Below are 72,089 nucleotides of genomic sequence, written 5' to 3' on the forward strand. Positions count from 1 at the left end.
AATTTTGGTCCAATCCAGAACCTAAGAGCAAATACTCTCACTTACACAATGTGTAAACTTGCCAAAATTCATTGATTTAAAAAGAAGATACATGCCTCCTTTATATAGGAATGGCTTAAGATAAAAAATAACTCCTAAGAAAACAAAAGGGTTTCAACCACTAATTATCATGATAGTGGATTGAGTTATTACAAAGAAAGTGCAAAATAAAGAAGAGATAGTGGGGTTCTTGAAAGGGCAAAATAATGGAAATTCTTTATTTACCACTTCTCTTGTAATTTTCGTCTATTATAGTGTGGTTATTGGTATTTCCTTTATTTTTATTTATTTATGCATTATTGGGCCTTTTATCACATGCTTGGATGATAAGAATAAACTTGGGCTTTTTTTCTTCAATCTGGCCCATGCATTCTATTGACTTGATCATGAAGTGAACTAAAGCATCATTGACTCTTCTTGCATGTGCCCTTGTCATAGGACCTCATAAGCCTTGCATTGTATCATTTATGTCTTGGATTACGTCCTCATCATTCCCTCCTTCTTGAAAAGAATTCGACCTCGAATTTAGACCATCATCACCTACATCAAAAGGAGATAAATCAGCCACATTAAAAGTAGTACTTACCCCATACTCACCTGGAAGTTCTATTTTGTAGGCATTGTCATTGATCCTTGAAAGTACTTGAAATGGTCCATCTCCCCTAGGTTGAAGTTTGGACTTCCTTTGTGATGGGAATCTCTCTTTTCTCATATGTATCCAAACCCAATCCCCGGGTTCAAAAATAACTTTCTTTCGCCCTTTGTTTGCACTTTTTGCATAACTTTTATTTTTCTTTTCAATTTGCAATTTTACTTGTTCATGCAATTTTCTCACAAATTCAGCCTTAGCTTTCCCATCTTTATGCTTTAAAATAGATGTGTTAGGCAATGGTAACAAATCAAGAGGTGTTAAAGGATTAAAACCATACACAATCTCGAAAGGTGAATGTTGTGTAGTGCTATGGACAGCCCTATTGTAAGCAAATTCTACATGAGGTAACCATTCCTCCCACATTTTTAAATTCTTTTTAAGAACATCCCTAAGAAGAGTAGAAAGAGTTCTATTTACTACTTCAGTTTGTCCATCTGTTTGGGGATGACAAGTAGTGGAAAATAATAACTTTGTACCCACCTTTCCCCACAAAGTCCTCCAAAAATGGCTTAAGAACTTGGAGTCACGATCAGAGACAATGCTCCTTGGTAAGCCATGTAGGCGCACCACTTCCTTAAAGAACAAATCAGCAACATGACACGCATCATCCACCTTTTTACATGGAATAAAATGTGTCATTTTTGAAAACCTGTCCACAACTACAAAAATAGAATCTTTGCCATTCTTTGTTCTAGGCAGTCCCAAAACAAAGTCCATGGAAATGTCAATCCAAGGAAATTCAGGTACAGGCAAAGGAGTATACAAACCATGAGGCATAACTTTTGATTTAGCCTTTTTACACACAATGCATCTTTCACAAAGCTTTTGGACATCAATTTTCATGTGAGGCCAATAAAAATGTTCTTTTAAGAATTCTAGAGTTTTAGAAACCCCAAAATGACCCATTAGTCCTCCCTCATGCGCCTCTTTTACAAGTAGTTCTCTAATGGAACCTTTAGGCACACATAGTTTTTTTTCTTTAAATAAATAGCCATTGTGCCTAAAATACCCATTGAAGGCAGTTGCTCACAAGCTAAAAATTTTGAAGAAAATTCAAGGTCACTTTTATACAAATATTTAATATGCTCAAGACCAAAAACTTTTGTTTCAAGAGTAGAAAGCAAGACATGTCTTCTTGAGAGTGCATCTGCCACAACATTAGATTTACCTTTCTTATGCTTGATTACATAAGGAAATTGTTCAAGAAACTCAACCCACTTGGCATGCCTCTTATTCAACTTACCTTGTCCCTTCAAATGTTTCAAGGATTCGTGATCACTATGAATGACAAACTCTTTGGGCAGCAAGTAATGTTGCCAAGTTTGTAGAGCTCTCACCAAGGAATACAATTCCTTATCATATGTAGAATAATTAAGGGCAGCCCCTTTTAGCTTTTCACTAAAATAAGCAAGTGGATGACCTTCCTCACTTACATTTTTGGGAGGAGGCCACTCTCGAATGGCTTTCACCTTTTCCTCATCAACATGGACTCCTTTAGAGCTCACAATGAAACCTAAGAAAATCACATGATCGGTGCAAAAGACACATTTTTCTAGGTTGGCATACAAATTTTCATATCTTAGCACTTGCAAAACAGCCCTTAAATGAATGCAATGATCATCTAAGTTCTTGCTATAAATCAAAATATCATCAAAATACACAACAACAAACTTACCCAAGAACTCCCTTAACACATGGTTCATTAGTCTCATGAAAGTACTAGGTGCATTAGTTAATCCAAAAGGCATAACCATCCACTCATACAAACCAAATTTTGTTTTAAAAGCAGTTTTCCATTCATCCCCTTCCCTTATTCTAATTTGGTGATATCCACTTTTCAAATCAATTTTAGAAAATAAGCATGCACCACACAATTCATCAAGCAAATCATCTAGTCTAGGAATAGGATGCCTATATTTAATGGTAATATTGTTAATGGCCCTACAATCAGTGCACATCCTCCAACTACCATCCTTTTTAGGGACTAGAATAATAGGGACAGCACAAGGACTTAAACTTTCTCTTACCCATCCTTTACTTATCAATTCAGCAACTTGCCTTTGTATCTCTTGAGTTTGTTGTGGATTGCTTCTATATGCTGGCCTATTAGGCAAAGATGCTCCTGGATTGAGATCAATATGATGTTCAATTCCTCTTATAGGTGGTAAACCACTTGGCACCTCTTTCGGAAACAATTCTTTAAATTCCTGCAAAAGAGACTCAACATAATTTGGCAATTTTTTTTCATTAGAAATAGTGGTTAGCAAAGGCACCTCCTTGCAAAAGAGCAAGTACAAAGGCTGGTGTGACACAATTGCTTCTTTCACATCTCTTTTTTTTGCAATTAAACTTTGTTTCGTTTCTCTTTTATCATTCTTTTTCTTTTCATTCTTTTCTTTTTCTTTTTCTTTTTCTTTTTCTTTTTCTTTTTCTTTTTCTTTTTCTTTTCTTTCTTGATCATATTTTTCTCTCATTTTTCTTTGATCTTCTCTCACCTCACTAGGATTTAACGGTACAAGATTGATCTTTTGATCATGATACATAAAAGAGTACTTATTGGAGTATCCATCATGATTGGCTTTTCTATCAAATTGCCAAGGCCTTCCTAATAACAAATGACTAGCTTCCATTGGGACTACATCACACAACACTACATCCTCATATTTTCCAATTTTAAAACAAATCTCAACTTGTTTATTAACAAGCATTTCTACACTTTCATTAAGCCATTGGAGTTTGTAAGACTTGGGGTGAGGTTTTGTTTCCAATTTTAGTTTAGAAACCAGACGCGTGCTTGCAACATTTGTACAACTTCCTCCATCAATTATTAAAGAACAAACCTTTCCTTGCACAAAGCATCTTGTATGAAAAAGGTTTTCTCTTTGACTTGTATCCTCCTCCTTTATTTGGCTTCCCAACATTCTTCTCACCATGAGTAAATCTTCACTAGGTATTTCTTCTTCAAACTCCTCATCATAATCACCATCCTCCTCTTCAACAATTTCTTCATTTTCTTCCATAAGCATAGTTCTCTTTGTTGGACATTGAGATGCAATATGTCCTTACATTATTTGTTTTACAAAATTAATGTCAATCCTAAGGTATTAACATGAACCTTTCCAATTTTAAATGAAAATGAGTAATTATTGGTGCATCGGTGATAGTACAGGCCCAATTAATGATTAGAATCCACTCTAAATTGTTCCAGGAGGTTGTTGAAATCATCACACAAGGCCATGCAAAGTTGTGCATTGTTTGGAGCTCAAAACTTGCAAAAATAAGCCATGGAAAGACCTCATGTGAAAGTCTCTCATTTCTCATCCAAATGATGTTATATTAGACTTTTTGGAAATATTTCATCATAAGGAACAACTTTTATGTTGTGACTTTTTTAATTTGAAGCTTGGAAAATGGAGAAAAATGGCCTTGAAGGTGAATGTATCAAACATACTTAAAAAAATTTCTAAGTTATAAGCCAAATGACCTCTCTTTCCATCTTGAATAAATTTTGATATAAGCTTCAAATTAACTTGTCTCCTTATAAAAGGTTATAGCTCTTTCAATTACCTTTAATTTTATCACAAAGTTGGCACCATTTGGAGTTTGGATGATGGAGTTATGGATTTTAGAAATTGAGGAAATTTGCTTTTTCAATGATGAGGACCAAAATGAGCCTATAATGTTTCCTCATGATACATGACTTTTCAAGTAGAATTTGATCTTTCTCAAAGAAGAAAATTTTAATAATACATCTTTAAATTAATCATGAAACTTGGATCATCTTCATATCATGAAAATGAGGAAGTTATGGCTCTTGGAAGTTGACCTTCTATATAGGGCACAAACAAAATGACCTATAATCTTTCACCCACAAAAATGACTTTTTAAGCAAAATTATATATTTAGGACAGCATGAAAGATGTTTTTAATGTTATAAAGAGTAAATTTTATTTTGGAATCATTTTTATATGACAAAAGTTGTAGGTGATAGGGTCTAGGAAACCCTAGATTTGACCAGTTGAATTTTCTGGTCAACTTCGTTGAATCAACTTGCATACTTGAGGTTCCTTTAATCTTGGGGGCTCATGTAGGATTAATATGCTTATGATGATGTAAAATAAAGTATACCTTGATATCTTTGACCAACTATTGAAGAAACTTGCTAAGGAAGGCACACAAGATACCCCAATGAATTAGGGATTCCTTGACAAACAAGCTTCAAACTCTTGATGAACTCCTAATAAAAATGACAAATAAAGAAAATGAGGATCCATATATGATGTTTAGAATTAATTTTGACCTTTGCTTGTTTGATCTATTGCATTGGGGGTCTCAAACCCTAGTTGTGGGCTTGGTGGGGCACAAATGGACACACACACTACCTACAAAAGAAACAAAGTTATACTAGACATATTTTTGTATTTGGTTGATAAACAAAAAAAAATGTATGATACAATCATATATGATTTTTGACTCTCCCAATGCAAACCCAATGAATGATAGGTGAGGAGAATACCAAGGTGTGATCCTAATGCCAATGCAAAGCTATGAGATGGCATGAGAGATCTTAGGGGTCAAAATTGGGGTCTTACAGTCTTCATCAAAAATCATAGTTTTAAAAACTATCATTCTCTCTCATGAAAAATACATTTCACTTGAATATAAACCACTTAAAGAAGTTCACATTGTCATCACTAACAATCATATATTTTATCATGAAGAATAAATTTCACTAAAAGCTAAACCACTCCAAGACTTTCACATTGTCTTCACCGACAATCATAGTGTTAAAAAAATTATCATCTTCCACCTAAATAAGAGTATACTTCAGTTGAAGCTAAACCACTTCAAGAATATTCACATGGCAAAAATCAGGTTGAAACTTTATGGTGTAACTTCCTTGTTGCCAGGAAGCTCTTCAACCACAGACATAATCTTACACATTGTGTAATCTTGATTGTATTAACACATCTTTGACTTGAACTTTACACAAATAAAAAAAATCCTTCCATCAATTTTCTCTAGCCCAAACCGCACAATGGGATTTTGCAAAAATTGTACAGCGGAATTTTGGATGCAGCTCAACAACTCTTTCACAACACTACCCTTCTTTTATGATGTGAAAGATTAGGCAAAACTGCAACCACCGGGCATACTAAGAACACTTATCCCGGGATCGAACCAAAAGCTTTGATACTAGTTCTTGTAAAAAAAAGCATAGAGAAAAAAAGAGAAACACAAGAATAGCGCAAGAACATAACATGGAAACTCCAAAATCGAAGAAAAAACCACAATCGTTATTAATAAACAACCAGAGAATACCACTATATGAAAACCATTATAACATAAAATATACCATCAACTAACTCAGGCCCCTAATACATTCACGTCCTCCAAAACAAATATTTAACTACATCCCACAACACTCTAATACAAGAGTATGAGAGAACGAAGAAAGTCAAATACAAGCTTAAAGTGCTTTTGGCGGGTGCATCTTGGAATGAAGAACTTAAATCCTATATACAATCTTGGTTTCCCTCTTCCTTCACAAAACTAAGTGACGTGAGACTTCAAAGAACTTGTATCCTATATATAGCCCTGGACTCTCCTTCATTCACAAAACTAAGTGATGTGAGACTTCTTCAACATGTATATATTCAACCAACCCCAATAATCTTCACTTTGTTTGAAATAATACAAAAACTTTCATTGTCTTCACCGACAATCATACTCCACCATAAATAGTATAGTCACTTGAAGCTACATCACTCCAAGAAATTTCACATTGTCTTCACCGAAAATCATAGTTTTAAAAACTATCATACTCTCTCATGAAAAATATATTTCACTTGAAGATAAACCACTTCAAGAATTTCACATTTTCATCATCGACAATCATATATTTTATCATGAAGAATAAATTTCACCTGAAGCTAAACCACTCCAATAATTTCACGTTGTCTTCACTGACAATCATAGTTTTAAAAAACAATCTTACTCCACCTAAAGAAAGGTCTACTTCACTTGAAGTTAAACCACTTCAAGAATTTTCACTTTTCGAAAATCAGGTTTAAACTTTATGGTGTAACTTTCTTGTTAGTCGAAAGATCTTAAACCATCGACATAATCTTACACCTTGTGTAATCTTGATTGTATCAATACATCTTTGACTTGAACTTTCCACAAGTAAAAAAAAATCTTCCATCAATTTTCTCTAGACCAAACTGCATAATAGAATTTTGTGAAAACTGCACTGCAGAATTTTGACTGCAGCTCAATAACTCTTTCACAACACTGCCTTTCTTTTATGATGTGGAAGATCAGACAAAACTGCAGCCACAGAACATACTAAGAACATTTACCCCCGGATCGAACCAAAAACTCTGATACTAGTTATTGTGAAAAAAACAAACAAAGCATAAAGAAAAAAGAGGAACACAAGAACAATACAATAACATAACGTGGAAACTCCAAAATCGGAGAAAAAATCACAACCGTTATTAATAGACAATAAGATAATACCACTATATGAAAATTGTTACAACATATAATATACCCTCAACTAACCCAGGCCCTAGTTACACTCACACCCTCCAAAACAAATATTTAACTACATCTCACAATACTCTAATACAAGACTATAAGAGAACAAAGAAAGTCAAATACAAGCTTAAAGTGCTTTTGACTGGTGCATCTTTGAATGAAGAACTTGGATCATATATATAGCCTTGGACTCCCTTTTCCTTCACAAAACTAAACAATGTGGGACTTCAAAGAACTTGTATCCTTTATATAGCCTTGGACTCTCTCTTCATTCATAAAATTAAGAAATGTGAGATTTCTTCAACATGTATATATTCAACCAACCCCAACAATCTCCACCTTGATTGAAAATAATACAAAAACTATTATTGCCTTCACCGACAATCATACTCCACCATAAACCACTCCAAGAATTTTCACATTGTCTCCACCGACAATCATAGTTTTAAAAACTATCATACTCTCTCATGAAAAATACATTTCACTTAAAGATAAACTTCTTCAAGAATTTCACATTGTCATCACCGACAATCATATATTTTATCATGAAGAATAAATTTAACTTGAACCTAAATCACTCCAAGAATTTCACATTGTCTTCACTGATAATATAGTTTTAGAAAAATGTCATACTCCCCGTAAAGAAGCTAAACCACTTCAAGAATTTTCACATGTCAAAAATGTCACTTGAAGCTAAACCACTTCAAGAATTTTCACATGTCAAAAATCAGGTTGAACCTTTAATTAATTGTGCAGTAGAGTAGGAGTACCCGCTTACCCAGATGATGAGATGATAGGTCCAAAAGCACCTATCAACGCTTCAAAAATTAAGAGACTTCAACGTAATCACCCAGCAGGAGCAGCTCATTAAGACCAAGAGGATAAACAAGAAGGAAACAAAGAAGAATTCTACCAACATCGGGTACAGCAACAGGCGACGCAAGTTCAAGAAAATCAATAGGAATCAAAATTTCAGAGAAGGGTGGAAGCTCATGCAGTGAGAGTAACAAGGTGGATAACAGAAGTTTCACCCAACTTGTATGCAGAACCCCTAAGATTCACACCAGTATTCAGAGACTTCTACAACAACAAGAAGACCACATGTCTGCCCGAAGTTTAAGAGAACTCTTTGCAAGCATCGAATAAATGGAGAATTATTTTAGAAATCAAGATAAAGAGAAAGAAGTAAGAAGAGAGCACATGAGAGCATAATGGACCCAACAAAATAATGATTTCAACAACATCATGAGTGACATGCATGATCTTTTCTGCAGTGATAACATGTGAAAAAGACATGTAGTAAGTTATAAATTCCTAGAAGTTTTTTTTTTATATTTTCTATTGTATGCCCAACAAAGAGTAATAACACTTATAAGTACTATCTCCCATTGTATGATTTTAATCATTTTTGTCTTTAATGAATGAGTTTACTACTGTTGTTTCTTTCAGATTTACAAAAAAATGCAACTTAAGCATTAAACAGATGAATCAAAAGCACCATGAAACTTGATCATTAGGAAAGTGACTTACGAATTGAAAGTAAATGATGAAAAAGGAATCGTCAGACTTATATTCAACCTTCATATACCTTAACTAGTAAGATTTTGGCCAAATTGTTTCCAATATTTACTATTCCTTTGATTGAGTGTATCCATGCATTATTTCTTTATCAGGTTTGAATTATTTCCGATTTAATTTGTCTGGTTTGATTTAAACACATAGAGGCAGTTGTTTTCTATGACTCTAAGCCTTTTTAAAATCACCATGTAGTAATAGGTAAAGTCCTTTGCTAACCACTTTGAGCTTAACTCTTTTTTCGGTGACTTACCCTTATTTATTAGCCATATGATTTGAAAGATTACATATTTCCACCCCTTCTTTAGAGTTACGTAGAAATTTTTAGTTTTAAAGTTGTATGAAAAAGAATAAGTTTGTGGTTACTATTGGAAGTGAACAAGGTTTAAGTTTAGGGTTGGGGTACTAGAGAAAAAAACCAGTCAAAAATTCAATTTTTTTGAGAAAATAAGAATTTAAAAATAACTTCTTTAAAAAAAAGAGAGAAAAAGAATGCAAAATGAATATTGAGGACCATAATAGAGATATCTCTAGTACCGTTAATCAGGAAAAGAGTTAGTATGATAACAATAGGAGAACTTGGTACCTAACTCCAAAGGCTTAAACCTACTTTCCAAAAAAAATGTCCTACCTGGATATAAGCCACGTTACAATTGAAAAATACCTAAAGTGTGTTTGTTTATATTTCTTTGACGAATTCTATTAGAACATGATCAAACTCAGTATAAACTGTTTTGCATGTTGATTGAGATTTTATCCTATCAATTAAGTGAGTCATGGTGAGATGAGAGATAAGTTGAGTACTTGTCAAATATTGAGGATGTATTATGAATTTTCCGAATTGTAGTTGGAATCTAGAATGGTGGTCAGGTAAAACAAATTTCATATGGTGATGTTCACTTGTTATTGTTGCAACTTGTTTTTCTGTTTGGAATTTGCAGTGCAGGCAAGTTACTTGAGTACAAACAATAATTCAAGTTTAGGATTATGATGACACTCTGTCATTGCATGTTTTATGTCGATAAAATAAAGAAAAACAAGTCAAAGATGATCAAATATGATGAATAATTGCCAAAGAACATAGCGAAAATGACCAAGTATGAAAAATTAGGGACTTAGAGAAATTTGGCTAAAAAAGAAGCAAAAGCGAGCAAGCCACTAGAATAATTACGCACAACATCGCGCGCACGATAGAAAAGAAGAAATATGGTATTGCGCGCCAACGCGCGCGTGGAAGATCTACCAACGCAGCATGGTTCGCGATGCAGTCTATTGCGCGTACGATATGCCTTTTTTCTTGGAAATTTCTAACATGTTCTGATACAATGTGATGGCTATAAAAATGCATACTTTTGACTTTTTTAAGGGTCTACGATTGAAGGTTGGAGAGTACGATTTACAACACCGAAAGTGAGTTTTGGAACGCATTAGAAGTCATTGGATGTCAAATCTTTAGGGAATTCTTATGCAATCTTTTTTTATCAACTGATATTGTAATCTTATCAGTATGAGTAGTTAAAAACTTCCAGGTTAGGTTTTGTCTGATGTACCTGTTTCGAACCAGTTGGGACATGTGTTTAATTTAATATTGCATGAATTATCTTAGTTATATTTCTATTTAATTGTTTCTTTTACTTAAAGCGCATTATTTGAGATAATTTGTTAATGTGATTATGGACGTATAAGGAATACTGACCATTAGCCTATGTGTATGAGTTTAAGATAATTATCGACAATAGGGATAGGAGACCTCGAGTAGTGGCCTTAGAGTTAACGTATTGTATCATCGTCTGATTTCACTTACGCCGATTGAATAAGGATAAGAGATCTCTAGTAGGAATCAATGAGCTATACACCAAGAGATTGAGTATATTGATCTTGTTAACTCACTATGGAAATATAACGACGCTTGATTTATGTAATGCATTAGACATCAACCAGGGAGAAATATGAGATTCTAGGAAAAACCTAATCACTTTCTATAAATTGTCAGAACACTTCTTTTATTTAAAATTACAATCTTGAAATCTTCCAAATTATTACTTTTTATACTTGCATAACTATTGCTCTGTTAAATAGAGGTCCATGTGAATTCGATATTCTTTTTATTAATGTGAGGCTATCGATAGACTTGTCGAGAAGTCATCAAGTATCAACTGAACTGATTTTACGGAACAACTTGCGTATGTTATTTAAACACCTTGATGTAGACCCCTAATAAAATAAATGTCGACAAACCACCACCATTCTGATTAATTTTGTCTTATAGATCATGAATATAAAATAATACTACTATTTCTCTTTTTTTTTGTATAAAAACATTTTGATAAATAAAAATTAATACATTTAATTTAAATACGACAAGAAAACCCTGATTTGTACCCAGTTCCAAACTAACAAGATTTTGATTTAAGAATCTTAAAGAATCCAATTGAATGGTTCAGATTCAACCACACCCCACATCCATATTTAATGTATTTTCCCTCTAAATAGGGACACAAAAATCAAACATTCGTGCCATACACATGTTGCCGACCCCTCCGTTTGACCAATTCCTAAGTCTTACCTCATTGGTTTTTCCGAATTATGTTTATTATTATTCTCATTAAATTTTCCAAAAAAAGAAAAAACATTTTCATAAAAAAATATTCAAATGTGTCACTGTGACTCACACAGTAGAAGAATGAGTAATGTGATCATCGAGTATCAAGCAAAAAAATAAGCCCAAAAATCAGTGATATTTGAACAGGTGGAAGTGTGAAAGAGTCAGAAACTGAGTGTTAATCCTTAGAGTGTGGTTCTTGATTACTAGCTATATATAATAGTGAGAGAGTAGAGAAAAAAAAATCATACTCAATTTATTCTATTTACATTTTAAGGTTGATGATGGAATGTGCAAGTGTTGACAAGCTTTGTGCTTGAAGCACTTGCATTCTGTTTCTCTTATTCTTCTGTTTTTGATAGGTATGTATGAACTGTGAAGAAGATCATAACTTTTTGTTTTACATGGCTTTTGAATTGAAATTTGAATCTCTAGCTAGCGGTTTTATAAGTCGGTTTTCATGTTTTGAATTATTGTGTGGTATCGAAACCTTTGCAAAAAAGATTTTATGTCGGTGTCCGATACCAACACCGTGTGTTTGCATGTGTCATGTTTCCTGTGTGTTTGTGCTGCGTAGTTTTGAAATATTATGAGTTTGTTGTGTGATTTCTCTATGGCAATTTTCTCACGGTTTTGTTTTTGGAACCTTATGTAGTAACAAGACAGGTATGGAAATTTCTGAGGGTACAAGGATTCTTTTCGAGAAAATTCAAAGATTTGAGCCGGAGTATGCTCCAAGGATCATTCACAATCTCCTTATGCAAGAACATGGTGAACAAGAGATTGCTAAATTAGCTTCATTTCCAGATCATATGATCCATGAACTTTCTGTTAAAGCAAGAATTGGACTAGAAATGCTGGCTACTCGATCAGCGGCGGGGAATCATTCGCCAGCAAGCTTCCAGGTTCACTCTCCCTTTTACAATATGCATGATGGAAATACTAATTCAGATTTTATGCCATTAGGTTTTATGGATTCCATCACCGAACATCAAACTCGTACCGCATTGTTCGGTTTGGAGAATCTTCAGTATGTAGATAGTGTAAAGTCTACAGCAGCTAACTTTAATCCTTACAATAATGTTAATTACTACTTAGAATATGTTTCTAGAGTTGCTGGTTTGAATAGGAAAAACGGTAGAAGGTCTTCGAACACGACCGAGTTTCCATTCAAAACATGTTACTATTTCAGCAAAGGTTATTGTAGACATGGAAATAGTTGTAGGTTCTATCATAATGGACAAACTGTTTCTGAGCTGTACGGAAACAACGCTGCTTACGACGAACAAGTGATTTCGCTCGGATCGCTGGCGAAACTAGAGTCGGAAATCGTGGACCTTTTGAAACAAAGAGGAAACCCTATTTCAATTGCTTCACTTCCAATGGCATACTATGATAAGTACAAAAAGGCCTTACAGGCAGAAGGTTACCTCGCGGAGAGCCAGCGACATGGTAAGTCAGGCTGCAATTTGACGAGGCTGCTGATTCGATTGAGAAATAGCATTCGGCTAATCGACCGGTAAAGAATCTTAGAAATAGAATTTTCAATATTGTATTCTTTAGTGGTTGAGTTTTTCTTACTTTAGTTTTATTCTTGTTATGGTGTGATTAATAGGCCTCACGGGCAGCATGATGTGGTTTTGGCCGAAGATGCGCCAAAATTCAAGGGAAAGGCAGACTGTCAACATATCAGTGCATCACAACAAATTTACTTGACATTTCCAGCTGATAGCACTTTCTCTGAAGATGATGTATCAAACTACTTTAGGTAAATTGTTATGTTTTTGATGCAATGTATAACTCTTATTGCGTCTATTCTCGATTTTGTGTTAGAAAATTCGAATGGATATAACGTGTTTGTTTAACTATGTAGAACTTTTGGATGCGTTATAGACGTAAGGATTCCGTGCCAGCATGAAAGGATGTTTGGATTTGTGACATTTGTTTATCCAGAAACTGTGAAAACAATTCTGGAGGAGGGAAATCCTCACTATGTTCGTGGTTCGCGAGTTCTTGTGAAACCTTACAAGGAGAGGTCAAAACTTGTTGACAGGTGAATCAATTTATTCTCATTGTTCAACAGCATGTTTACTCGATTTCAAGTTTTATCTTCTCTGATGCTTCGTGTGCAATTCAATTTGGATGCAGGAAGAACCAATACCGATTCGAGCAGCACCATGTTCGTTATTCACCGCAATATGCTGACTTCAATGCTGAAATCACTTCAAGTCCAATAAGTTGTGGAAATGCTCGGTATCAGACAAGGCTTCGCATTGACGAGCAAAACCGATTCTTTGAATTGCAGAGAAGGCGTCTTGCAATGTTGCAAGTTGCCCAAAGATCTTTCTCTAGTCCACCCCATTTAGGCATCAACATGAACGGACCGAGAGTTTCAGATGGTATTGATTCCATAGTTGAAATCATATTTAGAATCATTACATTTAGATTGACTTATTTGAATTTATCTATCAATATAAACACTTATAAGGGCCTAATTAAGCTGTTTATCCAAACAAAGTCGAAATCTTCTGTTATTTGTATTTTTGCACTGACAAAGATTAGTCTTCTTACAGATAATCTCAATGTCCAGCTCCAGCCCACCGAATCTTTCAGTTATGCAGGAAATTTCATAGCCAATAACACCGATGAGGACAGGTTTGAATCGATTGTGAATAGATTTTCTTGATTCACAATAATCTCTTACTCTCCAATCTTCAATATATGGATTTCATTTTATTCACAACCTAGTGGGAGCCTCATGCGAAAGAAATTTCGTAACATTTTTCGTATTTATATATATATTTGGTTTTAACTTATTTTCTGCAGCAGGGAAGGAGTGCACCAACCAGATAGCGCGTTTTCGTTTCGCATAGATACAACAATCATGTAGTTTAGTTTCAGAATGGAAGGCAGGAGACTTATAGAGTTACAATAACTCAGTTTAGTCAAAGAAGGTTCTTTTCGCAACTCAGTTTAGACAAAGAAGGTGTTGTTGCATGTTATAGTTTTTAGTTAGTTATAGAAGCAATAGTTATTAGTTAGTAATATCTTTTAGAATAAAATTCATCACTGGATGAAAGGAAAGGAACTATGCGATATTTTAGGATATTTTAAGCTATTCAGAATAAAGAAAGAGAATATCTTAGCTAGGAAAGGCTTATTGTCAACTGAAAAGGCAAAACCGTTTTCTATGTAAGGGTATACTTGATGTTTAGTTAATTTAATATATGCAGAATTTGAGGTCTTTCTATGTGTATGTGTGATTACTCAAGATATTCATTCATTGTTTATGGATTAATGCCGTGATTGCTCGCATGTAACATTCATCTAAGACAATATTATAAGTTGTTTTCACTTTTCAGCTTATTTTCATAAATTCTCTAAAACAACTTGTGAAAACAGTTTGTACCTTATATGAAAACAACTTAACTTTGCTTCATCTTTTGCTGTAGAAACAATTCATACATAAGTGTTTATTGTGATGAATGTTTATGGTATAAATATTAAACTAAGTTGTTTATATCCATCCAAACATAGTCTAATTACGGTTTGGCGATGGAACAAACTTCCAGCCTATTATTTGGACCATTTTCTGTCATTGAAAACTGAAAATACACATTTGTACCTTTCTGTGTATTTTTAAATGACAAATGCTAGTTGTTATTTTGTTATGGGAAGAGTTGAATTTATGGCTCCGTTATCATTTCAACCCATATGTTCATCCCCGAATCACAGATTTGGTTTGTCTTTGTTTTAATTGTCAATATTTTTCTCATGGATACTATTTTGACATAAAGATACTTTCATAGAGACATTGTCTTGCAAGAAGTTCAAGGACAGTCTGTTGTAGCCCCGAGATCGTCTCAACAAGGATAACTACCACCCTGTCGAATTTAGGTAGAAACTGGAAGAATCACTCAGCTCCGTCATGTATCACTTCAACGACGAGATATCTGAGGTTTCCAACCTCATCATCCTACCTCTGCAATGAGAGAGCAAGCTAGACGTAGGCTGAATAACGTGTTGTGAGTATGATCTTATGGATTGGCTTCCACATATGAGTGTCAATGGCTAAAGACGTAGATCGAAAAATTGATCTGCCTAAGGATGCAAAAGAGGACATGCCTCCTTGCAAGACAGGGAAGGTCGAATCTCCAACCTAGAGAAATCAAACCTCACCTCAAAAGGATTGGCAGGAAGATGATCCTCCAACAATGATAGGAAGAGGCACCTGTGAAAAGTGTTATCAAATATCCGCCATGGCGGATATACTTGTTGTTGTTATTATAAAGTAGGCAAAAGCTAACGATCATACTATTTAGATTATTTGTTTTGGATTTTATTTTCACTCAAACAAGTTTATTGCTTGGCTTTATATATTTTGTAATGTATTTTTCAGTTTCATGTAACTTAATAATATAACTATTTTTCTCCAAAAACTTTATTATTTTGTGGTTTCTATTCATCTCTTCTCAACCACTTTACCATAATTTATGTTTTTCTTACATGATATTGAGAGTTTCATTGATCTTAACGGGTCTATGAGAAAAGAAAACCAACAAAAAAAACATTCACAAAAAACTTTTAAACATCATACATGGCCTCCAACAGTAGTTCTTTATCTCCATATTTTGTGTTTGTAGGAGAAAATTATCATTTGTGGATTGCAAAAATGAAAGCTTATTTGAGAGCTCAAAGTTTATGGGATTTGTGGAAAATGGAAGCGACTCACCACCTCTTTCAAATAACCAACAATAGCTTAAATAAAAAAAATCACAATGAGGAAGTGGCAAAAAAAGGAAGAGCACTTGCCATAATACATGCAGTACTACATGATGATATATTTATCAAGATCTTGAATCTTGAGACTATAAAAGAAGCTCGGGACAAGGTGAAGGAGGAGTTTCAAGGGAGTGAAAGAACAAAGAAGATGCAAGTGTTGAACTTGAGAAGAAAGTTTGAAGCACTAAAAATGAAAGAAACCGAAACCGTTAGAGAATTTTTTGACAAAATTTCGAAAGTTGTTTCACAAATTAGATTGTTGGGGGAGGAACTCAATGATCAAAAAGTTGTGGAAAAATCTTTGGTGTCTTCCAAAGAGGTTTGAAGCAAAAATATCCTCTCTTGAAGAAACTAAGGATTTTTCTCAAATCACACCTGCAAAGCTTATTAATGCTTTGCAAGCTACTGAGCAGAAAAGATCTTTAAGAATGGAAGAAAATGTTGAAGGTGCTTTTGTGGCCAGCACCAAAAGAAAAAACCAAAGCTACAACAGTTTTGGAAAAAATTCATTTTGTGAGAAGAAAGGAAAAGAAAAAAAGGGAGGAAGTCAACAAAAAAAGTGAGAGTTGGAAAAAGAAGTTTCTACTTTGTCAACATTGCAAAAAGATTTAGAGAAGTATTGTTGGTATAGGCTAGGAGTTAAATGTAAAGCCTGCAATCAACTTGGTCATATGAAAAAGGTTTGTAAAAACAAAGCAAATCAGCAAGGTCAACAAGCCCAAGTTGTTGAACACCACCAACAAGAGGAGCAATTATTCATTGCTTCTTACTATTCAGTCAATGGAGAACATGTTGATGTCAAAGGAAAATGTGTTATAGCTGTTGAAACTCCCTCAAGTATCAAATATATTTCAGATGTTTTATTTATACCTAAAATAAATCAAACTCCTTCAAGGAAAATTAAATAAAGATGAGAGAGAAAGACAAAGCCTCCTCTAATTAAATGGAAAAATATTTATTATATCAACATTTACTCTTGGCATGTGGCATTGCTCGGAAGAATTGGGAAGGCATGTAGAAACTTCATTTGGACAGGTGATATTCACTAGAAGAGTTTATTCATGGTGGCTTGGAAAAATGTTATCAGCCTTACAAGTGTAGAGGTATTGGTTTAAGGTCTCTTCTTATACTTAATGATGCTTCTAATCTTAAACTTGGATGAGAATTGATGAACAACATGGAAACTTGGATGAGAATTGATGAACTGCATGGTCATGACTAGAGGGATCTCTATGGCTTTCAGATGTAGGCTATGCAAGTCTGATATAGAGAGGATATATCACATCTTCTTTCAATGTAGATTTGCCAATGAGATGTGGAAGTGGCTTAGAAAAAAGTCTAATGTTTCTTTATAGGTGAGGTATCTTGAAGACGAGTTCTCATTCTACCATATTTTCTTTTAAAATATCAACTTTTATTATAAAAAAAATGGCTTAAATACAATTTTTTGTCTCCCTATATAGGATGTTTTAAACTATTGTTCCATCTAGATCGGACATTTTACACTATTAGTCTCCCTATTATAAATTAGTTATTTTGATCCCTTAATTTTGATGGTCTTTGGATTTTTGTAATCCCCCTTCAATTTTATTTATGTGGCAGTGATGATTAGGATAAATTTTTTACTTAACTAGATTATTTAGTTTTTTTATAAAATAAATGAGATTAATTACTATATACTGTCAGTGTAAAAAGTTTTACACCGTCGATTCATCACCATCATCCGTTTGTATTACTTTATAGATTTTTAAAATAAAAGTCAAACTTTTTTTAATATCCGACGTCTATGATTAACTGACGGTGTAAAAGCCTTTTATACTGTCAGTGTATTTTAATTAAACTCAAAATAAATTAATAATTTTAATCAAGTAAGTATTTTTAAAAATTTATTACTTAAAAGTTTTCAAAATTAATTTTTGGAACATGGACACATCACTCATACAAACACATACTCACTCTCTCATATGCTTTATTTTCAAATCAATAAATTTACTACACTTTATAAACATTAATTCCATTTCTTCAAAAAAACCGATGTAGGACTTCTCTAAATTTTCTCCCGCTAACAGAGTTGTGATTGCTCTTCTTCATTATACATGTAGATCTTCCATTTCATTCTTCACATTTTCTCTTCTTCCCTTTTCCTCATAACACAATACACATCAACATATAAAAACACTATGTACAATTGAATTCATAACACATGTACAACATGCAAATTTTAGTCAACATTATGTACAATTGAATTCATAACCTACACTTTATAAAAACAGTATATATTCTTATTTGATCGATGCGGTGTATGTCCTGCAAATTCTAGATGAAAGACATCACTACATATTACTCTCTAGTCATATCTCCACCTTATAATATTACTGCATATTTCAATTGTAATAATATTTGCAAACTATATAGCACGACTGTATTTGGAAAATCACAAAAAAAATTGCATGATAAGGCCCATGTTTTGCATAGTAATCTAAAACGTGAGAACCTTCTCGATGTTCATAAAAGAAAACTATATTTGGTGGTGATTGAACCTTTTTGTAATTTATGTAAAGAACAACCATTATTCTTCTACATTGCTTAGACAATTTATTCCATAATTCTTCTTTCATGATATACAATATGTGTACCTAATTTACATTACAACATAATATGAGTATTATTATAAAAAAAAACGAGTGTTTTAAAGCATTATTCAAATATCTAAATATTCCTAATTCTCTAAGTACAACCATTAGCATGACTTTTGTTAATTATTATTGTTTTTGGATTGTATTTTTAACTTTAGGCGACGGAAGAATAGACGACGACTTAAATACCGTTGCCTAAATGGTAATAAACTACAGTTTTTTTACGTGGATAAATTTCTAGACTTTTTGTGAAAACGGTTTTGTATACATTTAAGCTACGGTTTTGAAATTGTTGGTATATTAAAACCGTCGTTTATTTACTTTGAAGCACAGTTTTGAAGGTGTGGTCATTTTTTATCTTAAAGGCAACGTCTGAGAAGCGCAATCTAATATTAAAAAGGACGGTTTTGATAATAAAAAAAACTTGTGAATTTAAAAATAAAAAACTTAAAATTTTTCCACTCCTGGTTTCAAACCAATGTACGATATATATATATATATATATATATATATATATATATATATATATATATATATATATATATATATATATATATAAATATCAATGTTCATACAATATTTTCACTCTCCTATACACATAACTGCTATTTTGTTACAATACATTTATTGTTATTTATCATTAAAGCAAAAATTGTACACTGTTACCTATTCCAATTATTCATGATCAAAACTTTAAATGTGTTTATAATAAATCAAATATATTTAAAAATGTAACATTTGTGATTAATTAAATGTATAAAAAAAATCAATTTTTTAATATTAAAAAATTTATGAAATCAAATTATATTACAAATTTATTCTAAAATAAATAAGAACTGTAAAAGAGAAAAATAATAATTTGAGAATAATATTTATAATCTTTTTAAAATTGATAAAAATTATAGTTAAATAAAAATTTGTTGTAAATTTGATAAGTTTTGTCAATAATATCTATAATAACTTTTTATATGGTCATAAATATAAAAAATTGCACAAAATAAAATAAAATTAGAAATTCAAGATTTTGTGCAATTGAATAGGATATCTTTCATATTTTTTTACAAGGAAAAAAATACAAATTTACTAAAATTAAAGTTATATTAAGTCAAAAATATTTTTATTTACAATGGGAAGATTTCTCTTACTAATATGAAGATGTTTTAGAAAAATTAGAAAATACTTGTTACAATGTGAAAATAAAATAAAAATTATAAAAATATAAGTTTTTACTTTTGACTGATATGAATTTTTCAAACAATATAAAATAATCACTCTTTTTATTTAATACTTTACAAAATAATTCATTCAAAGAAATAAATATAAGAGAAAAAAAATCATATTTAAACAAATATAAAATGAAAAAAAAGATAAATATTATGTAAATTATTTTTAGCATCACAATTAAACCCATATAAAATATCTGGTAAATAATAAAATGATATGATTTGATTTGATCATGTGTAAAAATCATTATATTTTATTTAATATAATTAAAAATTACTTTTAATAAAAAATTTATAACAGTATAAAGGATTGTGTTCATATTTTTTTTCAAACAAAAATATCTCTCTTCAAAGCCCAAAACAGTATCTTATGTCGTCTTCTCATCAAAACCCTAAATTCTAAATTGTTTCTTCTCACATCCAAATCCTAAATTCTAAATTGTTTCTTCTCACATCCAAATCCTAAATTCCAAATTGTTTCTTCTCACATGCAATAAGGAAGACTAAGTTAATCAAAGGGTGAATCATCTCTATTTTCGTCTTTCATATATTTCAAAAGAGGGTCGATTTTCATAAGCTGCAAGGAAGTCGGAAAAGCAAACAAAATCATTATGTTGTTGTCTCTGTCTCTTGCCATCTAAGATCTATAAGGGTTTATGCATTATCATGGTGGGTCTATTGAAGGTTAGATTCCTCCCTCTTCAATCAATAACATTTTTCTTTTTCAATCTATTTTTTTAAGCTTTCCATTTTATTTGTTTGGTCTTGTATCATTCTCTATTTTGAATAAATTATCTCTCTATTCAAGATGTAGAAATTTTTGAGATTAAGTAGGTTTATGGACCAAGAGCAAAATTTGATTAGTTGTTCTGACTTACGGTAGTCCTTTGTTGTCCCTGGTTGAGTATTAAATTTCATAGAGGAAATTGAATCGGAAGGGAAGGTTATCTATGTGTTTCTAAGGGAAACTGAACTTCTTCTTTGGGGCAAGACAGTAGGGAAGCTGAACTTCTTCTTTGGGACAAGACAGTACTAAACATACTTGGTCTGTGGGTTTAATTAATGGGTGAACTATTGTCTAAGGAACCACTTTTCAATGAAAAAAAGAGAATTTGATCAACTGTAAAAATTATATGCTAAGCGTCAATTAATTGGTAGAATATATGCTCTTATTTTTCTCTTGTAAATTTTGTTTTCTTGTGCCTAACCACTTTTATAATCGTTGTTGCCTGCTATATTGATGCTTTTTTTCCTTTCCGGATTTTAAAAATATTTGGGACTCCAAATGAAACAATTTGGCCGAGCTTCTCAAAATTGATGGGAGTCAAGGTTAAGTTTTCAAGCACCTGTAAGTACTCATGAAGACGTTGATTATTTTATTATACTATTATTATTTATCTGCCATTGTTGTTTCGGGCTTCCAATTTAGGGTGGTTGTTGTCTGAATAACTAGCCTCTCATGGTGACTTGTCTTACTAATGAATTATTATCAAGGTTTTGATGCAATCTCACTGATTTGCTATGACTCATTAGGTGTTTTTTACTTGTGAAGTGTGACCGAGAAATTTATTTAAGTGTTATAGTATTATTGACGATTGTTTTTGTATTGGGAAATATTTCTAATGTTATGTTGGAATTTTGATTGCAGGGACAATTTTTGCTTTTTCTATTGTAGGGACAATTGAAATTAAGGCTAGGATTGCCTATCCAAATGAGAGCTAAAGCACAAATATAACTATCGTTATATTTTTGTTTCATGATTTTGTTGTATATAGAAGTACCACAAACCTTAAGCAAAAAGAATTGGTTTAATGAGTTAGGGTATTTATTGTTGTATATTTAACTTTATATTACAGTGGAATTTCTTTATGTAAATTTATCATTATTTTAACTTTTTTATTATTTTAATAATGGAATTTTTTCAGTGAAATTTATCATTAATTTAACATATTTTATGTTAATAAAATTTGTAATTGTTAAAATTTAAACAAATATTTGTAATTAAAAAAAATTAAAATAATAAATGTTGTGGTATGAACACAAGCAACAGTTTTACAAATGTAACTAATCAAAACCATGGACTAAAGTTGGAAACAAACTGTGCTATAACTAATAGACTACGGTTTCAATTGTGTAGCTTAATCAAAACCGTGATCCAAAACTAGTTAAAAAAGTGCGGCCTTTTCACATAGGCAACGTTTTACATTTTAGTGGGCTAAAGTTCAAAAGTTGTAGTCTATTGGGATAGACAACGGCAGTTTATTCCACACCTGATAACCGTAGTCTAACGTTTTACGCTATTGTTGTTTGAACTCATTTTTGTTGTATACATTCTTTACTGCCTACATATTTTTCCTATGACTCTTTCCTTCATCTTCTCTTTTATAGACAAAACAGAGAAAATGTAAAAGAAAATTTATCCACCTTGTGAGAAGTAGACTATCCATCATTTCGTTGTTGGAGAAGGCCATGCGCAAAGAGGAGTAAATGCAATCAACTTGGATATAAAGTTGTGGTTTGCAAAGAAAAATTTAAACAATTTGAAGTCAATGGTTAGGTTGTTGAACAAGTAATATTTGAGTGAAAAGTTTCGCACTCTCTTCCTTATGAAGAAATGAAATCAATGGTGTGAAAAAATGAAACTTAACAAAACTAGTGAATCAGATCGGTAGAATTACATAATTGAAAATTAGAGAAGTCTACATCAATTTACGAAAAAATGAAATTAATATTTATAAAGTATATGAAATCTATTTATTAGAAAATGAAGCACATGAGAGAGAGAGTGTATGACTGAGGTGTTAAAAAAATTGGTCGAGGGTCAGCTTTTGCTACAAGTGCAAGTCATGAAATTGAAAGTTATGAATTGAAAATAGTAAAGAAATTAAAATGTAATTAAACTTATGTTTATATAATTTTTTGTCAAATCAATATTTTACAAAAATAAAGAAGAAAAAAAATCAAACACACATCATGACACATCAAATTGAAGTAATTCAACATCCTTTCTCTATAGGGTGAGCTATTGACATCCACTAATAAGAGGACTCTCTTTATTCTCAATCTGTGAACCAAATCTCAAAGTTTTGATGTCTAATTAAAGCTACGCATAAAGAAAAAACAGTTGTGGGGTATTTTATATTTATTTATCAATTTGTGATTGACTCGTGTTCATTTATAATTACCCTATAAAGGTCAAATTGCATTTTGACGTTATTTTATTATCGTCAAAATCCATGTACTCTTTGAGAATGACATTTTCCATTATATAAAAATTTCTTTAAACGACCGATCGGAAAATATATATTTTAAAATCAGCTAACACAGAAGCTTCTTATATATAACTAATCAATTCAAATCATGTCACTCATGATGTCAGATTTGAGTGACTCCGTTTTTTTTTCAGTAACGTAAGATGGTATATGAGTTTTTTATAAAAATAATCTTTTTTTTTATATCATACTTTCTGCTACTAATTTTTTTTTTATAATACTAGACGAACATCTGTGTATTAAACCGATTTATTAATAATTTAGGTAATATATAATTATAAATTATTTTAATTGAAAATAATTTTAAAAGTATAATAGTATAAAAATAATAAGATATAGACTTTTGAGTTAAACTAAAATGAAAAATAATAATAATAATAATAGAAGGTAAATAAAATTTAAAAAGTTTATTATAAATTGTTAATGATATGAATATTTAACTTTTATAATAAAATAAATTAAATTAAATTTATAATAAAAAATAATAAATTTAATAGTTTAAATATTATCGAAAGAGGCCAATGAGATAATTTATAATTTATTGTAATACTATGGGTTAAAAGTTTAAATACAAATATTAGAGAAAATAATTAAGAAAGCAACAAAATATATAGTTCTTTTAACTTATCATCTTTTACGATCCAACTTTTACAATAATATTTTTAAATATTTTATAATGCTTCAAAGTTTGTGTTTATAAAATAAACCTAACAAAAAAAAATTATTAAACAACAATAGAAAGTAAAGACGAAAGATATAAGGTGAACAGTAAAGTTTCTAGATGTGTGATTGTTAGAGACACATTAATCCTTAATTACAATTAAGGTTATTGAAAATATCTTGTACTTGTGTTTGAAAAAGAATATATATATATATATATATATATATATATATATATATATATATATATATATATATATATATATATATATATATATATATATATATATATATATATTTGAGATTAATTACTATACATTGTCAGTGTAAAAAAATTTACACCGTCGTTTCATCACCATCACCCGTTTGTATTACTTTATAGATTTTTAAAATAAAAATCAAACTTCTTTCGTCTATAATTAAGTGACAGTGTATTTCAATTAATCTCTCTCTCTCTATATATATATATATATATATATATATATATATATATATATATATATATATATATATATATATATGAGTTTACTGCATCAACAGATAAAAAAACACATTAATATGAATTCATGCGTAAGCAAATAAAAAAATACAAATCAATTTATTTAATACTAAAAAATTCTTTCATTTTGCTTGCCACTTAGAGATTTTACAAATTGCTTATGCTAGTAAGAAGAAATATAATTCTTTTTGCAGTTAAAAATATTTCACTTTTGAGATTTTATTTTAAGATAATAGATTATTAATTGTCTTAATGAACTGTGGTTGTGCTTTTTATATATATATATATATATATATATATATATATATATATATATATATATATATATATATATATATATATATATATATAATAGATGGTTTTTATTTTAAGAGTTATAGTTAATAAGGTCACTGGAGAGAGAAATATTCTGAATTAATTTATTTATTGAAATTGTATTAATTATAGATGTGTTTTATTAAAAACAAATTTTACTTGGAATCAACAATATTAATTGCCTTAATGAGTTATATTTGTGCTTTATATAGTAAAATAAATATAATAGATGGTTTTTATTTTATGAGTTAAGTTGATGGAGAAATATTTTTAATTAGTTTTTTAATTTAGTAGAATTATAATAGATGGTTTTTAGAGAAATATTTTCAATTAACTTTTTATTTAGTAAAAGTATATAGGTGGTTTTTATTTTAAGAGTTATATTTAATGGGGTTAAGGATCATTGTTGAATTGTAATTCCTTCTGTGGAAGCATGTTGTTCGACAGGAACAAGGAAGTGTCGAACCACCTAGTATGTTAAATTGTGTTAGTATATCGAATTGTCGAAGCATTTTGCTTCACACATGATTTTGACTTATGCATATTTTAATAGTGTTAGCTATTTTTGCCTTTTATAGTTTTGGGCTTTTATAGTTTTGGGCTTTAACTTGAGGTCCAAGTTAACCTAAATCTATAAATAGAGAGAGTAACCCTTATTTTTGTAATGAAGGGAATATAGTATTCATAATACTTGTAATTCACTGTATTTTGCAATTGCAAAGTGAATAAGAAGTTTAAAACTCTGCAGAATTTAATTCTTCTTCTCCTTCATCGTTCTTTACACTCTTTCTTTCTCCATTGTTCTTCTCTTTTCATTGCTATTGTGTGAGTAATAACAATTTTGTTCATCAAGATTGGTTGAAAATCTCCATGGGTTTTGGGGGATTTCCAACTTCTAGTATCAAGAGCTCCAGTTTAATCGATTCGTGGGAAGAAAATCACCATGGCAACGAATAATCCAAACGGTCATTTTCCAGTAAATCTCCCGATTCTCAAGAACAACAATTATGAGAATTGGTGCAAGCAGATAAAGGTTGTGTTCTGTTATTAAGATCTTTGGGATCTTGTGAAGGAAGGAGTAACAACGTTTGCAGAAGCCGCGACAGATCAAGAAAAGGCTGCACATAAAGAATTGAAGAAGAAAGATTATAAATCTTTCTTTATAATCCATCAATGTGTTGATGTAGATAATTTTGAAAAGGTTAGTGATGTAGAGTCAGCGAAAGAAGCATGGAAAATTCTGGAGAAATCGTTTGGAGGCACGGAGAAGGTGAAAGAGGTGAGGTTACAAACTCACTAAAGAACGTATGAATTGCTTCAGATGGAAGACAATGAAAGCATAATTGATTTCTTCACCAAGGTTACGAAACTGGTGAATCAACTAAAGGTATGTGGTGAAGTGTTGACATCAAGATCTATTGTTGGAAAGATCTTGAGGTCGTTGGCTACAAAGTTCGACCACATGGTAGTAGCCATAGAAGAGTCGAAATATTTGTCAAAATTGACAAAGGAATAGCTTCAAGGGACGCTTAAATCTCATGAACAAAGAATGGCTGAAAGAGTTGCGGGAAAGTCGAAGAGTGATATGGCTTTGCAAGCTCAATCAGCAAAAGAAAGAAAAGGCAAAGGAAGCTGGAATGGCAACAAAGGCAGAGGAGGTTACAACAATTCGACTGGTCGAAATCAGCAAAAAGGAAATTGGTTGAATCAGAGGAAACCATGGAACCAAGGCAACCAAAGAGGTGGTGTTACAGGTAGAGGAAGAGGTTGTGGTCAAAATCCAGGCAAGAGTCACATTCAGTGTTACAATTGTCAAAGGTATGGTCACTATTCTAGTGATTGTCTAGAAAAGCAGAAGAATCAAGAAACTTACGCAAAGCTGGAGAAACATGAAGAAGAGGAGATGTTGTTGATGGTTACAACAAGAGAAGGAGAGAGATTCAAGGACCGGTGGTGCTTGGACTCAGGATGCTCATCACACATGTCTGGAAGAAAAAATTGGTTTGTCAACATAAAACCCTCAATGAAGAACATGGTGAATTTGCAAATGACAACACTGTAGTAGCTAAAGGTGTTGGTGATGTTCTGATTATGAGGAAAGATGGAAAGAGGTCAGTAATTCCAAATGTGTTATACATACCAGGCATGAAGAGCAATTTGCTCAGCATAGGGCAGTTAGTCAAAAAGAACTACAATGTGTCGATCAAAGACAAAATGATGAGAGTTCTCAACTCAAATGGAAGGTTGATCTTTAAGGCTCCAATGTCTCAGAATAGAACCTTCAAGATTGAGCTTAATGTGATGGAGCATAAGTGCCTTGCAACAACAACCAACAGAGATGAATGGATATGGCATTATAGAGTTGGTCATCTCAATTTCAAAGACATCAAATATTTGAAGAGAAAAAATATGGTTTCAGGATTACCAGAAATCGACGTTTCAAACAAAGTGTGTGAAGAATGTGTGCAGGCAAAGAAGCATAAGAACAACTTTAGTAAGGATGCAGGAAGCAGGTCGAAGGCAATTCTTGAAGTCATATACTCTTATGTATGTGGCCCTCTCCAGGAGGACTCGATTGGAGGTAAAAAAATACTATCTTACATTCATAGATGATTTCAGTCGAAAATTATGGTCTTACCTGATCCAGAAGAAAAGTGAAGTGCTCGAGGTATTTTCCAAGTTTAAAGCTATGGTCGAAAGACAGCAGTCGAAAGATCAAGATTTTGAGAACTGATGGTGGTGGAGAATATGTGTCGAAAGACTTCGATGCATTATGTGTGAAAGAAGGGATTATGCGTGAGGTGATGCCACCTTACACTCCACAGCATAATGGAGTCGTAGAAAGGAAAAATAGAACCATTATGAATATGGTTATAAGTATGTTAAAAGGCAAGCATCTACCGAAAGAACTATGGGGAGAAGCTGTGTCGACTGCGACATATATCCTGAACGGATGTCCGACGAAGAAGCTAGAAGGAATCACACCAGAAGAATGTTGGTCTGGTGTCAAGCCTAGCTTGAGTCATCTGAGGGTGTTTGGATCTATAACACATAGACATGTGTCAGATCAGTTGAGAAGAAAACTTGATGACAAGTCGAGTTAGATGATCCTGATAGGATATCATTCTACTGGAGGATACAAGTTATTCGACCCAGTGAATAAGCAAGTGGTGATCAGCAGGGACGTGATCATAGATGAGCTTAAGGATTGGGATTGGACTGAGAATGTCAAGAAAGATTCAGTGAGAATCTTTTGTGATGAACCAGCTAGTGAAGTTGAAAGAGAAGTTCGATAGGAAGAAGTCAGAGGTGAAGCAAGTACAAGCAGACCTCAAAGAACAAGACATATGCCTGCAAGGTTGCAAGAATATGTGATTACATCAGATGATGTGATCGATGAAGAAGGTGAGCTGGTACATTATTCTTTCTACGCAGATGTCGAACCTGTCAATGCAGCTGAGGCATTGAAATATTCGAAGTGGATGAAAGCAATGGACGAAGAACTGAAGTCAATTGAAGTCAACAACACTTGGTCACTTATCGAATTGCCCCAATACAAGAAGGCAACCGATGTGAAGTGGGTATACAAGGTGAAGTTGAATCCCAAAGGAGAAGTGACTCGACACAAGGCGATACTTGTGGCGAAAGGATTTTTTCAGAAAGAAGAAATCGACTTTGATGAAGTTTTTGCACCTGTTGCTAGGATCGAAACAATCAGGTTGGTTGTTTGTCTAACAAACATGAACAAATGGAAGATGTGTCATATGGATGTGAAATGTGCATTCCTTAATGGCTCCTTATAAGAAGAAGTTTATGTTGCACAACCAACTAGGTTTGTGAAACATGGCGAAGGAAGAAAAGTGTACAGGTTGCATAAAGCCCTGTACGGACTTAAACAAGCTCCAAGAACTTGGAACAAGAAGATATATGACTTTCTAAGGCAGGAAAAATTTATGAAGTGCACAAGTGAACATGAAGTATATGTAAGAAGAAGTAAGAGTGAATTGCTTATAATATGTCTCTATGTCGATGACCTATTGATAACAGGTAGCTATAAGAATGGAATGCAGGTCGAAGTGTTCAGAAGACTAAGAGCTATGATGAATGTAGATAACTTAGACACAATGAATTAGGTGGTGTGTTGAATTGTAATTCCTTGTGTCGAAGCATGTTGCTCGACAGGAACAAGGAAGTATCGAATCACCTAGTGTGTTAAATTGTGTTAGTGTGTCGAAGTGTCGAAGCATGTTGCTTCACACAGGATTTTAACTTATGCTTATTTTAGTAGTGTTAGCTATTTTGGGCTTTTATAGTTTTGGACATTGACTTGAGGTCCAACTTAACCTAAATATATAAATAGAGGGAGTAACCCTTATTTTTGTAATGAAGTGAATAGAGTATTCATAACACTTGAATTTCACAGTATTTTACAGTTGCAAAGTGAATAAGAAGTTTTCCACCATTTGTGGGCAGAGAAAAACTCTGTAGAATTTAATTCTTCTTCTCCTTCATCGATTTTTACACTTTTTCTTTCTCCATTGTTTTTCTCTTTTCATTGCTATTGTGTGGGTAATAACAATCTGGTTCATCAAGATTGGTTGAAATTTTCCATAGATTTAGGGGATTTCCGACAATAGTAAGTAGATTGTTATTTTAAGAGTTCTATTTAATGGAATTATAATTAATTTTTTAAATTATGTGCAATCAAACATTTCTCCATTCATGAAATTCTTATACCTCATCAAAAACTAAAATGTGAAGATATAATTAAATAAATATAAAATATAAGTAATTAGAAATAAATAATAAAATAATAATAATAAAGATATACTAGTCTATAAATTAACCAATTATATTTTTAAAATTTATTGAATAATCAATATATCTAATCTATAAATCGACCAAATATATTAGTTATTCAATAAACCTAAAAAATTAATTATCTTTTATATGAACGAAGGTAGGAATATATTGGATGTCTTTGTGTGTTTTCTCTCTTCATAAATGTAAAAGTCAAAGAAAGATTTTAATAGTTTGATAAAAATTGATGTGTTTGTGGGTTTTATCTATACTACTTTAATTGATAGAGAATTGATATCTTCACACCAATGTTTGTACACCTACACCCGTATACATTATCATTTTAATTTTTTATTGTTAATTTCTCTCTCCTATCATAAATCAAAAAAAAAAAAAAAAAATATATATATATTATATATATATATATATATATATATATATATATATATATATAATATTATAAAAAAATATTTTTATTTTTTAAATTTAAAAAGTATCAATATAAAAATGTATGATTAATCAACTTTATAACTTTATTAATCCATATTTTATATTTTATTAACCAACTTTATTTTACTAATAAAAAATATTTTTAATATCTGAAAGTTTATTAACCAACTGCATCACTTCATTAACCAATATTTTACATTTTATTAACCAACTTTATTTTATTAAAATTTTATTGTTCACGAATATTGTTTACGGTCATTGGTCACGAATAAAGTATTGAAGTTGGTTAATAACTCAATTTTATAGTGAAGTTGGTTAATGACTCAATTTTATATCTGTACTACAAAATAAATTTATAATTTTTTTTTAAAAATTACTAATATTTTTTTTATTTTTTTTAAAAATATTATTTTGTAAATAATATATTTTTATTTTTAAAAAAAATATTGTTCACTGTAATATGTGATGTAAATATTGGTGTTAAATTTTAGTGTATGAATAGCATTGCTCTAATTGATATAATACATTAGATTGAAAGAGAATTAATAAGAAGAAAGCACTGTGTTGTATTATTTTAGCTGTGTTTTATTATTTTAGTCATTTCTAATTAATTAATAATTAAAGAATAATTGAGAAATTATTGAAATCAATGGAGGTAGTGGATGAGTTATACAAAGAACTAAGTAATAAGAAGAATAAAAAAATTATTTGTCCTGGTTTTTAGACATTTTTATTTAATTAATTATTAATGAATATTAATTATTTATGTTTTATTTTCATAGTTATTAATTATTATTAAATCATAAATAAAATAAATATATAAAATTACAGAACTAAAAGAAAACAATATCAAGATAGTAATCATTATTAAATAAATAAAAATAGCAAGTTAGTTAAAAGAAAACATTTAAAGTTACTGAGATAATTATGATTAAATAAATAATAAATAAAATACAACAAATTATCTAATTGACTTTCTTTTTGACGTCAAAAATTGTTAAATAACTTAACAATTTTTATATATAAAGACAAGATACAAGTTTTTAGGTATTTTTATATAATTAATTATTAATAAATATTAATTATTTATGTTTTATAATTATTAATTATTAACTTATTATTTAAAAGAAAATATATCAAGTTAATGGGATAATTATTATCAAGCTAAGATTTGGCAGTGAATGTAACATAACATAAATATGCCTGAACGCATCGCACACTCAAAGATACAATAGAGTCGTCATTGAACTTTATTTATTCCCGAAAGAAAGGAAAAACATCGATAAAACCCGGAGAAGGAGAAAATGGATATTGAAGTCGGTTATGCAAGAGGAAAGTATTAACACCACTCACATCCGTTTTACTCAAGGGGAACCGTTTTGATTGTTCTATCCTGGGTGTGATATCTAATGATTACTCGCGAAAGAATAAAGGAAAAATAATGGAATGGATAGAGTGTTCGGTGAGGATTATGGTCCTCATGCCTAGGTATCCTTATAGTGTAATAAGGAATTCAGAGCTCCGTAGTTCACATAACTAATGGGGGGAGAAGAAAGAAGAGTGATAACAAATATGGTTTGAAACACATAATAATGTCATTTTAACCCATGAAAGGATTAGATCTGAACCAAAGAGTAACGATGACATGAACCAATATGTGGGGGGCCTAAGACATGATACCACTATATGGAAGAGCCGAAAATAAAGGGAATTAAGTGTTTGGCAATAAGCCAAACAACTCTCTGTTCAAAGGCAAACAATGGATGGAGTTCAAAGAAATAGTGTATTTGGCTCAAACAGAAAGTATATCACATGGGGTGAATGATTGGTAGAAGATATTGAATGTATGTAGTGAATAGTGAATAATGGAAACAAATGGAGTGATAGAGCGAAATAATTAATAAGGAAAGAATTTAAAGATTTGGTAGAGTGACATAAAGGTATAGTTTGGAACCAAAGATAAGAATATTATTGGAATCCATAAAGGAAATGGTATTTGAAACCTAAGAGTAAAGGTGACATGAACCAATATGTGGGGGGGCCTAAGGCATGATACCACTATATGGTGGGATCGAAAACAAAGAGAATTAAATGTTTGGAAATAATCCAAACAACTTTTGGTACAAAGGTGGACAATTATCCTAAAAGGGTATATATGGAATTTCAAAGGAATATGGTATTTGGTTTCAAAGAGAGGAAGTATGTCACTGAGATGAATGGTTATGATTGAAGATAGATGATGGATCATGAAAGATATGAATGGAGCCCTAAAGCAGAAGAAGGAGGAATCAATAATTAGGATGCTCGCCAAGGGTTCGAAGCCTTGTGCCTACGTATTCTCATAGTGCAATGAAAAATTCAGAGCTCCGTAGTTCGTAGAACTAAGATGGAACAAATAAAAGAGATATTGGATGGAAGTGATGAAAAGTATAACTTATACCAAAAGACAATGGTAGCATGGAAGCCCATAAAGGTAAACGAACTTTGAACTAAAAAATAAATAGACATATTGGCTAAAAAGAAAGGAATGAAATGTTTGTCGACGAGACAAATAACTCTTGGTTCACAAGGTGGGTACTGATAAATTTCCATAAAGGATATGTATGGGACCCAAAGGAATATGATGTTTGATCCATGGACATAGTATATCACTGAAGGAGAACATACAATCTGAAACTGAAAGATAATGGTATACAAAATCCATGAAGGAATAAACTTTGAACCGAAGAGTAAGCAAACATATTGGCCAAAAAATAAGGAATGAAATGTTTATCGATGAGACAAACAGCTCTTGGTTCAAAGGTGGGCATTGGAATTCTCCTAAAAGGATATGCATGAAATCCAAAGGGATAAGATATTTGGTTTCAAAGAGAAGACTGTAAAATACTGTTGAGGGATGGTAATGATTAGAGAACAGGAAAGAATAAATAAATGTGTTTGTCAAGAGTTCGAAGCCTTGTGCCTATGTATTTTCATCGTGTAATGAGAAAGTCAGAGTTCCGTAGTTCAGAAAACTAAGACGGATCACGGAAAGAAGGAAATTTCTAGGGTATACAACCCTATGGGGAAAAATGGGGAGTGTCATGGGCTATAAACTTATAGGTAAAGAAAAAGGATGCCAGTCTCTAGAGTCAGAATGAAGCATTGCTAGAGTCTACAACTCTATAGGCAAGATGGAGTTTGCTAAATGTTAGTACCTTAGGATTGACATTAATTTTATAAAACAAATAATGTAATCACCTCTGTTGTTTTAATATGTTGGGTTGAAGAAGTTCAACATCTGGACCAACATGTCATGTAGGATGTCATAACATCGTGACTGTGACATCGCGCCTGTGTATAAAACTGAATTAGTTAATTCTGTTATGTGTTAACTGATTCAATATTCTGGGATTAGTTAGAATCCTATGTGGCGTTATTTGTGGAGGTCTTGAAGACTCAATCAGAATATTTGGTGAATATACAGTTTCTAAATATGGAGATGTTTTAGGAACTAAAAGATTGAAGACCTTGATTGTAGCAGAAGTTTTCTGCTGGCTTTGTAACAGCAAAGGAGAAGTTTGCTGCGATCTCTGAAGGCCCAAATCCAGTTGGGTGTTTAGGTTATAAATAACATATTGTAACCTAGGTTTTAAGTGCCTTAAACAATGTAAAAATTAGGGGTGTGTGTGAGGTAAACCTCCCAACATGTGGGAAGGTTACCATGTGGTTCTCAGTGCTCAAAGCATGAGATTATTTGTAACTCAAAGCCTATAGGTAAGAGTTGTTATGATCTTGAACGAAGTTGTGAAGCAAGTTCAAGTTGTTTAGCATTACATTTGCATTTCATCATGGCAATCGGGATCGGATCCCAAGAAGCTTGAACATCATCCAGGACACTTTGTGGGCTCTATTTAGATGATCAGTCAACACAAGGGAAAGACTTGAGTTACTTCCAACGGGGGTCTATTCGTCAGTCAAAACGTTAATCTTGAAGGAGCAAAGGTTTGTTCATGAGTTGTCATGCTCGCTAGGCGAAGCCCACGTGTTTTGAAAAATAAAATTAAAAAAAATAAAATTAAAAATAAAAATAAAAAACGAAAATAAAATAAAATAAAAATAAATAAATAAATAAATAGATAAATAAATAAATAAATAAAAGAAAAAAATCTTGGACTTGGACCTCTCTCATTTGAGCCCACAGGTCCACAAAAATCAGGTTATAAATTCAGAGTTTCAGTGAAACAAAATTTCATTCTATTCCTGTTACCCTGTCTGGGGAAAAAGATAGTGAGAGAAGAGCTAACAGAGTTCAGAGCAGCCTCCAAACCCTGAAGGGAACTCAACTGCACAGAATCACCTTTGCCTCACATAAACCCTAAAGATTGTTTTGTAAACCTCACGGCAACTCAATTTCAATCAAGCTCTCCAATCAGGTTTGCCCTTATTCCCATTACCTTTGAGCTTTGAATTTGAATACTCTGAATGTTTGAGGTATTATGGGTGAATTTGATACCCTTTTGATGCATGTCTTTTTTGTGAATTTTAATGGCATGATTCATGTGGTTACATTTTGATTTGGGGGCAACCCTTGATTACCCTATTTTTTTGTCTCTAACCTGTTTGTTGAGTTTTTGTGAGGGCTCACATGACTTTTGCAGAGATGGTTTGCCTGGTGTTCCACTTTATTTGTGGGATACCGCCTGGAGGTTTCATTCCGATTACCTGTACTGACTCACTTTCTTTGATGGTGTTTAGCTTGGAAGGATCCATGGGTTTCCCATTCCTCTAATTGTTGTTACTTCGGATCTTTATCCGCGTGGTACTTTTACATTTTTCCCGCATTTTACTGCTTTTTGTAGCTGGAAGACCTCGATAGGAGGCAATGTTTTTTTGTGTTTATTTTTTTTTACAGGTTCCTTCGTCCAGGACTCCTTTTGCATGAGCATCCCAAACCCTAACCCTTCATTGATTTTTCTTCTCCTAAACACACATTTACTCCTTCTACTACAGGCGAGTAAGTCTCCAAAGGTCGAGCATCCGGTAGATTGCGTAGTAACGTCGTTCGTCCAAAACCCAATCCATAACCCCGTAGTTAGCCGAACTACGGCTTGCTCTGATTCTCATTCCAGATGAGATACGTAGGCATAAGACGCGATGTCTTAGTGAGCACACATCCCCCAAACCCCTAGGTCAGCCGAGCTACAAAGACTCTGATTCTCATATTCAGATGAGATACGTATGCAGTGGATGCGACATCCGCGCGAGTCATTTTCATTTAACCCCTTTTTTTAGTAAACAGCACAAGATAAACTCACACCCTTTAGACAAGAACTACAAAAGTGGATCCCGTAGAGTACTACGGATGCGTAGGGGTGCTAATACCTTCTCTTCGCATAACCGACTCCCGAACCCAAGATTTGGTTGCGAGACCTTGTCTTTTCCTTTCCTCTTTTCAGGTTTACTTCGAGCGTTTCCTTTCCCTCCTTTGGGATAAATAACACACGGTGGCGACTCTTCTGTCATTTTCTTTCGCCAGTTGTTTTTTCGCACACTGTATTTTTCAGGTTGCAACAGCTGGCGACTCTGCTGGGGACCCGGTTTCCCTAAGCGAGTCCCTCCTAGCTTTTGTAGTTTTTTTGTTTATTGGGTGTTCATGCTTTTGTATAGTTATTTATTTACCTGCTTTACCTTATTGCATTGTGTACATATCATTGCTGTATCTGTTGGCTGGCTATGGCTGCTTGGTGATCTTTGTGAGATGAGTTCTATACCCGAACTCGAGTGCACTTAGGACAGGAGAATGGCATAGTCTTGTCGACTTGTGTGGAGTTATTCCTTAGCAAGTTGACTTGCAAGCCCATTCACTTGGTGGAGGTCATGTTGAGATCAATAATGTCACACAAGTAAGTTGGGGTTAGACATTACTTTTTCCAATATAGACCTTAGAAGCCGAGGACCTTAGTTTACCAAACCCATCTTGGCCTATTCGTAGGACGTAGTGCGAAAGTCGTTCAAGTGTAAGATTTGATACGATTGTTACGCGATACTACACTCATAAGAGTCTCTCTTGAGAATATTTTTGGAATACGAGTAGTCGTTCCTCCAATAATATCCGAAAGATAGGATTATGACTATGGGAACCTTTTGTAGAACATGTTTGGCAGGTTTAAACCTTAGTACACTCCTTTTGGGTGGTTCTTAACCTAAACTCCATGCTCGTGACTTGCAACAAACCCTTGATTCATGGTTGATCCGATCAGGTATTGTAACACCTCAAAATTTGCCCTCCTCTCTTGGGACTAGCTTAGCATATTGCATATCATTTTTAGGTCATTAGGCATTGCATATTGCATATCATGTGGTTACATTGTGCAAGTCATCCTCCTAGGTCTTGATCAAGAGATGAAGAGGTCATGAGGCAAGATAGGGTTTCATTGGACTGGATCATTAACTATCTGAGGATGGTGATTCAAATTAGGGTTTCATGTTCTTCAAGGAGATTGATCTTCATCTTGGTTGAAATGATACATCATCATCATCATGGTCTTGACATCACCAGGAGGTTCAAGAGATTGATCAGATACCTTGAGATTAGGGTTTTGACCACTGGTCAACCCTAATCAGTTGCATTGGGCCAATCAGGGCATGGCAAGGAGATGGGGTCTACAATGGATATGGGGATCATTTCATGATTGTATTGAGCTTATGGAATCTAGGGTTTCATCCTTGAGCCATTTCATCAGGAGTTTGAGGCTCAATTTGATCAGTGCATTGCCAAATTCATTTATCAGTTGAAAAAGTCAATTGTGGTCAACTGTGCTTGATTTTATGGATTTGGAGGTGGGAGAGGGTTGGATATACTTCATTCATGTTGAAACAAGTTTCATTTGACATTTCAATCATCAAGAATGAAGAAAATAAAGTCAGACAAAAAGTTGCCAAAAATAGAAAGTGACTTGTAATGGAAGTTTCCAAAAATGGAAAGTTTTTCATCACAAAATTACATGTCCAAAAAAGCTTCAAATGAAAATTTGTCCAACATGAAAGTTGTAGATCTTGCTCTCACCTTTCTAAAAAGTCCAAGAACTTGAAATTCCCATGTATGGTTGACAAGTTATGGTCCATTCATTTTCCAAAAATGCCTAAAATCAAAGTGGCATAACTTTCACATGGAATGGCCAATTTGAGTGATCTTTCTTTGAGCAAACCCCATTTCACATGTAATTTCATGTTGCATAATCAAAATTCATCAAAAATGGCCATGGCAAAAAGTCAAATTTCAAGTGGACTATGTTGAATTTTTGGTGTGAATATGTGATTTTGAGAATTACTTGGAATTTGCACATGAGACCAATGCCAACACACTCCATACATCATTTAGAACTTGTGTGAATATTCATTTTACTGTTGCATTGCCAATTGGAGAAGGTCATTTTGGAGATTTCACTTTAAATCACATTATGCTAATCAAGCCAATTTGGTAATTGTGATTAAGGGAATGGATTAGCAGGGGTATATATTGTTAATCATAACAGAAATTGAAGATTACAATCACATTCTCCAAGATCTAACAAACTTTTTCATCAAAACCTCTCAAATTCTCCAAGAACTTCATCACTATTTTTCAACATTTCTTCACCAATTCTTAATCAATTTGCATCATTCTTCTTTGGTTCATCTTCCACAAGACTCATTGAGGAACTGTTTGCTGAATTCGTGGCCAAAAGCATCAAGAATCGTGACTGTCCAAAGCTTGCATTTCCATGGCATTTTGATGATTCTCGAAGCTGAAGCTGTGTTGAGCTAAACTACTGGTTGTAATCACTTTCCTAAGCATTGATCTTCATCTGTTTTAGAGTTTTACACGAGGAAACACAAGAATTCATCTCTGCCATCTCCAAGAGGTAAATGCTCGAACTCTTCGATTGGTTGAATCATTATATGGCTTTTGTAGGTCTTTGAATGTAGATTATCATGATGTTTATAGTTTTTGATTTGGTTGAGAATTGAATGAGTAATCGTGATTTGAAGTTTGATGATCATTTCTTAAATCGTTCGATCCCGTTGCTATGCTGAGAATTAGGTTAAATCGTTTACATATTCATGATCCTTGTTGGAAGACGGTTCTACTGATTATAAGTTTGTTGATTTTGGTTACGATTTGATGTTCTTCATTTTTCTGGAAATCTGAGTTTGTTCTCGTCCAAGAACACTCATGAACGTGTGTTTGATCTTCATTTCGCATGGCCTGAGTTTGAAATGTGTTTGGCGCCATCTCCAGCCAATAGAAACACGCCAAGCCGTTTAATGAAACGGCGCGTTTTGGCTATTCTGAAGCGTATTTACGCTTATGCCATTATCCAATTTAATTTACATTATTTCTATTTTCTTTTCCTTATTTCATTTCATTTTTGATGCTTGATTTTAGAAAATCATAACTCACTCATTTTTTATCCAAATTGAGTGAGGTTTTTTTCATGATGCTCCTTATGATGTGTAGAATTTAATCATGATTTTTGTGATTTTTGTGCACGTGTAAAAAATTAAAATGCTTAGGGATTGATTCAATGTGTTCATTTGTACATGCTTTGCCATATCTTTCATAAAATGATGATGCTTTCAAAGAAATGGATGAAATTTTTTGTGCATATTCTGGACACTTTGATGGTGATTTTCATGTAGAGTTTGTAATTTTTGGATACTTGGTTGAGGAGATATGAATTTTTGAATTGAGGTGTGACAATTTGTGTCACACCAAGCTTGATGAACTTCATGATTTTATTTAAAATGCTTAGGGATGTTGAATTGAGCTGAAATTTTGCATGAATGAACATATGTATGTTGAGATCACATGAGATGTTTTCTGGAATTTTTGCTTGCATTTCCTAATTGATTGTGATTTTCTCTTCTGTTGGCTCATTTTGTGACATTGTGTGACACATGATTGCATTTGCTTTGTGAAATTCTGATCATTGATTGTATGAGTGTGAAATTTGACATGTGGATTGTAGACACATTATAGGTCATTGTGGTTTTGATCCCACTCATTTATCATGTATTGTCACTGATTTATGAATTTTGGAAGATGATGTTTGTTTGGATACCATGTGTTGGCTTGCTTGAACTTGTCTGAACTTCTTGATTTTCATTGACCTACTTCCTTTTGTCCAATTGAGCTGAAATTTGATATGCTATTCATTGGATATGTTCTGTTTAGACTTGAATTTTTGTGGAATTAATTGGGCTGTTTTGATATTGATTTGATTGTGATCATTCTGTTTGGTCTTTCGAAGTTGCAAATTGCATGTTTGATACTATTTTGTGCATAAAATGATAATGGTGATTGATTTGAGCATGGGACCAATTGAATTTGCTTTTAAATTGTTTGATTGTGGTTTTGGATAATTTTCACTTGCTGTTTTGGATTTTTCATCTCCTTTGGACCCTAGGCTTGGCCTAGTGGTCTAGTTTCTCATGTTTGGTTTGAATTTTCAGGTTGAGATGCAAAAGCCTTAAGGAGAAAATTGCAAGCTGATTAAATTGAGTTTTGTTTGATGTTGTAAACTAACTTGTCTTGTGTTGTAGGGTTTGATGCTTGAGTTTGAGCTCATGGTTTGCACTTATGTGCATTAACTTGTGTTGACTGTACAAATTGACTGTTTGACTTTTGCTGTTTACTGTTGGTTTGTCTGAGTACTGATGATACTTGATTGATTTCAGGTACATTTAGTTGCTTACAGTTCCTTGAGAACTTGCTTGCTGTTGCTTGGTTTTATAAACCAGTTGAGGTAGACTCTCTTGTCCCCATGTAGTCTGGAAGACCTGGCTTGTTATTTAGCCAGGCAACTGTCTGAAGTCCTCCTTAAGAGGCGATGTTTGTGATTGTTTACTTTTGTGCCAAGCAGGTAAAGACCTTGATTAAGGCAATTGGTGGAACCCAAGGGATATGCAATCTATCCCCCGCTATTATGTTGAGTCGTCCCTCTGCTCACACCACTGTGTTGATGCATTGGGACATTAACCCAAGATCTTGTGCTGTTGCACAGTCGAGTCAGAGTCTTGAGCGTAGAAGGGTTCCTCCTTTCTGGACCCACGCTCCTTTGTCTGAAGCTCTCCCTGGACAGGGATAAGAGCTGTGAAGTCTAATCTTCACTCACCTTTCATCTGCTTCACCCTGACTCTCAATGTCAGGGTTAAGAGCGAACACTACCCTGTACAGATGACTTGCCTCGGCAGTCCACCCTTGTTTGAGCCTCACTTGACTGGATATAGTGTGTGCTATGTGAAATGTGTGTTTTATTTTGATTGATGCTTGCATGCTTGTTTTTCCTGGTTAGGATTAGTTTGCTGTTGAGCAAGTTAGGATAGAAACCATAACATAGGGCAATGATGCATGATAACACTAGGCTCGAGTACAGCTCCCTGGTAGTGTGTCTCCTCTTGGTTTCTGGCTAGAATTTCTTTCCCGTTCAGGGGAACTACGTCGCCCTGATCCTCATACCAGATGAGGTACGTAGGCAGGAGACCGAGCGAGGTCTCTCCGGGCACTTTTCTTTCTTTTTGTGTGTGTGCTTGACAGTTATAGGCTCGAGTTCCCGACTCCCTATTAACTTGTTGGTTGTTGTGTGCTTGGAAGCTGATGTAAGTCCATCGAGTGGCATTCGGGTTCCAGTGTGTGTGTGTTTGGTTCGGATGCTGATGTAATTCCAGTGATTGGCATTCAGGCTCCCAGTTTGCCTGTGTTTGTGTTTGCTTGTTTGGCGTGCGTGAGCCGAACTACGGCAGCTCTGATTCTCGTTCCAGACGAGATACGTAGGCATAGGACGCGATGTCCTAGCGAGCCCTCTCCTCTTTTCCCCCACCTGTGTTATCTTCAGTGTGTGTGTGTGATGTTTGTTTAGCAACCTTTTCTTTCTTTTAGAGCGTGGATCCCGTCGAGTACGACGGACGTGAGGGGTGCTAATACCTTCCCCTTGCGTAACCGACTCCCGTACCCTTTCTCTTTGGTCGCGAGACCATGCTTTTTCCAGGTTTACTCTGAGCGTTTCCTTTCCCTCTTTTGGGATAAATAACGCACGGTGGCGGCTCTGTGTTGTTTTTGTTTCAGCCCGCCGGTTGTTTTTCGCGGAAGCGACAGGTATCCTTAATATCAATGAAACTTGGGTGTTGATAAGGTGTAAACCATAATCCACCAAAATGGGTGGTTGATATTAAGGATAACATGATCCATCCCATGACCTTTGTTTGGTGTGCTCTTAATTTCTCTCTAGACAGTGCAACCTGACAGATGTTCAAGCAAATACAGCGATCCTGATTCCCATGCCACTGCACTGCATTCACATCATTTTGCATCACATCATTTTGCATTCATAATCATTCACACATGTTTATCCATTTCTGTGGGGTTTATATCTTCTACTTGATTCTAGTCGGAATTTTCTTGGTTCTCATCAACGGCTTAGTCTTTTTTTTTACATCGTTTATCTATTGAGAGACTGGAATCAAGGGGGTAGAATACCTTTGGAATTGATAAACATGTCATTGCATTTACATATTCATTAGCATTGCATAACAGGTACCGCCACAGTGTTCTCAGTTTGTTTGGTGTTCCATCCGTAGGATGGCTGACCCAGGCATTCACCGGTACGGTACCCGCAAAAACCAACAGAGAGTAATGGAAAGCCTACAGGCAGAGTTCGCCGAGATGAAAATCCGCATGAATCAATTCATGGATGTGGTTCAAGGGGTGGCTCAGGGACAGCAAGAGCTCAGGCAGATGATACAGAGGAATCCCCCTGCTCAACCATAGACGGTGACTGATCCTCCAGCTGAAGAGGCTAATGGACCCAATGGATTGGGGCCTATCCCAATCTTACATGTCACCTCCGGTCAACAGCCCGTTCGTGATGATCAGGACGATCAGTTCCCCCTGCTGTAGGTAGACTTTGGTATGGGTCATGGTGTGGACCCCATGTTTAGAAGATTGGAAGAGAGGTTGAAGGCAGTGGAAGGACAGAATCCTCTGGGAGTAGATGTTGCTGACTTGGGGCTGGTCCCAGGTGTGAGAGTGCCACCGAAATTCAAGGTCCCGATATTTGACAAATACAATGGCAACTCTTGCCCGAAGACCCATGTGCAAGCCTATTTCCGTAAAATAGTTGCATACTCCGATGACGAAAAGTTGCTTATGTACTTTTTCCAGGATAGCCTAGCTGGGGCATCCCTGGAATGGTATATGAGGTTGGACAGAGCCCACATCCATTGCTGGAGGGATTTGGCTGAGGCTTTCGTGAAGCAGTATCAGTATAATGCAGACATGGCTCCGGACAGAACTCAACTTCAAAATCTGTCTCTTAAAAGCAATGAGTGCTTCAGAGAATACGCTCAACGCTGGAGAGAAACAGCTTCCCGTGTTCAACCTCCTATGTTGGAGAAGGAAATGGCTAACATGTTCATGAACACTCTACCAGGACCTTATTTGGAGCGCCTGGTAGGTTGCAATGCCTCCAATTTTGCTGATGTAGTCTCTACCGGAGAGAGGGTGGAGAATTACCTGAGGACATACAAGACCTAGAGTGGAGATGGATCCTCATCAGGGGTGAAGAAGCCGTTCATTCAGGGACAGAAGAGGAGAGAAGGGGATGCAAGTGCCATATCTTCTTATCAGAACAGGGATAACCAGAGGAATAACTTTCAGAACTATCATCAGCAACCGTATGTTGCGGCTGTGACCATTCCAGCTGCAGCACCACTATAACAACAACAACCACAACGTCAACCAACTCAGTACCAACCACAACAATCGGGTAACAGACCCGCCTATCAACCGAGGCCAAGGACGATGGACCGGCGTTTTGACACTCTTCCAATGTCGTATGCTCAGTTACTTTCTAGTCTTCAACAACTACAACTTGTGCAGTTGCGCACTCTGGCTCCTCCCGTTGGTAGGCTTCCGGTGGGTTATGACGCCAACGCTAGGTATAGCTTCCACTCTGGGGCACCTGGCCACAATATTGAGAACTGCAAAGCTTTTAAGCACGTAGTTCAGGACCTCATTGATTCAAAGGCCGTTAACTTTGCACCAGCTCCTAATGTCGTCAACAATCCCATGCCCCAGCATGGTGGAGCCAACATTAACATGGTTGAAGGAGAAGTCGAATTAGTCTCTGCGGTCAACAATGAAGATTGGGATAGTGATTGCGACATCGATAATTGGGTGCGTCCGAGGATCCCGGGTGAAGTTCTCAACAATTGGTCTTTTGAGGAGATTGTCCAAGCCACTTGTCTGGAGGAGTAATTTTCTTTATTTATTCATGCATATCCAAGTCTTACGTTCCGCCAGGGCGTAATGACTCATTGTAGGGCTCATCTATGTGACACTTGCATTTTTTATCATAAATAAAGGACGTCTTTTTGCATTCAAATATTTCGTTCCCTGTCTTTCTATTTTTGCAGTTTTTCAAAAAAAATGGCAATGTTTTGTTTAGTTTCCACTTTTTTTTTCACACTCATAAGCACATACCATCAGTCATGCAGATGCACATCACCGGATCCTATTTATAACGGTTCTTCTATGGCTCGCTTCGACTTTGAAAATCCAATCTTTCAAGCTGAAGAAGAGGGTGATGAAGATTGTGAACTCCCTGAAGAACTTACCAGGTTATTAAAACAAGAGGAAAGGGTCATTCAACCACATCAAGAGTCTGTTGAAGTGATTAATCTCGGCACCGAGGACGCCAAGAGAGAAATCAAGATAGGGGCTGCTTTGGAAGACAATGTGAAGAAGGGGTTGATTGAATTGCTGCAAGAGTATGTTGACATCTTCGCTTGGTCTTATCAGAACATGCCAGGGCTTGACACAAACATCGTGGTACATCGCTTGCCGCTCAAAGAAGGTTGTCCTCCGGTCAAGCAGAAGCTCAGAAGAACAAGACCAGAGATGGCTGTCAAGATAAAGGAAGAAGTGCAAAAACAGTTGGATGCAGGGTTTCTAGCAGTCACAAATTATCCGCCATGGGTTGCAAATATCGTTCTGGTACCTAAGAAGGATGGAAAGGTACGGATGTGTGTTGACTACCGGGATCTGAACAGGGCTAGTCCTAAAGATGATTTCCCCTTACCTCACATTGACGTTTTGGTGGATAACACGGCTCAGTTCTCGGTATTCTCCTTCATGGATGGCTTTTCTGGCTATAATCAAATTAAGATGGCACCAGAAGACATGGAGAAGACAACATTCATAACCCCATGGGGCACCTTCTGCTACAAGGTGATGTCGTTGGTCTGAAAAATGCCGGAGCAACATATCATCGAGCGATGGTGACTCTGTTCCATGATATGATTCATCATGAAATCGAGGTTTATGTTGATGACATGATTGCCAAATCTCAGACAGAAGAAGAACATTTGGTGAATTTGCAGAAACAGTTTGAGCGTTTGAGGAAATTCAAGCTGAGGCTTAATCCGAACAAGTGTACTTTTGGGGTGAGATCTGGAAAACTACTGGGTTTTGTTGTTAGTGGAAAAGGGATTAAGGTGGATCCGGCCAAAGTGAAAGCTATACAAGAAATGCCTGAGCCAAGAACAGAGAAACAAGTCTGTGGTTTCTTAGGGAGGTTGAACTACATTGCAAGGTTCATCTCTCACCTAACAGCCACGTGTGAGCCAATATTCAAATTGTTGAGAAAAGATCAGGCTATCAGGTGGAATGATGATTGTCAAAGGGCGTTCGAGAAGATAAAAGAGTATTTGCAGAATCCTCCTATCCTTGTGCCTCCGGTCCCAGGGAGACCGCTGATTTTGTATTTGACAGTACTAGACAATTCCATGGGTTGTGTTCTCGGTCAACACGACGAGACAGGTAGGAAAGAGCATGCCATCTACTACCTGAGTAAGAAATTCACAGATTGCGAGTCGAGATACTCAATGCTTGAAAAAACATGTTGTGCACTTGCATGGGCTGCTAAGCGATTGAGACAATACATGCTGTCTCACACAACCTTACTGATCTCTAAAATGGATCCGGTCAAGTATATATTTGAGAAGCCAGCTCTCACCGGAAGAGTTGCTCGTTGGCAAATGGTACTGACAGAGTACGACATCCAGTATACTTCCCAGAAAGCCATCAAGGGGAGTGTTTTGTCATACTATCTTGCTCAACAGCCGATTGATGATTATGAGCCGATGAAGTTTGATTTTCCAGATGAAGACATCATGTACCTCAAGATGAAAGACTGTGAAGAGCCAGTTGTTGAAGAGGGACCTGATCCAGACGAAAAGTGGACTTTAATGTTTGATGGGGCCGTCAACGCCAGAGGAAGTGGAATTGGTGCTGTCATTACAACTCCGAAAGGTGCCCATATGCCTTTCACCGCTCGTCTGACTTTCGAGTGCACCAATAATGAAGTTGAGTATGAAACCTGTATCTTGGGTATTGAGCAAGCCATTGATTTGAGAATCAAGACTTTGGACATCTTCGGAGATTCAGCTCTGGTAATCAATCAAGTGAATGGTGATTGGAACACTCTCCAGCCTACTCTGGTCCCCTACAGAGATTACACGAGAAGACTGTTGACTTTCTTCACAACAGTAAAGCTGTACCATATACCTCGTGATGAGAACCAGATGGCAGATGCTCTTGCTACTCTATCCTTCATGATCACGGTGATCCGTTGGAACCATGCTCCCAAGATCGACGTGATGCGCCTTGATAGGGCCGCGTATGTGTTTGTTGCTGAACTGGTAGTTGATGACAAGCCCTGGTATCACGACATCAAGCACTTTCTGAAGAATCAAGAGTACCCTGCAGGGGCATCCAACAATGATAGAAAGACTTTGAGAAGATTGGCAGGCAGTTTCTTGAACAAAGACGATGTGCTGTATAAGAGGAACTTCGACATGGTTTTGCTCAGATGCGTGGATAGACACGAAGCAGACATGTTAATGCAGGAAGTTCATGAAGGCTCCTTCGGTACTCATGTCGGCGGACATGCAATGACTAAGAAATTGTTGAGAGCAGGTTATTACTGGATGACCATGGAATCTGATTGTTTCAAATATGCTCGGAAGTGCCATAAATGCCAGATTTATGCTGATAAGGTGCATGTGCCTCCGAATCCTTTGAATGTGATGTCTTCGCCGTGGCCTTTTGCTATGTGGGGCATCGATATGATTGGAAAGATTGAGCCGACTGCCTCCAATGGGCATCGCTCCATCCTTGTCGCCATCGACTATTTCACCAAGTGGGTCGAAACAGCATCATTCGCGAATGTCACCAGACATATGGTTGCCCGATTCATTAAGAAAGAAATCATTTGTCGCTATGGGATTCTCGAAAGAATCATTACTGATAATGGCTCTAATCTCAACAACAAAATGATGAAGGAGTTGTGCCAGAACTTCAACATTCAGCATCACAATTCTTCCGCTTACTGCCCTAAGATGAACGGTGATGTTGAAGCGGCAAATAAGAACATAAAGAAGATTGTGCAGAAGATGGTCGTTACGTACAGAGATTGACATGAGATGCTACCGTTCGCCTTGCATGGGTACCGTACTTCAGTACGTACATCGACCGGGGCAACTCCTTACTCCCTTGTGTATGGTATGGAAGCAGTCCTACCTGTTGAAGTGGAGATTCCTTCTCTAAGAGTCCTGTTGGATGTCAAGTTAGACGAAGCTGAATGGATTCGGACAAGGTTCAATGAGTTGAGTCTTATCGAAGAGAAGCGAATGGCAACCATTTGTCATGGGCAGTTGTATCAGAGTCGGATGAAGAGAGCCTTTGATCAGAAAGTGCGTCCTCGATGCTTCCAGGTCGGAGATTTGGTGTTGAAAAGGATCCTTCCTCCTCAGACAGATCATAGGGGCAAGTGGACTCCTAACTATGATGGACCGTATATTGTCACCAAGGTTTTTGATGGTGGGGCCTTAATGCTTGCAACGATGGATGGTGAAAACTTCACTTCCCCGGTGAACTCAGACGCAGTTAAAAAATAGTTCGCATGAAATAGACCCGCTGGACAATAAAAAGAGTAGTCCATGCAAAAATGGGCATCCCGGCGAACCAAGAAAATGAAAAAGGTTCGGGCAAAAATTAGGGATTAAAAGTGAAAATATTGTACACCCGGTAAGTTGAAAACCTGAAAAGGCAACTTAGGCAAAAATGGGTATCCCAGTGGATTGAAAACCCGAAAGGGCGATCCAGGCAAAAGTTAGGGATTAAGCGAATGACTGTGTTCTGAGTAGTTCTGAATCTCATCTCCTGTCAATGACTGGAAACTTTTGAAGGATAGGAAACAGTCCAATCACTCTTTCAAAAAGCTGATCATCTGGAGGATCTTGAAGACGAGCAAGTCATAGCAGAATTGGAACCCAATAAAAATCCATTTCACATTGCCATTAGATTAATGTCTGTTTTTATCTGTTGTGCGATTACCTCTTTCCAGGGATTGTGATCAGTCACCATTTATGATAGACATTCCACTATTTAACCGTAAATAAGTCAGGTAAACTGTGTAAACTGAAGCATTTTTAGTTAGATATAAGCTCAATTCTATACTATTAAGTGTGTTGTTACTTATGAGTTTCTTGAGGATATTTTACACTTTTGGGTATGTTAGCAGGTAAAAAAACTAGTTTGGAAGCTCAGGGAATCAAACGTCAGATGCGAAATTGAGCCCGAGCAAGAAAACGGAAGAAAAAATCAATTTTTGGAGAACCTGCTGTCCATACGCGTATGGCCTTACATGATACGCGTATGGACCTGCCCAGTACGCGTAGCATACGTATATGACCAGAGGGATGGAAAATCAAGCAAAATAGCAAGCCTCTGGTGATACGCGTATGGGACTGGGCAGTACGCGTACCAGCCTGGGCAATACGCGTATCAGAGGTTGTCTTACGTGCAGTACGCGTTTGAGACTAGGCAGTACGCGTTTGAGACTAGGCAGTACGCGTATGAGACTGGGCAATACGCGTATGGAGCACAAAATCAGGAAAAGTCCAACTGAATAGCTATTTAGAGGGCAGAACACGATTTTCCAGAGGTTGGACGATTTTGGAGAGAAAAAAGACGCGTTTTGAGAGCTGGAGACTCTACGATTATCAGAGGATTCATATGTTCAAGAGTTTTCCGACGATTGAAAATTGATTCCTCACGAAATTTTGTAATGACAACAATGTTAATCTTTGTTTTTATTTCGATTATGAGTAGTTAAACCCCCCATTGCTAGGGGGGTGACCCTGATTCTGAATGTGACAGATTTTATGGTTATGAGTGCATTGACTATTTCTTCTTTTCCATTGATTTGTTCTTATTACCGTTCTTTATGCTTTATTCGTCGGACCAACGAATGATGATTAATATGAATAGTTTAAGCTGGACAACAATTATTCATTGATCTGGATAAGAACTTTGGATAGTAAAAATAACCTAGGACTAGGGATTTTCTATCTGACCGGTAATTCTTGATATTTGAATGCTTGAGTATGAACTTAATTATTTATGGACATAGTAATTAGGTTACATAATCAAAGGTCTTTTCACTAAGGAATTAGGAATAGATATCCTTGAGGACCGGAATTAATTGGACAGGAATATTGTCTAAACTTTCATAAATTATATCTGTTACAGGAAGTTTCATTCACCGAACCCTAGCAATCTTCTCTCATTTGTCTCTTGTTCAACCTTTTACTTGTTTTATTTATTTGCAATTGGTAGTATAATTACTCACAACACAAAAACCAAAGGCTTTTGTCTAATTGAAACAATCTATAAACTCTGTATCGTCAAGCAGTCCTTGAGATCGACAAACGGGGAATTTCCCTTTTATTACTACAGTGAGAAAAATAGTACACTTGCTATTTTCCCATCAAGTTTTTGGCGCCGTTGCCGGGGACTGCCAAAGATAGTAGAATTTATTAATTTATTTTCAATTAGAATTTTGTTGCTCTGCATCCAAAATTTTATTTATTGTTAATTTTATTTTCATTATTATTATAACTAACTTCTGTCTAATCTGTGTATGCGAGGTAAGGCCTCAGTTGATTTTCATTTTGACGCAGAACCAGAGAGAACATTGCGCGCAAAGCTCAGAGAAGCTAGAAGAAAGAAACTGGCAAACTCTGACACTGAAGAACCGGCCACACCTATCACACCAGTTTCTGTGCACTCCGAAAAATCTGAGTCAGACACAGCTTCACATCCAGACACTGTAAACATGGCTGCAGACCCACCCCCAGCGGAAAGACTTTTAGGTGACTATGGAAGACAGAATAACCCAGCAGTGCGGTTGACCATTGTTAACCAACCTATTAATGTTGCTCACTTCCAGTTACACCCCTCAACTATCCGCCAGTTAGAAAGCAAACCTTTTGCAGGAAAGATCAATGAGGATGCAAACAAGCATCTGCAGAGGTTTCTAACTATGACTACATCATTAAAAATTGATGGGCATTCTGAAGAGGCAAAGAGATTGGTCATGTTCCCATTCACGTTATCTGAGGACGCTGAGGAATGGTTCTATTCCCTACCCGCAGGAAGCATTACTACTTGGCAACAAATGGAAACAACATTCTTGAACGAGTATTTTCCTGCTTCTGTGTATATCCGTAAGAGGTATGACATTGTGAATTTTAAACAGAAAGACGGAGAGACACTTGGAGATGCATACAAAAGATTCAAGAGATGTTTAGTTGCATGTCCTACACATAATCTGGATGAAACTGAACAAATGCAGAATTTTGTAAACGGGCTGAAGATGAGAACTAAGCAACTCATTGATACAGCTGCTGGTGGCTCATCTAATTTTTCAACAGCAACCGGTATCAAAAAGATCATCGAAGCTATTGCAGCAAATGAGCATTTGGAATTATATGACCGTACTGTGAATCAGCCGGAGGGAAAAATTGACTTGAAATTAGCAAATCAGGTAGTGAAAATGGAAGACCAGATTGCTGCTGAGGTTGAAAGAAGATTGAAAGCTATGAATTTAGGTACCTAGACTGTTGCTCAAGTTCAACTGGTTCCGACCATGATTTGTGAGATTTGTAGTGGACCACACTTTGCCATGCATTGTGTTGCAACCGCAGAACAAGTGCAAGCTATAAATTACCTGAGGCAGAATAATCCCTACTCAAATACATATAATCCGGGGTGGAAAAATCATCCTAATTTCTCTTGGAAAGATCAGCAAGGTAATATTCAGAAGCAAGGACCTCCACAACAACAACCACCTTACCAACCACAATATCAGCCGCAACAACAACATTATCAGCAACAAGTACCTAAGAAAGCGGATTGGGAGATTGCTATAGAGAAGATGGCAACTCAGAGTATGCAATTTCAGGAAGAAACCAGGAATAATCAGAAGAGCACCAATGCATCCATTAAAAATCTGGAGATTCAATTGGGTCAGATAGCACAACAGATAACAAATTCCCAAATACCAGGCGCATTACCTAGTGCAACAGTGACAAATCCGAGGGAGCACAATAATGTGAGTGCGGTAACAACAAGAAGCGGAAAATCTGTTGAAGATCTTAAGAAGAAGGATGAAGAAGAAGATAAATTGTGTGAAGTGGACCTGGAAATCTTAGAAAACAAGACACCACCTGAGGAAGAAAGTGTGACACTGCCGGTGGTACAAGAAAAGCTACCTGAACCAAAACCCATCATTAAGCTTCCATTCCCACAAAGAAACAAAAAGAAGAAGCAAGATGAGAAAAAATTTCAGAAATTCATGGAGTTGTTCAGGAAATTAGAAATCAATATTCCATTCTCTGAGGCACTCGAGCAGATGCCTATCTATGCGAAATTCATGAAAGACATCATCTCCAAGAAGCGCACCACTGACACTGACCCTGTTATACTAACTGAAACTTGTAGTGCTATTTTGCAGGGTATGAAGATTCCAGTAAAGAAGCCAGATAGAGGTTCTGTGACCATCCCGTGTACCATTGGAGACAGGTCTTTTAAAAGGGCACTGATTGATTTAGGGGCTAGTGTTAGCCTTATGCCTTTGTCTATTTACAGGAAGCTAGGAATTGGAAATGTTCAAGATACCAGAATGACACTTCAATTTGCTGACCACTCAGTGAAGAGACCTTTTGGGGTAGTTGAGGATGTTCTGGTCAAAGTTGATAAATTTGTTTTTCCTGTTGATTTTGTAATTTTGGAAATGCCAGAAGATGAAGAGATACCTCTGATTCTGGGCAGACCTTTCTTAGAAACAGGTAAATGCATGATAGACATTGAGGGAGGTACCTTGACCCTAAAGGTATATGATGAAGAGCTCAAAATTGATGTCCGAGATACTATGAAACATAAAGAGGATATGTGTACAAACCACTCTGTGGAAGTAATTGATCAAATGGTAACTAGCACAATGCAAAGAAAGTTTCCTGAATTACCATTGGAAAGAGTTCTTAGTTTGTCGGTCAGAGAGATTGAAGAGAATGATGATGAAAAAGAAAAAGAAGTGCTTGCCATGCTGGATACACAACCTCTTTGGATGAAATCCAAACCACGCCGGTGGGAGGATCTGAGATCTTCACCAGAATTAGAAAATGAAAAGGTAAGTAAACCAGGTATAAATTTTGAATTAAAACAATTACCTGTAAACCTTAAATATGTCTTTCTAGGATCTGGAACAAATTATCCTGCTATTATCAGTTCTGAGCTAAATGCCATAGATGAGGAAAAGTTGATACAGGTACTAAAGAAACATAAAAGTGCTATTGGGTGGACTATTGAGGATTTAAAAGGTATTAGCCCCACAGTATGCATGCATAAGATACTGATGGAGGATAATCAGAAACCAGTAGTACAACCACAAAGGAGGTTAAACCCAACAATGAAAGAAGTGGTAAGGAAAGAGGTTGTAAAGTTGTTAGATTCGGGAATGATTTACCCCATTTCTGACAGCTCGTGGGTGAGTCCAGTGCATGTGGTACCAAAGAAAGGAGGAACCACAGTAATCTTAAATGAAAAGAATGAACTGATCCCAACTCGCATAGTGACAGGGTGGCGAGTATGCATCGATTACAGAAGACTGAACACTGCAACAAGAAAGGATCATTTTCCTCTCCTTTTTATTGATCAAATGTTAGAAAGACTTGCAGGTCATGAGTATTATTGCTTTCTGGATGGATATTCGGGATACAATCAAATTTCTGTAGCTCCGGAAGATCAGGAAAAAACTGCATTTACATGTCCTTATGGTATTTTCGCTTACAGACGGATGTCATTTGGGCTATGCAATGCCCCAACTACTTTTCAGAGGTGTATGACATCTATATTCTCCGACATGCTTGAAAAGTATATGGAGGTGTTTATGGATGATTTCTCTGTGTTTGGTTCTTCTTTTGATAATTGTTTAGCTAACTTGTCTCTTGTTTTGCAAAGATGTCAGGAAACTAACCTTATTCTCAATTGGGAGAAATGTCATTTCATGGTGCAGGAAGGAATTGTGCTAGGACACAAAATTTCCCACAAAGGAATTGAAGTGGACAAAGCCAAAGTGGAGGTGATAGCTAACCTCCCACCTCCGGTGAATGAAAAAGGGATAAGGAGTTTTTTGGGCCATGCAGGTTTTTATCGCAGGTTTATCAGAGACTTCTCAAGAGTTGCCAAACCATTGACTGATTTGCTAGTCAAGGACAAGCAATTTAATTTTGATAAAAACTGCATGGTAGCTTTCGAAACGTTAAAGAGTAAGTTGAGCAGTGCGCCTGTTGTAATCGCCCCCGATTGGTCATTGCCTTTCGAAATAATGTGTGATGCAAGTGACCTTGCTGTGGGGGCTGTCCTAGGACAGAGAAAGGACAAATTATTGCATGTGATTTATTATGCTAGTCATGTCCTTAACCCGACCCAAATGAATTATGCAACTACCGAAAATGAGTTGTTGGCCGTGGTTTATGCTTTTGACAAATTTAGATCATATTTGCTTGGTTCAAAAGTCATTGTGTATACTGATCATGCTGCTTTAAAGTATTTGTTTGCTAAACAGGAATCAAAGCCGAGACTTTTGAGATGGATCCTCCTCCTTCAGGAGTTTGATTTGGAAATCAAAGACAAAAAGGGGTGCGAGAACACGGTTGCGGACCACTTATCTCGCATGTCCCCAATCAAAGAAACTGAGGAAGAACATCCTATTCAGGACACATTCGCTGATGAGCAAATACTTGCTGTTCAGGAGATACCATTGTTTGCTGACTATGCGAACTATGTGGTAGGTGGGGTTATACCTGATGACTTTAATTCTCACCAAAGGAAAAAGTTTCTTTATGATTGCAGGTTATACCTATGGGATGATCCATTTCTCTATAAAAAGGGAGTGGATGGTTTGATCAGAAGATGTGTTCCAGAAAGAGAGCAAGCCGACATTCTGAAAGCTTGTCATAATTTGGAGTATGGTGGACATTTCAGTGGAGATAGAACTGCAGCAAAAGTCCTCCAATCGGGTTTGTATTGGCCGTCGCTATTCAAGGATGCAAATTCTATAGTCCGAGAATGTGATAGGTGCCAACGAATAGGTAACATTACAAAGCGGAATCAGATGCCGCAAAACTCCATGCTAGAAGTGGAGCTGTTTGATGTTTGGGGTATTGATTTTATGGGACCGTTTCCGCCATCATCTGGTAAGAATTACATATTGGTTGCGGTCGATTATGTGTCAAAGTGGGTAGAGGCTGTGGCATTACCAACAAATGATGCTAAAGTGGTGGTGAAGTTCTTGAGGCATAACATCTTCTCTAGGTTTGGGGTACCACGGGCTTTAATTAGTGACCAAGGTACGCATTTTATAAATAAACTCTTGGAGAATCTGTTGAAGAAGTATAATGTCAAACATAAGATAGCCACACCATATCACCCCCAAACGAGTGGGCAAGTGGAAGTATCCAACCGTCAAATAAAGCAGATCTTAGAAAAGACGGTAAGTGCTTCTCGGAAAGATTGGTCAGTAAAGCTGGATGATGCATTGTGGGCATACAGGATTGCATTTAAAACACCAATAGGTATGTCCCCCTATCAACTAGTTTACGGTAAGGCTTGTCATTTACCACTCGAACTCGAGCACAGAGCCTTCTAGGCCTCCAAATTCCTTAACTGTGATCTTTTCAAAGCTGGTGAGTCCCGAATTCTTCAACTTCATGAGTTGGAAGAATTCAGGAATCAAGCTTATGAAAATGCCAAAATTTACAAAGAACAAACAAAAAAATGGCATGATCAAAAGATCCAAAAGAGGGAATTTCGGGAGGGACAACTCGTATTGTTGTTTAATTCCAGGTTGAAGCTGTTCCAAGGGAAATTGAGGTCAAGATGGTCTGGACCGTTCGTCATTAACAAAGTACTTCCTCATGGAGCAATAGAGCTTAAAAATGAGAAGAATGGCGACACCTTCAAAGTTAATGGTCAGAGGTTGAAACCATACAATCCCGGTGAAGGGGGACCAATTGAAACTGTTAAACTCATCTGAGTATGAGGTGTCCCGTCGAGCCATGCGACGTTAAACGAAGCGCTGCTTGGGAGGCAACCCAAGGGAGGTTTGATTGGTTTTGTTATTTTAGTTTTGCCGAGTCAGTTGTTTAAAATAAAAAAAAATGAAAAAAAATGAAAATGAAAATGAAAAACTGCCAATACGCGTATGGACCTCATGATACGCGTATTGGACCACAATATTACGCCCCTCTGGTGAAACGTGTATGATACGCGTACCAGAGAAGAATACGCGTATGATACGCGTAATGGACCAGTCAATACGCGTATCACATTCTGATACGTGATCTGTTACGCAAATCACTTTTTCCACTGGTTTAAGCAACGTATCATATGCGTAAGGCAGATTAATACGCGTATGGGAGCCAGATACGCATATTGGCTGCGTATCATACGCGTATCATTTTGTGGGCATGCTTATATAGTTTTTGTCCGTACGGACTTCATTTTCTCACTGTTTTCGTTACGTGTTTTGTGCGTATTGCTTTGATTTTTCTCTGTTTTCTTCTCTTTCATTTAGTCTACAGATCCTACAATGTCTCAATCACCAGAAAAGGTCAAGATATTCTGTACCTCCTACCATGAAGAAAGATATGATCAGATCAAGAGCCAAAATGTGGTTGAAGAGAAGCATTGGATGTATCAAAATGAAACATATCCAGAAGTCACCAATCTTCTAAAAAAGCAGAAGTTAATATTTTTTAATGATAAAATCCAAACTGTTGCGCTGGATTTGATTTGGGAATTTTATGCAAACGCGCAACGGGTGACCTCCGATGAAGAAGACCCAACAGGGAATGAATCTTTTGTTACATGGGTAAGAGGCAAGGTGATCAAATATGATTCGAAAACTATCAACAGTGTCTTGAAATGTAAATTCTATGATTCTGTTTGCCCGTTTGCTGAGTTGAAGCGTTCTGACAAAAACTATTGGCCATACAATGATATGAAAGAGTCACTGATTAGGCCAGGTCATGATTGGGCACCTACTTCAAAAATCTCTCCGGTGAAGATTATGGTGGTTGATCTAGCTCCGATTCCTAAGGCATTGGCTTATTTCATTCATCATAATTTGAGTACTAATCGGAGCGGGTCAGAATTGATATCAAAGCGTGCCCTACTTCTCAATCAGATCCTACAAAAGAAGCAGGTGAATATTGGACGAATCATCGCTGCTGATATGGATGAGATTGCTCAGTCACCAAAGAAATCCCTAGGCCATGCGACTGTGATTTACCTGCTGTGCAAGAAAGCTGGTGTTCCGGATTTCTCTGATTCACTGATGTTGCGACCGGCTGCACCGCTGAACGCCCATTGGATGAAGGAGAGGACGGTCACAGATGATCCGCCCCGACCTCTGAGGCGACCACGAGACAGGGAGGGCAGCACCAGTGCTCCGCGCCAGGAGGCTCAGCCGACTGCTACAGAGACACAGCCACCTCATCCTCCTCCGATTGGTGAGAACTCCAGAGAGTACCGGATGCAGATGTCACAGTTTTGTGTTATGCAGGACTTCTGCTTTCAGTATGGACTGTCAGGGAGAGTTCTTACTCATCAGACAGATCTTTGGGAGGAGGCACAACGCTTTAGAGATAGATTCTCCGGACCGCCTCCAGCACCTCACTTTGGCCAGTTCACCTTTCCTTGGTGGAACCAGCCAGTTCAGATAGGGGGAGAGATTCCGCAGCAGCCACCGCAGCAGCCACCACCTCAGCAGCAGCATACTCCGTCGGGCCACACAGAGACGTTGACGCCTATCTCTGCCTTCGCACGAGGGCACACTATGTTGGATCCGACAGATGAGATTGACTTTGATACCCATATGCAGGACGGTGGACTGGGTGATTGACTTTGATTATGTTTTTTGTACTTTTGGTTTTCTCTGTGTAATTTTTGTGTTTTTTTGATTTATTCAATTTTTAATTTATGTTGCTTTGATGTAATCACCTATTATGGGTTGGCTTAATCTAATGAATTTGATTTGGTTTACCTCCATTTTCCTGTTTATTTCGTTAGATACGTGACTATGTCTGGCTATTGGGTTTCTTGATCACTTACACCAAATACTTGGGCGTCCTCTCTTTCAGTCCCCTGATTGTAGATACTGTTGTTTATGATTGGACGCACTGGTTAAGATTAACATCAGAACCACGAGCATGAGCTTTGAACTCAGAGGTATGATAGAACAAGTCAGCTTAACCCGTCCTGGTGAGATCATAAAAAGCCAAACACTTATCATCATATGAGAGATATCAGGTATGTCTTTATCAATCTTGGTTTGCGTATGTTCTTTTATTATTATTAGCTGTACGACTACACACACTGAGGCATGTTTTTGTTTATCACCTAGAGCCTTTCTAGCCATCCCATTATTATTATTATCCATTGTTTTACCCTGTTGAGCCTGTTAATCATTTATTTTTGATATACCCGTTTGTTCTAAATCCATGACCTTGTACCTATCCTACCCTGTTCAGAGTATGTGAGGATTGATTTCATCTCTACGTTTCTATCTAAGTTTGGGGTTGCTGTTAGAATAGCAACCTTTAAGTTTGGGGTAGCTTTGCAGTACGTGAATAGTAAGTGAATGTCGTATATAAAAAAAAAAAGAGAAAAAAAAAACAACAACAACATGAAAAGAAAGAAAGAGAAAAGCGAAAAACAATAAAAGAACAGCTTTTGAAAAATGCTACATTCACTATAGATAAAAGGAAAAGAGGATTGCAAAACCCTACAGGAATAATAGGAAAGAAACGTAGTGAGAGAATGATTTCATGTACTCTGAACCAAAAGATCCAAAAACCGTTGTTCCAATTTCATACCCTACCTAAACCAAAGCCCCGTTACAACCCAAAAAGACCTCAAAAAGTGTGTGTGATTGTACATGTTGATAGGATGAGAGAATTTATTCAAACTTCTGATTTGATATTGCATATTGTGATTTGAGAGTGATAACACTTTAACCCAGAGAGACTTGGTGAGAGTGTGATATAAGCTGACAGGTAAAGTCATATCTCTGAGGGAAAGAGTTTCTAGCTCGTTGGCTATGTGGAAGAATCAAAAAACCTGAAAAACATCAAGAGGTCCAGTGCGAAAGATTTCAGCAGTATTGTGGTAAGAACTGTTTTACAGTAAGTTTGGGGTGACATGATCTTTGATGGTAATAAAATGTTACTTGAGGACAAGCAACAAGCTAAGTTTGGGGTTGTGATCAGTCACCATTTATGATAGACATTCCACTATTTAACCGTAAATAAGTCAGGTAAACTGTGTAAACTGAAGCATTTTTAGTTAGATATAAGCTCAATTCTATAATATTAAGTGTGTTGTTACTTATGAGTTTCTTGAGGATATTTTACACTTTTGGGTATGTTAGCAGGTAAAAAAACTAGTTTGGAAGCTCAGGGAATCAAACGTCAGATGTGAAATTGAGCCCGAGCAAGAAAACGGAAGAAAAAATCAATTTTTGGAGAACCTGCTGTCCATACGCGTATGGCCTTACATGATACGCGTATGGACCTGCCCAGTACGCGTAGCATACGTATATGACCAGAGGGATGGAAAATCAAGCAAAATAGCAAGCCTCTGGTGATACGCGTATGGGACTGGGCAGTACGCGTACCAGCCTGGGCAATACGCGTACCAGCCTGGGCAATACGCGTATCAGAGGCTGTCTTACGTGCAGTACGCGTTTGAGACTAGGCAATACGCGTATGAGATTGGGCAATACGCGTATGGAGCACAAAATCAGGAAAAGTCCAACTGAATAGCTATTTAGAGGGCAGAACACGATTTTCCAGAGGTTGGACGATTTTGGAGAGAAAAAAGACGCGTTTTGAGAGCTGGAGACTCTACGATTATCAGAGGATTCATATGTTCAAGAGTTTTCCGACGATTGAAGATTGATTCCTCACAAAATTCTGTAATGACAACAATGTTAATCTTTGTTTTTATTTCGATTATGAGTAGCTAAACCCCCATTGCTAGGGGGGTGACCCTGATTCTGAATGTGACAAATTTTATGGTTATGAGTGCATTGACTATTTCTTCTTTTCCATTGATTTGTTCTTATTACCGTTCTTTATGCTTTATTCGTCGGACCAACGAATGATGATTAATATGAATAGTTTAAGCTGGACAGCGATTATTCATTGATCTGGATAAGAACTTTGGATAGTAAAAATAACCTAGGACTAAGGATTTTCTATCTGACCGGTAATTTTTGATATTTGAATGCTTGAGTATGAACTTAATTATTTATGGACATAGTAATTAGGTTACATAATCAAAGGTCTTTTCACTAAGGAATTAGGAATAGATACCCTTGAGGACCGGAATTAATTGGACAGGAATATTGTCTAAACTTTCATAAATTATATCTGTTACAGGAAGTTTCATTCACTGAACCCTAGCAATCTTCTCTCATTTGTCTCTTGTTCAACCTTTTACTTGTTTTATTTATTTGCAATTGGTAGTATAATTACTCACAACACAAAAACCAAAGGCTTTTGTCTAATTGAAACAATCTATAAACTCTGTATCGTCAAGCAGTCCTTGAGATCGACAAACGGGGAATTTCCCTTTTATTACTACAGTGAGAAAAATAGTACACTTGCTATTTTCCCATCAGATTGCTGCCTAATGTAAATGCCTATTCAGAGGCCGTTCAATCAATAAAATCATGTTATTCAGTATATCTCTGTTATCCTTTTCATTTTTCTGTTTTGTTTGCAAAAATGACGTCCGAATTTTTTGATAAACATTGCATCATGACACATAAGAGCTTTACAGGTACATGCTTAATAAACATTTAAAATTGCTGTAAATTTTAAGTACTTTGGATCGTCTATTTCAGAACAGGTACCCTCGGGGCATTTCCTTAAAATCCCCTGCAGATGATCGTGAATGTTTTCCACCAACAGACGAATTCGGTATCTTATCCCTGCAGAGCTGATCAGAGCGTTGGATTCTTCAATCCCCAGCAGGTTCTCACCACTGTACCTCCCCCCAAGCGGTGGTTTCAGATTATACACTCCTCAGTAGAGTTGACAGTGTCAGACTATATACCCCCAGCGGAGTTGACAGTGCCAGACCGTATCTTCCCAGCAGAAGTGGCTGCTCCTCAGAGTTCGAGGCCAGATCGATAATCCCAATGCCAGATCCATGGTTTCTTTCCTTGAAGCAGAACCTCGGTACCGTATCGGTGTTTGCTTCCCCTGCTGAGTCATCTCTCGCAGATCGTGGTTGCCAGAACCACTATCGCTTTCCCCAACAGCAGGTTTTCAGTGCCGTTCTCTCCCCAGTCAGAATCTCGGTATTTCGTCATTGCTAGAACACCGTGTGGCGGGTCATTTCCCCACAGAATTCTTTGCGATGTGCATCTCCAGCAGCCTTGCCAGGGTCCAGAAGATGGTGATCATTTCCCCAGCAGATCCCCTTGCCTCAGCTTGGCATTCTACCCAGCATTTCGCATCCCTGCATGTAGAATCATATTGCATTGCAAATCGCGTAGCATTTCCATTTTCATGGAGTATTACGCCATTGAAAAATTCAAACATACGCATGTAAGTATAAAACATTCTCGGTATCCCAAGTGATAAGCCAGAAGTTGTTTCCAGTACTCAGACTGAAGATTGTTCATGACTTACCTTTGTTATCCCCAGCAAGTTTCATTGGCCCATGCGCCGCCTCTATTATCGTTCCCTATTTCTGCCGATGCTGACAGGCATGAAGTTTCCGGTATTCAGACCGAAGTGGCGTTCAGGCCAGTTTTCCGATGTTCAGATCGAAGAAGTCTTCGACGTTCAGGTCGATGCAACTTGTGGCATTCAGGCCAGTTTTCCGATGTTCAAATCGAAGAAGTTTCCGACGTTCAGGTCGATGCAACTTGTGGCGTTCAGGCCAGTTTTCTGATGTTCAGATCGAAGAAGTTTCTGATATTCAGGTCGATGCAACTTGTGGCATTCAGGCCAGTTTTCCGATGTTCAGATCGAAGAAGTTTCCGACGTTCAGGTCGATGCAACTTGTGGCATTCAGGCCAGCCTCTCGGTGTTCAGACCGATATTAATAATCTCATATCTCCCGATGTTTAGATCGAAGTCATTTCGGTATTCAGACTGATGAGCGGCATTCAGGCCATGGTTATTTCTGTGTTACCATTTATTTTGGTATCCAGGTTAACATTATTTTTCGGTATTCAGACTGACTCTCACCGTACCAGACGAATTCTTCTTTCAAGACCACCTCTTTGCCGAATCTGACAGGCATTGTTACTTCACTTCACTTCAGTGCAAATTTTCGAGCTTTTATTGTATTCAATCCCTTGATACCTCGAAAGCATGAATGTCGCTGCTATCTTCTTCCCAGGTCTCCAGTTGATTGAATAGGGGCAGCTGTAATACCCCAAAATTTACCCTTCATTTTTCCTGGAAGCATACGCTTTACACCTCATGCATGCATTCATTTTTTAGGTCATTTAGCATTTGCATTTCATCATGGCAATCGGGATCGGATCCAAGAAGCTTGAACATCATCCAGGATACTTTGTGGGCTCTATTTAGATGATCAATCAACACAAGGGAAATACTTGAGTTACTTCCAACGGGGGTCTATTCGTCAGTCAAAACGTTAATCTTGAAGGAGCAAAGGTTTGTTCATGAGCTGTCATGCTCGCTAGGCGAAGCCCACGTGTTTTGAAAAGAAAAAAAAACGAAAAACGAAAAAAATAAAAATAAATAAATAAATAAAAGAAAAAAATCTTGGACTTGGACCTCTCTCATTTGAGCCCACAGGTCCACAAAAATCAGGTTATAAATTCAGAGTTTCAGTGAAACAAAATTTCATTATATTCCTGTTACCCTGTCTGGGGAAAAAGATAGTGAGAGAAGAGCTAACAGAGTTCAAAGCAGCCTCCAAACCCTGAAGGGAACTCAACTGCACAGAATCACCTCTGCCTCACATAAACCCTAAAGATTATTTTGTAAACCTCACGGGTGCAACTTAATTTCAATCAAGCTCTCCAATCAGGTTTGCCCTTATTCTCATTACCTTTGAGCTTTGAATTTGAATACTCTGAATGTTTGAGGTATTATGGGTGAATTTGATACCCTTTTGATGCATGTCTTTTTTGTGAATTTTAATGGCATGATTCATGTGGTTACATTTTGATTTGGGGGCAACCCTTGATTACCCTATTTTTTTTGTCTCTAACCTGTTTGTTGAGTTTTTGTGAGGGCTCACATGACTTTTGCAAAGATGGTTTGCCTGGTGTTCCACTTTATTTGTGGGATACCGCCTGGAGGTTTCATTCCGATTACCTGTACTGACTCACTTTCTTTGATGGTGTTTAGCTTGGAAGGATCCCTGGGTTTCCCATTCCTCTAATTGTTGTTACTTCGGATCTTTATCAGCGTGGTACTTTTACATTTTTCCCGCATTTTACTGCTTTCCTAGCTGGAAGACCTCGATAGGAGGCAATGTTTTTGTGTGTTTATTTTTTTTTACAGGTTCCTTCGTCCATGACTCCTTTTGCATGAGCATCCCAAACCCTAACCCTTCATTGATTTTTCTTCTCCCAAACACACGTTTACTCCTTCTACTACAGGCGAGTAAGTCTCCAAAGGTCGAGCATCCGGTAGATTGCGCAGTAACGTCGTTCGTCCAAAACCCAATCCATAACCCCGTAGTTAGCCGAACTACGGCTTGCTCTGATTCTCATTCCAGATGAGATACGTAGGCATAAGACGCGATGTCTTAGCGAGCACACATCCCCTAAACCCCTAGGTCAGCCGAGCTACGAAGACTCTGATTCTCATATTCAGATCAGATACGTATGTAGTGGATGCGACATCCGCGCGAGTCATTTTCATTTAATCCCTTTTTTTAGTAAACAGCACAAGATAACCTCACACCATTTAGACAAGAACTACAAAAGTGGATCCCGTAGAGTACTACGGATGCGTAGGGGTGCTAATACCTTCCCTTCGCATAACCGACTCCCGAACCCAAGATTTGGTTGCGAGACCTTGTCTTTTCCTTTCCTCTTTTCAGGTTTACTTCGAGCGTTTCCTTTCCCTCGTTTGGGATAAATAACGCACGGTGGCGACTCTTCTGTCATTTTCTTTCGTCGGTTGTTTTTTCGCACACTGTATTTTTCAGGTTGCGACAGAAAGATTCTCAAAATTATTGAGGTGCTTGCAAACAGAAGATGTTGACACAAGAAGAGTATTTTCAAAGTATTCTTATGGTGGAAGTATCTGAAAGGATAATTGGGAAAGGATTTAAGATCAATGTCTACTTGTGCCAAGTACAAGTATTTAATTGATTATCCTTGGAGCTCCAGATAACTGATGTTCTTAAAGATGTTGGCACATCTCTTCTTCAAGACCCTGTGCAGAATCATAGGAAGGATAGTACATTGGTTTATGACCTATCTCTTTGGTGGCAGCAAAAGCATATGATCTCTGAAAAGGTTTCCTGGCAAGAAACATGTTCAGCCTTGGTGTGTACAAGAAGAAGAAGACATCATAGTCTTGATGGTGGTTACTTGGATCAGTTTATTTCTGATCTAGGCAAGGAAGTGCATTGGCTAATGCACACTGTGGAGTTAAGAACAAGTGGCAACATTCTTGACATCATGGAAACAACCTTGATTTAGGAAGTGGAATCCTTGGTATAGCTGAAGGGTTAGTTTCTAACTGGTCCTTCTGAAGACTCATGCATCAGAATGTCTGATGTCTTTGGAGTAGAAGCAGGGATTCATCAAGGTGTGAGCTTGGATGACTTAACTGCCAACCTGCAGGATGGAGGTTGTTTACTCAAACTTGGGTCCACAAATCAAGTATATGAGAACGTTGAACTCCTGTTCTGTGAAGGGAGGAGGTTCTTTCAAGTGGCAGAAGAAGGAGCTGAATTCAACCGCTAGATGTTAAAACACAATGTTGTGACATTTGGTTCAACATCAGAATCTTAGTTGGTAAAGTGGCACATCAACTTAAGATAGAAGGGTCTACAGAGTTGTAGATTGGGTACTTCAAAAAGATCGTTCTCATTGCAGTTCTTTGGAGTTGCTGGATGGAGAGGATGTTACATGTTCATGTCTTAGAGAATCTAAGTTTTGTGTAACATGTAGCTTGAAGTTCAAGTCTCACTTGGTACGTCAGAATATCTTTGGGAGAAGTCTGATAAACTTGGAGAGGTCACAAAGTGGCATTTTGACCTTTTCATATGAGGATTCATGAAGGAGGTAATCAACCAGTGGCATTTGGCCTATCTCAGAAGTGAGTTCGAAGAATCAAGATGATCAACTTATGGCAGCTGATTATTCTTGAGGAAAGTCTGAGACAAATTACTTTTGAGCAGAAAAGTAGTAAGTTGAAGACAAAAGGAGGTGTTTTCTATTCATCTGTTGGAGCTTGTGGTAGGAGTTCTGAGCTATCTATGGAAGATTATCTCTTGTAATGAGATGAGAATGTATATGTCTCAATTTGTGTCTGGGTTCTTTTGGATCAAGCTGGTGACTCAGTGATATCTGAAGATTATCAGATGGGGTTCTTTGTTATGTTGTGAAGGATGTCCTAACTTATGTTAGAACATTTTGTGAAGTGACTTTCTGTTCTGCTTAGAAGAGAGATTGACACAGAGTGTGGATGTGTTCAGCCAAGAAGGTTGAACAGAGGGAGTGCTCTTGAAGACATGAAGATGCGTCTTATGTTTTCCATTCATCAAGTGGTCTGGGTTCTCTTTGAATCAGGAAGTATGTGAAGGTCCAACTTTGGGGTGTTGTATATGTTCATGTGTGATCTCCAAGTTTCAAGAGGAGAGTTGGTTGTTCATGACAGGGGGAGTTCTGTCTTTGCGCTGCAAGTAATCATCAAGCTTGTGGTCTATGTGTTCTCGGATAACAAGGTATGGCACCTGGTTAGTTATTGGGATGATGAGGTGTGTGTCAAGGCTGAGTGAGCAGAAGAATGTCTGATCGGATGTCATGACATTGCCTTGGACAATACTGTTATTTCCTTCTGAAACTTACAGTCATATGGATGTGGTGTGTCTCATTGTAATATATTAGAATAAGTCTGAGTGTTACAGTGGTGTGATACATGGGGAGTAACCATCTACTGGTGTTTGTGATTTGGGTTGTAGTGGTGTCAGATGTCAAGCTACCACTGGAGGTACGAAAGTGGTTTTAGGAAATGATGATAGGGAGAATACATGAAGAATGCAGGCAAAAGCCGTGTTGAATGTTAAGACATCGCTTGCAACGTATCTGACAGCATATATGGAATAGTCTACATGCATTGGAACTGCTGTTTCTGAAAAGAAACAGTCAAGAGCTATAAAAGGTATTCAAAGATAGTCTGAGATATTGTTGGTGATTCTCTGACTGATTCTCAGCAAATATTTATGGATCTTGACCAAGCATTTACTCCTACCGTTAATTCCTAAGCACGGTCTGGCCTATTTAAAGGATGTATCAACACTCCTCTTCTCACAAGAGCGACATTCCATTCCCTCTAAACCATGGGGTTTGTTAAGATTTGGGCATACTGCGCCTGGATCTGGTTTTGTGAAGGTTTCAGTTATAAATGTTTAGCTAAAAAGGGGGAGAGAAACATTGTCCTGAGAATGTACCAGAAGCAAGCAAAATGTGGTAGCGAGCAGAAGTTGGCTTCAGACACAAAAGTCACTAACTGGGTATATCACTTGTGTCTTGTGATCTGAGTTAAGAGGACAGTTGTGTCTTGTGATCTGAGTTACATTATCTATGTACTCAGCATTACATATTCTTCAGGAAGCTCTAGGGTTAAGGGGAAGGGTTGTGATGCAGCTGATTCTTGTACATCTTCTTCTTCATGTACACCAAAGTTGGTGTTCATGATGGTGCTGACAATGACAGAGGAAGTGCAGACCCATATTGGGATGTGGTGTCTAGTGTAATGTTTATTTGTTTTAGCTAAAATTTGCCAAAGGGGGAGATTGTTAGTACCTTAGTGTAGCACCTCAAATTTGCACCTACCCTTTGTACATACATTCTCATATTAGGTCATAACATTAACATAGTCCACTGCATAACATTGCATTGTCCCTTTTGCCCAAGTGCAAGCCATTCAGAAGAATTAGGTCAAACTGGTCAGGAGATCAGTCAATCAAGCAAGTCAGTGCATTTTCCTTTGAGGCAAGGCCCTAGGGTTGGTCCAACATGTTCACATGACCTAGGGGTCCTTTTAAAGTGTTTTGGTCAAAGATTGGGTGCCCAGAAGTCATCAGTCATGGCTCAGTTCACCAGAAACCCTAAAAAGTCAACCATGGTCAACTGTGGTCAACTGTGCCTGATTTTATGGATTTCAAGGTGGGAAATGGTTTGAAGGGGTTCATTCATGTCCATATAGGCCTCATATAACATGTCAAACATCATCATGGAAGAATTTGAAGTCAAACAAGAAATTTCCAAAAATAGAAAGTTGACCTGTAATTGGAATTTGCCAAAAATGGAAAGTCTTGATCCTCAAAATTACATCATGATACAAGCTTCAAATGAATTTTTTCCCAACATGAAAGTTGAAGATCTTGTTCTCCCATTTTCAAAAAGTCCAAGAACACTCAATTCCCATGAATGGTTGGCAAGTTATGATCAAATCATCCTCAAAAAATTTTGAACTTCAAAGTGGCATATCTTCCAAACCATTTGGCCAAATTGGGTGGGGTTTTTTGCTACAAGTCACATTTGATGCCCTCTTTCCAAATATGTCATCACAATTTACCAAAAACTCACCAATCAAAATGGCACTTTTTGAAGTGACTTGAATTATTTCAAGTGAGGTGAAAAAGTGATTTTGCAATTTAAGCCTTTCCAATATATTTTGCCAATTGAAATTGCTAAGAAATCATATTTGGAGTGTGTACAAGGCCCACTTTCGCAGCTCTAACCACAGACCTTGCCATTTGAGTGAAAATTGACAAATTAGCAAAAACATCCAATTAGCAAATTCTGTTTACCACTCACTAACCAAACATTAACCAAACCTTAATCACAGTATATATGTCATTTTTCTGCTGAAACAAACCCTAGCAGCCACTCTCACCAACAGAAAACCTCTTTCTCTCAAAAATTCATTTTTTCTTCATTTTGAACTTTCTGTCAAAAAACTTCAAGAATTCGAGCTAGGGTTTAGTGCCTTCATCACTCATCACCATCTTGAGGTCATTGCAAGTGATATTCTTCAGCTGTAATGCCATTTGCACAACTGTTTCTCCAAGAATACATCCATGGCAGATTTGGTTTGAGGACATTTCAAGGATAGCTGAGCCAAAATCTTTCTTCCATTCATCATTTAAAGCATTGCTGTGCATCTGTTTCGAGCCAAAACAACCAAACAACGCTTGAATCTTCACTGTGCTCCAATCTTGGTAAATTTTCGAATCCCTCATTTTCTCAAACCATGCTATGCATTAGCTAGGTCTTTGTATGCTGAGTTCAATGGTGGTCATGGTTTTGAAAATGGTTGTGTATTTTGGAAGATATGTTGATTTGAAACTTGGTGCTCATTTATGTTTCCACTTGTTTCTTCCGTGATAAGTTGAGTTAATGAAAATGGAGTTTGGATTATGAATGTGTGTTGTTTGCTGGTTACAATGATGTGTTCGATTTCATTTTCTGGAACAAAAAAAATTCACGATCTGGATGATGAAGATGAAGGTACTGTAGCTTCATGAAACCCTAATGTTTTCCCAGATTTCACGTTTGCATGCTGTGGTACTGTTTCATTCGCATTGACCAATCAGAATATTTCCACACCTTGCCTTATGCGCAGCGTTTCACTAATGTCTCCAAACATTTACAAAAATGCCATTCTGCGTTTATTTCATTTATTTAATTCATGTTATTTCAATTATTTCTTCAATAATTATTCCATTTTGATGCTCATCTTCCAAAATTCATAGCTCATTCATCTTTGATCCAAAATTAATGAGATTTTTTGCTAATTGTTCATCATGATCTCTAGTTAATTGTCATATTTTTTCCAGAATTTTTGGATGAATGGATTTTTAATGATGCTAGGGTTTGTGACATGTGACCATTTTTTGTACCTTTTGCCAAATCAATTGTGAAATGATGATGCTTTGTCCAATGGCTTTGAAATTTTTTGTGCTTAAACTAGACACATTCATGGTGATTTTGGTATAGAGTTTGTGAATTTATCATGCATGGTTTGTGAGTTATGATTTTCTGAATTAGGGTGTGACAATGTGTGTCACACCATTGATGTCCCACTTCTTGATTTTTAATACCATGCTTCTTGAACTCAAATTGACTTGAATTTTTGCATGAATGTACTTATGGATGTATTGTTTACATGTGAATTTTCTTGGAATTATTGATGGCATTTCCTAATTGTTTGGGATTTTTCTCCCCTGTTTGGTCATATGTTGACTTTTTGTGACACATGTTCTCATATTGTTTGTGAAATTCTGATACTTAATTGGATGAACTTGAAATTTGACATGTGATTAGTAGACATCTTAAGATTTGTCATGGTTTTGATCCCATTCATTTCTCATATGTTGTCACTGATTTATGATTTATTCAAGTAGGTGCATGTTTGGTTGACTTCTTTGAGCATGTTTGAACTTGCCTTGCCTTTCTGATTTTCATTGACCAACTTCCCTTGATCCAAATGAGCTGAAATTTTATATGCTTATCATGCTATGGATTATGTTTGATCATGAATTATTTGATGATTTATTGAAATGTTTATGATTGGTTTTGAGTTAAGTCTTGCTGTTGACTTCTATGAGCTTCTATATGCCATGCCTTGACCTAATCTGTTTATGAAATCATGATGATGAATGATATGAACATGGGACCAATTGAGTTTGCTTCTTGATTGTTTAAACTTGATTTTGGTTGAATTTCATTTGCTGTTTTGACTTTCTCATCCCTTTTTGACCCTAGGCTTGTCCTAGTGGTCTTGTTGCTCATGTTTGAGTTCATGTTTTCAGGTTAAGCAACAAATACTTCAAAAAGATCATTACAAATCGATTGAGCTTGATTGTTTATCATGACTAACTTGCTTGTTTTGTAGGTTGCTTGGCTCACATGCCTTGAGCCCTATGCCTTGCACACTTAACTGATTGTTTTGACTGTTAATCCTTATCTCATTTTGCTTTGACTTTGAGTTGTGTACTGATTCTGTTTGACTATTTCAGGTACCTTTAGTTGCTTAGTTCTTTAAGAACTTGCTTTGCTTTGCTTTATAGCAATTTGCATTGAGGTATAATCCCTTTTCTTCATGTAGTCTGGAAGACCTGGCCTGTTACTTGGCCAGGCACATGTCTGAAGTCCTCCTTAAGAGGCAATGTTTGTGACTGTTTACATTTGTCCTCGTATAGGGTCAAAGACCTCCTAAGTGAAGAGGAAATTGGCAGAACCCAAGGGATATGCAACCTATCCCCTGCTATTCTATGTGTCATCTGCTTTGCTCACACCACTGTGTTGATGCATTGCAGATACCAACCCAAGATCTTGTACAATTGTACAATTGAGTCAGTTTCAAATGTGTAGAAGGGTTCCCACTTTCTGAACCCACACATTCTTGTCTTAAGCTCTCCCAGGCCAGGGATAAGAGCTGTGAAGTCTTATCTTCACTCACCCTTCATCTGCTTCACCTTAGCCCCTCAATGGCAAGGTTAAGAGCTAACACTACCCAGTTCCAGTGGTTTGTTTGTTGAGGTTGATATGACCCCTCGACTAAAACCTAACTTTGATTGAGCCCATTGCTTGCATATAGTGTGTGCTACCTGTGCTTGTGTGTTTGTTTGACTTGCTTCCTGTGCAAGTTAGGTTTAGTTTAGCTTGCTTCCTGTGCAAGTTAGGTTAGGTGTGGCTTGCTTCCTGTGCAAGTCATGTTTAGGATAGGCTTGCTTCCTGTGCAAGTTAGCTAGAAACCTTAACTTAGGGACGACTTTGCATGACAACATCTAGGCTCGAGTCGTAGTCTCCCTAGTGTTGTGTCTCCCTCTGTTGTCTGGTTAGGCTAGTCCTTTTTCCCTAGTTAGGGGAACTACGTCGCCCTGATTCTCATACCAGATGAGGTACGTAGGCAGGAGATCGTGCGAGATCTCTCCGGGCACACTTTTCTTTCTTTTTGTGTGTGTGCTTGACAGTTATAGGCTCGAGTTCCCGACTCCCTATTAACTTGTTTGGTTGTTGTGTGCTTGGAAGCTGATGTAAGTCCATCGAGTGGCATTCGGGTTCCAGTGTGTGTGTGTTTTGGTTCGGATGCCGATGTAAGTCCAGTGATTGGCGTTCGGGCTCCACGTTTGCCTTTTTGTGTGTGTTTTGGTTCGGATGCTGATGTAAGTCCAGTGATTGGCATTCAGGCTCCATGTTTGCCTGCTTTTGTGTTTTGTTTTGTTTCGGCGTGCGTGAGCCGAACTACGGCAACTCTGATTCTCATGTTCAGATGAGATACGTAGGCACAAGATGCGATGTCTTGCCGAGTTTGACTAACAACTAACAACTAATCCTTGCTTGTTTTCGCCCTCGTTGCGATCCTTTCTCTCGCCCTCGTTGCGATCGAGACCTTCCCTTTCTCTTGCCCTAGTTGCAATCGAGAGTTTTGTTCCCGTAGTTAGTTTGAACTACGTTTTGCTCTGATTCTCATCCCCGATGAGATACGTAGGCATAAGACGCGACGTCTTAGCGAGCACACATCTCTTTCACCCATAGGTAGCCGAGCTACGAAGACTCTGATTCTCATTCCAGATGAGATACGTATGCAATGGATGCGATATCTATGCGAGTCATTTTTCTCTTGACCCTTTTAGTAAATAGTACATTAGATAAACACACACCCTTTAGACAAGAACAACAAGAGTGGATCCCGTAGAGTACTACGGATGCGTAGGGGTGCTAATACCTTCCCTTCGCATAATCGACTCCCGAACCCAAGATTTGGTTGCGAGACCTTGTCTTTTCCTTTCCTTCTCTTCAGGTTTACTTCGAGCGTTTCCTTTCCCTCCTTTGGGATAAATAACGCACGGTGGCGACTCTTCTGTCATTTTCTTTCGCCGGTTGTTTTTTTCGCACCTCCATATTTTTTCGGGTTGCGACACTTAGGATTGACATTAATTTTGTAAAACAAATAATGTAATCACCTCTTTTGTTTTAATATGTTGGGTTGAAGAAGTTCAACATCTGGACCAACATGTCATGTAGGATGTCATAACATCGTGACTGTGACATCGCGCCTGTGTATAAAACTGAATTAGTTAATTCTGTTATGTGTTAACTGATTCAATATTTTGGGATTAGTTAGAATCCTATGTGGCGTTATTTGTGGAGGTCTTGAAGACTCAATCAGAATATTTGATGAATACAGTTTCTAATATATGGAGACATTTTAGGAACTAAAAGATTGAAGACCTTGATTGTAGCAGAAGTTTTCTGCTGGCTTTGTAACAGCAAAGGAGAAGTTTGTTGCGATCTCTGAAGGCCCAAATCCAGTTGGGTGTTTAGGTTATAAATAGCATATTGTAACCTAGGTTTTAAGTGCCTCAAACAATGTAAAAATTAGGGGTGTGTGTGAGGTAAACCTCCCAACATGTGGGAAGGTTACCATGTGGTTCTCAGTGCTCAAAGCATGAGATTATTTGTAACTCAAAGCCTGTAGGTAAGAGTTGTTATGATCTTGAACGAAGCTGTGAAGCAAGTTCAAGTTGTTTAGCATTACATTGTAATTATAGTGATAGGAATGGAAACTGGTGGTTTCTATCTAGGAGTTCCTAGGTATAGATTGCATTGGGTAGGGATTAAGTGAAGAGTTGTAAACGGGGGAGTTTAACTCTGAATTAATACTGCTGATAGTTGATCTTCTTCCTGGCTTGGTATGCCCCCAGAGTAGGTAATGTTGTACCGAAATGGGTTAACAATTACTTGTGTTTTTACCTTCTGCATGTTATAATCCTGTCTATTATAACTCAGTATGCATTTCAGTCTGTTTATCAAGAGAATAACAGACCTGGTACATAGCCTACTGTCTGAATGTCAAACAGAATGATATGACATTCATCATTGACAGCATATACTGAATAATAGACTGGTTGGTCTTGTACAGTACAACATTTAGTACAGTCTGTTTACAGGAGAATAACAGACCTAGCATATGGTCTATGATCTGGACGTCAAACTGAATGTTGTGACATTATATGCTAAATTGTAAGATGGTTAGTTTTTCTGTTTCAGCATTTTTCTCAGGCTATTCTTCAGGAATCCAACAGCTGAGCTAAAATCCAGGAAACTAACAACTGAGCTACAATTAATGAACCTAACAAATAGCCTATTTGTTAGCACCCTAATATGTGGAAATTAGGTTAACTTGCTTAACCTTAATTTTAGGAAATACAAGTACAAGGCCCAAGTGTTGCAATGTAAAAGTTTAGTATTTATTTCAGTCTGTTTTTCAGGAGGATAATATACCTGGCATATGGCCCATTGTCTAAATGTCTAATTGGATGTTATGACAGTTATCTCTGTCAGCTGATACTGAAGTACAAC

General features: G+C 36.5%; 1 protein-coding gene and 1 long non-coding RNA gene across 3 annotated transcripts; both read left to right on the forward strand.

Moving 5' to 3' along the window:
* Positions 1–11,348: 11,348 nt before the first annotated feature.
* Positions 11,349–14,647, forward strand: LOC127079278 (zinc finger CCCH domain-containing protein 18). Of its 2 annotated transcripts, none has more exons than XM_051019685.1 (7): positions 11,349–11,773; positions 12,067–12,930; positions 13,027–13,179; positions 13,285–13,464; positions 13,560–13,810; positions 13,985–14,066; positions 14,238–14,647. In XM_051019685.1, exons 2-7 carry the CDS (start codon positions 12,080–12,082, stop codon positions 14,299–14,301), a joined length of 1,581 nt encoding a protein of 526 aa, XP_050875642.1. In that variant the 5' UTR covers positions 11,349–11,773; positions 12,067–12,079; the 3' UTR covers positions 14,302–14,647. The 2 variants fall into 2 exon arrangements, with proteins under 2 accessions (XP_050875642.1, XP_050875643.1); XM_051019686.1 differs by having other exon boundaries at positions 14,241–14,647.
* Positions 14,648–20,402: 5,755 nt separating this feature from the next.
* Positions 20,403–21,927, forward strand: LOC127079281 (uncharacterized). The gene is made up of 2 exons (XR_007787910.1): positions 20,403–21,400; positions 21,701–21,927. It is a non-coding gene; the product is annotated as an uncharacterized LOC127079281 (long non-coding RNA).
* The last annotated feature ends 50,162 nt before the right edge of the window (positions 21,928–72,089 follow it).

Source organism: Lathyrus oleraceus, chromosome 5 (assembly GCF_024323335.1).
Source record: "Lathyrus oleraceus cultivar Zhongwan6 chromosome 5, CAAS_Psat_ZW6_1.0, whole genome shotgun sequence".
NCBI classification, from domain to species: domain Eukaryota; kingdom Viridiplantae; phylum Streptophyta; class Magnoliopsida; order Fabales; family Fabaceae; genus Lathyrus; species Lathyrus oleraceus.

Coding starts and splice junctions, on each gene's coding strand:
- LOC127079278 (XM_051019685.1), top strand. CDS start 12,080: ATGGAAATTTCTGAGGGTACAAGGATTCTTTTCGAGAAAATTCAAAGA. Junction 12,931..13,026: donor AGCATTCGGCTAATCGACCG/GTAAAGAATCTT, acceptor TGTGATTAATAG/GCCTCACGGGCAGCATGATG. Junction 13,465..13,559: donor AGGTCAAAACTTGTTGACAG/GTGAATCAATTT, acceptor ATTTGGATGCAG/GAAGAACCAATACCGATTCG.